The 72089-nt window shown below is 33.7% G+C and overlaps 1 protein-coding gene across 1 annotated transcript; it reads right to left on the bottom strand.

Annotated features, from left to right (window-relative positions):
* Positions 1 to 43938: 43938 nt before the first annotated feature.
* On the bottom strand, positions 43939 to 48119 carry LOC139861936 (uncharacterized). The gene is made up of 10 exons (XM_071850458.1): positions 47919 to 48119; positions 47769 to 47797; positions 47606 to 47655; positions 47122 to 47187; positions 46972 to 47012; positions 46716 to 46852; positions 45981 to 46071; positions 45309 to 45380; positions 44533 to 44648; positions 43939 to 44203 (listed from the first exon to the last, which is right to left on the bottom strand). The coding sequence occupies exons 1-10, from the start codon at positions 47978 to 47980 to the stop codon at positions 44082 to 44084; spliced, it is 786 nt and encodes a 261-aa protein (XP_071706559.1). The 5' UTR covers positions 47981 to 48119; the 3' UTR covers positions 43939 to 44081.
* Positions 48120 to 72089: the final 23970 nt, after the last annotated feature.

The raw sequence follows: 72089 nt of genomic DNA, 5'->3' as shown, positions 1-72089 counted from the left end.
AATTATTAAAAATCACATGCGAATATATTTCAAGGAAGCATGGTTTTATTTTTAGAGTTTATCATGATACATCTGCTATGCGAGATGTATCATAATAAACTGGGGGGACTTGATCATATACATAGTATTGTATATGTATATTTTATTTGCCAAGAGCTAAAGACAGAATTACGCGAATTATAATCCAAAGTTATGCAATATTCGCTAAAAATAAGCACATCAGTTATGTTTTCACATTAACAAAAGACTGCGGTTTAATCCGCTAAGTTTTCGCGGATAGTTAAGCAATCCGCAAACCGCGGATATTTCGAATACTATAAATAGAGAGCATGGCCTCTCATTTATAGGTTGTTGATTCTCTGCCATTTGCCCAAGCCTTTGTGATTTTCACTTGTGATCTTGCCCAAGAGATTTTTACATCGCGCTAAGGTGAATCATGCTAATTGACAATCAAGACCGGGTCAGGGTGGTTGATCACTTGATTGCTAAAGTGAAAGGCGATCATTGGCGCCCAAAATAATCATCAAACATCCCATCCTCCATCTTATTATTGCACTTGATCCTTAATTAAGTAATAACTTGATTTAGGATCGATAACTTTGCGTTGGTGCTCAAGGTAGCACCAATATGGATCTGCTGGTCCGGATGCTTGGGATTCGGGGACACGTAACTGTTGTCATAGATTATAGTGTCATTGGTTCTTTTGAATATCTGCATACATTCGATTGTTTCCAATTCTTGTGTTCGAATAGTGGCCACTCCGGTTGGAGTCGGGAACTTCAACATGCAGTGTACTGTTGACGTAATTGTGCCAAATTTATGCATGGCGTTACGTCCTTGGATAACGTTATACCGTGAGTCTATTTTGACTATAGAGAATTCGATGTCTGCAGTACTCTGGAAAGGTAATGTTCCCAACACAACCTCCAGCATGATGGAACCCAACGGCCAGGTTGCAGCGCTGTTGAATCCTGCCAACGACGAAGTTGTGGCTTTCTTCCATCGTCTGATGTTCTCTGGTAGCTGCAGAAAACAATGTTCAAACATGACTTCTGCCCCTGCACCGGTGTCGGTGTATATTCGCCCAATTTGGCAGTTGGAGATGTATGCCCGTATGATAACAGGGTCAAAAGATGGGTTGATATTGAATAACGAGGGGAAGACGATTGGTTCATGCTTCCATTCATCTAATACCCCTGATTTTCGTCATTGTCCCATGACCCATGAGTGGATCATATGTACATTAGCGTCGTCGGTGCTATTTATGCTTGTTTCTTCGTCTTCCAGCTCGTTGTGGTGAGTAGTGATTAATTTCGTACCTTTAGATAGCGACATTTGATCAAACCAAAATCGACTAGTGTAGATAGATTTCGGGTTTGAGTGCTTGATTTTGGAAAAAGAGTAAGTCGGATGTTTTACCAATAATTGTGTAAACCCCGATTTGAAATCTGGATTACAAAGGCGTAAAACAATCGATTGAATTAACCTTATTTGATCGAAATCGAATAAGTTAATATCTTAAAGTGAAGATTAGCTTCGACAATGATCGGAGCGCTGATCGGAATTGAGTTTAACGACTGGAGTAATGCTATCGTAATTAACTTGGGCAGAGTAACATTAATGCATCCAGTGTTGTGGAATAAATGATCTTGTTCACGTATTTATAGATGTTAGGAGGGAATGATGACGTGGCATATGTCCCTTTTGTGGTTGTAACAAACTTTGCCAATCTCGAGGGGTGACGTGGCACCTGTCCCTTTCATGGGAATAAATGAGCAGATCCTAACAAACTTTCCTAGAATCGTGGGCTAACGTGGCGTGCAACTTGTTTACACGTTTGTTCCGGGATCAAGTACTCATTCCGGAATGAAGTGTCTATTTCGGGACAGTGCACTTTCTCCGGGACGGCATGCTTGTCCCGGGAGGGTATCTTTATGCCGAGTTGAAATACCGAACCGGGAAGTGGTGACAGTACCAGCAGCAGGTCGGTTCCGTCTAAGGTATCACTGAGCTCTTAGTCTAATCCGGGAAGGTTTTTCTTTCTACGTGTTCCAAGTGTTTCTTCACGGTTATAGTTATCATGACTGGCTATATGATGAGAGATGATGTCGGGGAGTAGCCCTTCTTCCGAGATGGACTATGCCGGGTAAGATTCTAGCCGGTCGCTACTTTGTTAATGTCTTTTTGAGACGGATCATTATGCATATCATTAAAAAGCAAGTTTTGTCAAATTGTTGCGTATTTCTTTTTCGTACAAATAATGATAAGTTTGCGTGTTAAACCGCAATAATACTTAAAAGCGATGGAAAAGCCCACTATAATGGAACATAAATCATAATTGAAGTGTTAGCGAAATGATGGAACTTATTTGAATTATTTTCCTAAGTTGTGAATTTGCCCAACTTAGATGCTTTGCAATAACACATTTAGCGTAATTCAAACGCAATCTTTTGCTCAAGGATCGTTTCGGCGGACTTGGAATATTCATAATGTATATTAATTATACGAAAACAGATTGTTTCGCGAAAGTAAATATTTGTTATGTGCACAATAATGAATATCGAAATTGCAAAGGACAAGTCTATAAATTATGAATATAAACAAAGCGCTATATATTTACACAGTTGCAACTGAGATATAAAGGAAACTTCATTGATATTACGCAACAGAATTGCATCAAAATATTTACAAAAGATTACAATATAACTGGGGATAGATGCGCAATACAAAAGCAATTATGCGGAATAACTACAATTTGAGTTTCATGATGTCTTCCGCAGTCACATTCTCCTTGCGGCTGATCTCCAACAGCACAGGAATGTCAATCCTCGCAACCTCTCCTGCTCACTGGTTGTATGCCTTAATTGCATCTTCCATTGGGCAAACTTCTTTCAAAAAAAACTTCAGGCAATGGCTCGGCAAGGTTGGTGACTTGGCTTAGAAGCTCTAAAAACTCACACCGTGTTCGAATTTTGGCAGTCTGTAAGAAGTTGCGGAATTTATCAGTTATAGGCGCATAATCCATTATCTTGTGGCCTAGCTCGGGCAAGTAATTCACAAGTTTTTTGAAATGATCTTCTGTATGATCAACCTTTTCGCTTGGTTCTGGCACAACGGTAGATAGCTTTGCAATTTGTTCTTGAGATTCTTTAAGTTCGGCTTGTGTATTCTCAGGCTCTAAAGATAATTGCAGCTTGTCTTGCTCAAGTCTGCGAACAATTGCTTGTTGTCTTGCGGTTTCTAATCTTTCAGCTTAAATCGCTCTTGCCAGCGCATCGTGGCATTATACGCCATCTACCAATGAGCACACTGCATTAAAGCAGTTTTGTATATTAACATTTTCTGCAGCAAGATTGCCAATTCTTCGATACTCACTACGCACATCCTTTGGCACTGGTCAGCGCAATAGTTGGAGTTGATCTTCAGCTGCAGCATCGCTAACATCAAGGCTTTCCATAAAGTTGTCAATATGCATTGACTTGATTGGATTGTAAGGTGACGCAAAAATGTTTTAAAAATGAGGATCGCTAAAGTCATCAAGGGGGAGTTCTTGATTGATGAATTGATCCTCTATCTCCTCTGTATCCTCCGTCAAATCTACGGTGTCAGCTGAAATGCATAAATAAACATTCAGTAAAATACAAGGCAAATGCAAAAATAATTGCACATAATTGCTACGCAGAACTATTATTTACCTTTCCCTTTTCCTTTGCCGGAAACTTCCTCTGCAATAGGCGAAATGCGAGGACGCTTGCGTCGAGTTTCTTGCGCAGTAGACTCACTTGCGGTCGTGCTCTTGCATTTCCCTTGTCAGCGCCTTCTGGAATGATCGCCAAATTGAGCAGTAGCTCTTCAACGTCCACAGCTTCGCTGCCACCTTCTTTTGGGCGGCAGATGGCTTTAAAGCCAGCAACATCATCTAGTCGCATTACGTCAGAAAGATCGATTTCTGCAGAATAAACTAATTGTTAGCAAATCTTGTGCGAATGTAAATGTGCTTCACGAACAAGTTTATAGTTGTACTGCGTACCTTGATTTTCCGCGTTGAGCAATAATGCATCATAATTGCTCCATGGCCAATATAAATATACTGAAACCTTTCCTATGGATAGCAGAACATGGCCATATTGGCGGACTGCCAAGTGAACATTCTTGATGTCTTCTTGCGGTTCTTTGCCAATGTCACTAAGTTTGCCACTCTCAAATGTGCTTTGACCTAGCTCCATCGTCCAAGAGAGCCTACCTATCTTCTCACGCACAGCTTCTGCTTTGATGAAAAAGAAAGATTTCCGCCAATTCCCAATTGATGCCTTGGGAGTTGTAATGATGCCATGGCGTGACTTGAAAGAAAACGACCCATTATCAACTTGCGTGATAGTATTAAAATTGTGAAACACCTCAAGCAAAGTGTAGTGACCCGAACTTTTCCATTATTATATATTAAATGAAAACTATATTTGCATGATTAAATGTTTCCAACATGTTAAGCAATCAAACTTGTTAACACTTGATTATTTGAAATGAGTTTCATGTAGACAATTGACCACCCAAGTTAACCGGCGATTCACAAACGTTAAAACTTGTAAAAATTATATGATGATATATATATATATATATGGATATATATATATATATATATATAGTTAAAATGATATTATGATAAGAAAGTATCTCACTAGGTATATTAACAACGAGTTATATACATAGAATGAGACTATTGAATTAAGAAAACTCGAAACGATATATATAACGATTATCGTTATAACAACGTCTTACTAAATACATATGTATCATATTAAGATATTAATACACTATGTTTAACATCATGAAATGATAATTACATATATCATTAAGCGTATTAACAATGAACTACACGAGTAAGATGAGACTACTAACTTAAGGATTTCGAAACAATAAATATATGTAACGATTATCGTTGTAATAGTATTTTACATATATATATATATATATATATATATATATATATATATATATATATATATATATATATATATGATATTAAGATATATTAATACACCATGTTAACATGTTAACATAACAATTTAACATCTCATTTAAGTGTAATAACAATGGATCTATTACATTTAACAAGATCGTTAACTTAAAGGTTCCGAAACAACACTTACATGTAACGACTAACGATGACTTAACGACTCAGTTAAAATGTATATACATATAGTATATTAAGATGTATTAGTACACTTTTGAAAGATTTCATGACACATATCAAAGTACTTCTACTTAACAAAAATACTTACAATTGCATTCTCATTCATTTTTATCAACAATTCTACTCGTATGCACCCGTATTCGTACTCGTACAATACCCAGCTCATAGACATATATACTACTGGTATATACATATAATAATTCAGCTTTTATCAGCCCTTGTGAGTCACCTAATCATGTGGGAACCATCATTTGGCAACTAGCATGAAATATCTCACAAAATTACAAACTAATGTGACCTTAAATGGACATGCATGATCACGTTTTCAAATCACCATTATCACTCTCATTTTTCAACTTTCATGCATCAAATTGATCTCTCTCTTGTTCTCTCATATTTTTCTAAGTGTTCTTCATCATTTCCTTCATAATCTACATCAATCTAGGTCATAAATCCTAACCTATATCAACTTATAAAACAACTACTCAAAAAAACTTCAAGAACACTTTCATGTTTGCAAGTCTACTTCCAAGCTTTCTAATCCATTCTAAGTAATCAACTAAGCTCAAGAAATCTTTCTTATTTACAGTAATATATCTTTCTAATACAAGGTAATACTCATATTCAAACTTTGATTCAATTTCTGTAACTATAACTATCTTATTTCGAGTGGAAATCTTATTTGAACTTGTTTTTGTGTCATGATTCTACTTCAAGAACTTTCAAGCCATCCAAGAATCCTTTGAAGCTAGATCAATTTTTGTTACTTCCAGTACATTTACCTACTAAACTTGAGGTAGTAATGATGTTCATAAAATCTTTCGATTTATATATATATATATATATAACTGTCTTATTCGAAGATTTAAACTTGTAATCACTATAACATAGTTTAGTTAATTCTAAACTTGTTCGCAAATAAAGTTAATCCTTCTAACTTGACTTATAAAATCAACTAAACACATGTTCTATATCTATATGATATGATAACTTAATGATTTAAAACCTGGAAACACGAAAAACACCGCAAAACCAGACATACGCCGTTGTAGTAACACTGCGGGCTGTTTTGGGTTTGATAATTAAAAATTATGATAAACTTTGATTTAAAAGTTGTTCTTCTGGGAAAATTATTTTTTTTATGAACATGAAACTATATCCAAAAATCATGGTTAAACTCAAAGTGGAAGTATGTTTTTCAAAATGGTCATCAAGATGTCGTTCTTTCGACAGAAATGACTACCTCTTTAAAAAAATGACTTGTAACCTGTATTTCTAACTATAAAATTATACTTTTTCTATTTATTTTTATAAATTTCAGTTCATTATGAAACCATAGCAACTTGAATCACTCAAAACGGATTTGAAACGAAGAAATGACGGGTAAAACAAAATTGGATAAATTTGCTAGTTTTAGCTACGAAAATTTTGTAACAAATCTAGACTAAAAATATCCTAACTAATTTATATTGTATTATACATATTATGTAATCTTGGGATACCATAGACACGTATACAATGTTTTGACATATCATATCGACCCATCTATATATATATTTTGGAACAACCATATACACTCGATATGTAGTAATGCTTGAGTTAGCTATACAGGGTTGAGGTTGATTCCAAAATAATATATATACTTTGAGTTGTGATCTAGCCTGAGACTTGTATACACTGGGTCGTGGATTGATTCGAGATAATATATATATTGATTTATTTCTGTACATCTAACTGTGGACAACTAGTTGTAGGTTACTAACGAGAACTGCTAACTTAACAAACTTAAATCATAAAAACGTAATAAAAAATGTTTTGAATATATTTCAATCATACTTTGATATATATGTACATATTTGTTATAGGTTCGTGAATCAACCAGTGGCCAAGTCTTATTTCCAACGAAGGAAAAATCTGTGAAAGTGAGTTATAGTCCCACTTTTTAAATCTAATATTTTTGGAATGAGAATACATGCAGTTTTATAAATGTTTTACAAAATAGACATAAGTACGTTAAACTACATTCTATGGTTGAATTATTAAACCAAATATGCCCCTTTTTAGTCTGATAATCTAAGAATTAGGGAACAGACACCCTAATTGACGCGAATTCTAAACACAGATCTATTGGGCCCAACAAGCCCCATCCAAAGTACCTGATGCTTTAGTACTTCGAATTTATCATGTCCGAAGGGAGTCCCGGAATGATGGGGATATTCTATATGCATCTTGTTAAGGTCGGTTACCAGGTGTTCACCATATGAATGATTTTTATCTCTATGCAGTTTGCGAAATGCTTGATACGAGATGTTTATTTATGAGAAATGAAATCTTGTGGTCTATTATTAAAATTTGATAAATATATAGGTTAAACCTATAACTCACCAACATTTTTTGTTAACGTTTTAAGCATGTTTATTCTCAGGTGATTGTTAAGAGCTTCCGTTGTTGCATACCAAATTAAGGACAAGATTTGGAGTCCACGCTTGTATTATATTATTTAAAAACTGCATTCGAAGGCATATATATATGTGTAATATTATTGTAAACCATTATGTAATGGTCGTGTGAAAATGCTATATTCTAGATTATCATTATTTGATAATCGTCGTAATATTTAAAAAGTTATGGCTTGTTTTAAAATCGAATGCAGCCTTTGAAAAACGTCTCATATAGAGGTCAAAACCTCGCAACGAAATCAATTAATATGGAACGTTTATAATCAATATGAACGGGAACATCTAAGCCACCGGGTCCTTCTAGACCATTTGTGAAAAGAACGGCTCGTATTAGGGGAGCATCATATATCCCTAGGAAATTAGCGAAACAAACCAAGTCCGAAGAAGAAGAAATAAGTAAGTCGGAATAAAGAGTTGTAATCATGTGGTGTAATATATGTAATATAAGTGTGCTTGTACTTTCTTGTTGTATGTAAAAATTGTTTGTATTATTTGATAATTATCTTTTACGAATCTAATTCTCGTCTGTTTTACAGTATAAAAACACAATGGACGTTAAGGATAGACAACCAAAAATTTTAGAAGACCTACCCGGGGACATGATTGATGAAATCTTGTCTAAAGTCTGTCAGAATTCGTTGGCACAATTATTTACGGCAAAATTAGTTTGTAGAACATTTGAAGAACGTTCCAGGCATGCCTTAGTTTATAAAAGTCTTTCATTTGAAAGATGGGGTATATCACATTGGGGACACCGTAAGTTACGCCGTGTTTTCTTTAAAGCGTTAAATGCGGGGAACCCAAATGCAATTTTACGCTACGGGTTAAGAACCTATTTTGACTCAACATATCCAAACGTAGGACTTCATGAGTTAGAAAGAGCCTCTAACATGCAACATAAAGAAGCATGTTATGCTTACGGGTTAGTGATGTTCGCTTCTCACCAAAGTGAGAAAAAGAACATCGGATTACAACTTTTAAATAAAACCTTTCCACAAGTGACGGATTCAGTAGTTGGGGTGAGAAACAAGGTTTTTAGATTATTACGGGGCTGTTGGGCATTACGAAACCCTCGTCCCTTTGACGACGTTACAACATGCTGTCTTGTCAACGGCCACAACGGTTATGTTCCACAAGACCAATGATGGGAAGTAGTCTTAGTAAAACCAGAATGCATGACTTGTTTCTGAACTTATGAATTACGTGTTTTTATTGCCTTTGCTGAACGACTTGCGTATTAACTACGATTGTTGTCACAACTGTTTTGTATCAAAGTTGTTGTGTGCTATATTTCATGCTATATGTATAATAGCGGTATTGTAAGTTTGTAAAATATTGTATAAAATTTGAACGCGAAATATTATTATAATCAGTTTTTCATATAGAATTATAGTAGTTGAATTGTATATTAGCTACTAAGTATGAACTTAACGGGTAGGTACTACCCGAATTAAAACTATAAAACGCTAATATGAAGAAAAAGCTTTTATAAATGAGTTCATACTATGCTACGAAATACTATTGACTTCTCTTAAAATTCTATATGATTAACTTAATTCTTTTGGGCTATTTTTGAAGGAAATGGCACCGACGACTCGTCAGAATTTGAACATGAGCGAGGAAGACTTCCATGTTTTCCTTGTAGCAAACATAGCCGCAATACAAGCTGCAATGCAAAACAACAACAATAACTCCAAATCTAGCAATGCAAATAACGCCCCAAGAAATCGTGTAGGATGCTCCTACAAAGAATTCATTGCATGTAAACCTTTGGAATTCGATGGAACCGAGGGTCCAATCGGATTGAAACGGTGGACCGAAAAGGTTGAATCGTTGTTTGCAATAAGTAAGTGTACTGAAGAAGACAAAGTAAAGTACGCTACGCATACCTTCACAGGTACTGCGTTAACATGGTGGAATACCTATCTAGAGCAAGTGGGACAAGATGCTGCGTACGCACTACCGTGGTCAGGATTCAAACATCTGATGACTGAGCAGTATCGTCCCAGAAATGAGGTCAATAAGCTCAAAGTAGAGATTAAGGGATTACGAACACAAAGATTTGATATTACCACATACGAACGACGATTCATGGAGTTGTGTTTATTGTGCCCAAGAGCATTCGAAGATGAAGAGGAGAAAATCGACGCATTTGTAAAAGGGTTACCAGAAAGGATCCAAGAAGATATAAGTTCACACGAGCCCGCCTCCATACAAAAGGCTAGTCGAATGGCTCATAAACTCATAAATCAGATTGAGGAAAGAATTAAAGAGCAGGCAACCGAAGAAGCCAACACGAAACAAATCAAGAGAAAGTGGGAAGAAACCAGTGACAAGGGTCAAAATTTTAACAATCAACACAGCAATCACAACTTCAATTGCACCAAATTTCTCAACAACAACCGCAACAACAACCATCCCAACAACAATAACAATTACAACCACCGTCCCAACAATAATAACAATCGCAACAACAACCATTTCAATAACAACAAACAACAAAAACAACCATGCTTTAGGTGTTCAAAGTACCATCCAAATGTGTTCTGCACAACATTTTGCACCAAGTGTAAGAGAAGTGGTCATGGCATGGCAAAATGTGAGGTTTACAAACCAAATAACAACAAAAATGAAGAAACAAATAATGTCGGAACAAATAATGCCGACGTAGTTTGTTATAAATGTGGAAAACCGGGCCACATTATTAGAAATTGCCCAAACCAAGGGAATACTAATGGGCAAGGCCGCGGAAGAGTTTTCAATATTAATGCGGCAGAAGCGCAGGAAGACCCGGAGCTTGTTACGGGTACGTTTCTTATTGACAATACATCTGCTTATGTTTTATTTGATTCGGGTGCGGATAGAAGCTATATGAGTAGAGATTTTTGTGCTAAATTAAATTGTCCACTGACGCCTTTGGATAATAAATTTTTACTCGAATTAGCAAATGGTAAATTAATTACAGTAGATAATATATGTCGAAATCGGGAAATTAAGCTGGTTAGTGAAACATTTAAGATTGATTTAATACCAGTAGAGTTAGGAAGTTTTGATGTTATAATTGGCATGGACTGGTTGAAAAAGGAGAGAGTAGAGATCGTATGTTACAAAAATGCAATTCGCATTGTACGGGAAAAAGGAAAACCCTTAATGGTGTACAGAGAAAAGAGCAACGCGAAGCTAAATCTTATTAGTAAATTGAAGGAGCAAAAGCTAATAAGAAAAGGTTACTATGTTGTTTTAGCACATGTCGAGAAATTACAAACCGAAGAAAAGAACATCAACGATGTTCCCGTCGCAAAAGAATTTCCCGATGTATTTCCGAAAGAATTACCAGGACTACCTCCACACCTATCCGTTGAATTTCAAATAGATCTTATACCAGGAGCTGCACCAATAGCTCGTGCTCCATACAGACTCGCACCTAGCGAAATGAAGGAACTCCAAAGCCAATTACAAGAACTTTTAGAGCGTGGTTTCATTCGACCAAGCACATCCCCATGGGGAGCTCCTATTTTGTTTGTCAAAAAGAAGGATGGTACATTCAGGTTGTGTATCGACTACTGAGAGTTGAACAAACTTACCATCAAGAACCGTTATCCACTACCGAGAATCGACGACTTATTTGATCAACTACAAGGCTCGTAGGTTTATTCGAAGATCGATTTACGTTCTGGATATCATCAAATGCGAGTGAAGGAGGATGATATTCCAAAAATAGCTTTTAGGACGTGTTACGGTCATTACAAGTTTATGGTTATGCCATTTAGTTTAACTAACACACCAGCTGTGTTTATGGACCTCATGAACCGAGTGTGTGGACCATATCTTGACAAGTTTTTCATTGTTTTCATCGACGACATACTTATCTACTCAAAGAATGATCAAGAACACGAAGAACATTTGAGAAAAGTGCTAGAGTTATTGAGGAAAGAAAAGTTGTACCCTAAGTTTTCAAAGTGTGCATTTTGGTTGGAAGAAGTTCAATTCCTCGGTCACATAGTGAACAAGGAAGGTATTCAGGTGGATCCGGCAAAGATTGAAACCATTGATGGGAAACCCCAAAAACTCCGAAGCATATACGCCAATTTTTAGGACTGGCTGGTTACTACAGAAGGTTCATCCAAGATTTTTCAAAAATAGCAAAACCCTTGACTGCATTAACGCATAAAGGGAATAAATTTGAATGGAAGGATGAACAAGAAAAAGCGTTTCAATTGTTGAAGAAAAAGTTAACTACGGCACCTATATTGTCATTGCCTGAAGGGAATGATGATTTTGTGATATATTGTGACGCCTCAAAGCAAGGTCTCGGTTGTGTATTAATGCAACGAACGAAGGTAATTGCTTATGCATCTAGACAATTGAAGATTCACGAGCAGAATTATACGACGCATGATTTGGAATTAGGCGTGGTTGTTTTTGCATTAAAGACTTGGAGGCACTACTTATATGGGGTCAAAAGTATTATATATACCGATCACAAAAGTCTCCAACACATATTTAATCAGAAACAACTGAACATGAGACAGCGTAGATGGATTGAGTTATTGAATGATTACGATTTCGAGATTCGTTACCATCTGGGGAAGGCGAATGTGGTAGCCGACGCTTTGAGTAGAAAGGACAGAGAACCTATACGGGTAAAAGCTATGAATATAATTATTCGCACTAACCTTACTACTCAAATAAAGGAGGTGCAACAGGGTGTTGTAAAAGAAGGGAATTTGAAGAATGAAATACCCAAAGGATCGGAGAAACACCTTAATACTCGAGAAGAAGGAACCCGGTATAGAGCCGAAAGAATTTGGGTGCCAAAGTTTGGAGATGTGAGAGAAATGGTACTTGGGGAAGCACATAAAACCAGATTCTCAATACATCCCTGAGCGGGAAAGATGTACAAGGACCTCAAGAAATGTTTTTGGTGGACGGGTATGAAAGCCGATATTGCGAGATATGTAGGAGAATGTTTGACGTGTTCTAAGGTCAAAGCTGAACATCAGAAACCATCAGGTCTACTTCAAAAACCTGAAATTCCGGAATGGAAATGGGAAAAAATTACCATGGATTTCATTACTAAATTGCCAAGGACTGCAAGTGGTTATGATACTATTTGGGTAATAGTCGATCGTCTCACCAAATCAACACATTTTCTGCCAATGAGAGAAGATGACAAAATGGAGAAGTTGGCGTGATTATACTTGAAAGAAGTTGTCTCCAGACATGTAATACCAATCTCTATTATCTCTGATAGGGATGACAGATTTGTTTCAAGGTTTTGGCAGACATTACAGCAAGCATTAGGAACTCGTCTAGACATGAGTACTGCTTATCACCCACAAACTGATGGGCAAAGTGAAAGGACGATACAGACCCTTGAAGACATGCTACGAGCATGTGTTATCGATTTCGGAAATAGTTGGGATCGATATCTACCGTTAGTAGAATTTTCCTACAACAACAGTTATCATTCTAGTATTGAGATGGCACCATTCGTGGCACTTTATGGTAGAAAGTGCAGGTCTCCAATTTGTTGGAGTGAAGTTGGGGATAGACAGATTACGGGTCCAGAAATTATTCAAGAAACCACATAGAAGATCATTCAAATTCAACAACGGTTAAAAACCGCCTAAAGTCGACAAAAGAGCTACGCGGACATTAAAAGAAAAGATATAGAATTTGAAATTGGGGAGATGGTCATGCTTAAGGTTTCAACTTGAAAAGGTGTTGTTCGATTTGGTAAACGGGGGAAACTAAATCCAAGGTACATTGGGCCATTAAAGATTATAAATCGTGTTGGACCAGTAGCTTACTGACTTGACTTACCACCACAACTCGCCGGGGTACATGAAATGTCCCATTCTTATTGATTAAAAACGTTCCATATTAATTGATTTCGTTGCGAGGTTTTGACCTCTATATGAGACGTTTTTCAAAGACTGCATTCATTTTTAAAACAAACCATAACCTTTATTTCATAAATAAAGGTTTAAAAAGCTTTACGTAGATTATCAAATAATGATAATCTAAAATATCCTGTTTACACACGACCATTACATAATGGTTTACAATACAAATATGTTACATCGAAATCAGTTTCTTGAATGCAGTTTTTACACAATATCATACAAACATGGACTCCAAATCTTGTCCTTATTTTAGTATGCAACAGCGGAAGCTCTTAGTATTCACCTGAGAATAAACATGCTTTAAACGTCAACAAAAATGTTGGTGAGTTATAGGTTTAACCTATATATATATCAAATCGTAACAATAGACCACAAGATTTCATATTTCAATACGCATCCCATACATAGAGATAAAAATCATTCATATGGTGAACACCTGGTAACCGACATTAACAAGATGCATATATAAGAATATCCCCATCATTCCGGGACACCCTTTGGATATGATATAAATTTCGAAGTACTAAAGCATCCGGTACTTTGGATGGGGTTTGTTAGGCCCAATAGATCTATCTTTAGGATTCGCGTCAATTAGGGTGTCTGTTCCCTAATTCTTAGATTACCAGACTTAATAAAAAGGGGCATATTCGATTTCGATAATTCAACCATAGAATGTAGTTTCACGTACTTGTGTCTATTTTGTAAATCATTTATAAAACCTGCATGTATTCTCATCCCAAAAATATTAGATTTTAAAAGTGGGACTATAACTCACTTTCACAGATTTTTACTTCGTCGGGAAGTAAGACTTGGCCACTGGTTGATTCACGAACCTATAACAATATATACATATATATCAAAGTATGTTCAAAATATATTTACAACACTTTTAATATATTTTGATGTTTTAAGTTTATTAAGTCAGCTGTCCTCGTTAGTAACCTACAACTAGTTGTCCACAGTTAGATGTACAGAAATAAATCGATAAATATTATCTTGAATCAATCCACGACCCAGTGTATACGTATCTCAGTATTGATCACAAATCAAACTATATATATTTTGGAATCAACCTCAACCCTGTATAGCTAACTCCAACATTCACATATAGAGTGTCTATGGTTGTTCCGAAATATATATAGATGTGTCGACATGATAGGTCAAAACATTGTCTACGTGTCTATGGTATCTCAAGATTACATAATATACAATACAAGTTGATTAAGTTATGGTTGGAATAGATTTGTTACCAATTTTCACGTAGCTAAAATGAGAAAAATTATCCAATCTTGTTTTACCCATAACTTCTTCATTTTAAATCCGTTTTGAGTGATTCAAATTGCTATGGTTTCATATTGAACTCTATTTTATGAATCTAAATAGAAAAAGTATAGGTTTATAGTCAGGAAAATAAGTTACAAGTCTTTTTTGTAAAGGTAGTCATTTCAGTCGAAAGAACGACGTCTAGATGACCATTTTAGAAAACATACTTCCACTTTGAGTTTAACCATAATTTTTGGATATAGTTTCATGTTCATAATAAAAATCATTTTCCCAGAATAAAAACTTTTAAATCAAAGTTTATCATAGTTTTTAATTAACTAACCCAAAACAGCCCGCGGTGTTACTACGACGGCGTAAATCCGATTTTACGGTGTTTTTCGTGTTTCCAGGTTTTAAATCATTAAGTTAGCATATCATATAGATATATAACATGTGTTTAGTTGATTTTAAAAGTCAAGTTAGAAGGATTAACTTTTATTTGCGAACAAGTTTAGAATTAACTAAACTATGTTCTAGTGATTACAAGTTTAAACCTTCGAATAAGATAACTTTATATGTATGAATCGAATGATGTTATGAACATCATTACTACCTCAAGTTCCTTGGATAATACTACTAGAAATGAGAAAAATAGATATAGCTTCAAAGGATCTTTGGATGGCTTGAAAGTTCTTGAAGCAGAATCATGACACGAAAACAATTTCAAGTAAGATTTCCACTCGAAATAAGATTGTTATAGTTATAGAAATTGAATTAAAGTTTGAATATGATTATTACCTTGTATTACAAAGATAACCTACTGTAAGTAACAAAGGTTTCTTGATCTTGGATGATTACTTGGAATGGATTTAGAAAACTTGGAAGTAAACTTACAATCTTGGAAGTATTCTTGATTTATGAAACTAGAACTTTTAGAATTTATGAAGAACACTTAGAACTTGAGAGAGATCAATTAGATGAAGAAAATTGAAGAATGAAAGTATTTGTAGGTTTTTTTGGTCGTTGGTGTATGGATTAGATATAAAGGATATGTAATTTTGTTTTCATGTAAATAAGTCATGAATGATTACTCATATTTTTGTAATTTTATGAGATATTTCATGCTAGTTGCCAAATGATGGTTCCCACATGTGTTAGGTGACTCAAATGGGCTGCTAAGAGCTGATCATTGGAGTGTATATACCAATAGTACATACATCTAAAAGCTGTGTATTGTACGAGTACGAATACGGGTGCATACGAGTAGAATTGTTGATGAAACTGAACGAGGATGTAATTGTAAGCATTTTTGTTAAGTAGAAGTATTTTGATAAGTGTCTTGAAGTCTTTCAAAAGTGTATGAATATATATTAAAAAACTACATGTATATACATTTTAACTGAGTCGTTAAGTCATCGTTAGTCGTTACATGTAAATGTTGTTTTGAAACCTTTAGGTTAACGATCTTGTTGAATGTTGTTAACCCATTGTTTATTATAACAAATGAGATGTTAAATTGTTATATTATCATGATATTATGATATATAATATATCTTAGTATGATATATATACAGTTAAATGTCGTTACAACAATAATCGTTACATATATGTCTCGTTTCGAAATCATTAAGTTAGTAGTCTTATTTTTACATATGTATTTCATTGTTAATACACTTAATAATATATTTACTTATAATTTAACATAATTAACCAAGTGTATCAATATCTTAATATGATTCATATGTACCTAGTAAGACGTTGTTATAACGATAATCGTTATATATATCGTTTTCGAGTTTCTTAAATTAATAGTCTCATTTTTATGTATATAACTCATTGTTAAAATACCTAATGAGATACATACTTATAATAAAATCATGTTAACTATATATATAACCATATATATGTCATCGTATAGTTTTTATAAGTTTTAACGTTCGTGAATCACCGGTCAACTTGGGTGGTCAATTGTCTATATGAAACCTATTTCAATTAATCAAGTCTTAACAAGTTTGATTGCTTAATATGTTGGAAACACTTAATCATGTAAATAACAATTTCATTTAATATATATATAAACATAAAAAAGTTCGGGTCACTACAGTACCTACCCGTTAAATAAATTTCGTCCCGAAATTTTAAGCAGTTGGAGGTGTTGACGTATCTTCTGGAAATAAATGAGGGTATTTCTTCTTCATCTGATCTTCACGCTCCCAGGTGAACTCGGGTCCTCTACGAGCATTCCATCGAACCTTAACAATCGGTATCTTGTTTTTTTTAAGTCTCTTAACCTCACGATCCATTATTTCAACGGGTTCTTCAATGAATTGAAGTTTTTCATTGATTTGGATTTCGTCCAACGGAATAGTGAGATCTTCTTTAGCAAAACATTTCTTCAAATTTGAGACATGGAAAGTGTTATGTACAGCCGCGAGTTGTTGAGGTAGCTCCAGTTGGTAAGCTACTGTTCCGACGCGATCTATAATCTTGAATGGTCCAATGTACCTTGGATTTAGTTTCCCCCGTTTACCAAATCGAACAACGCCTTTCCAAGGTGAAACCTTAAGCATGACCATTTCTCCAATTTCAAACTCTATATCTTTTCTTTTACTGTCCGCGTAGCTTTTTTGTCGACTCTGGGCGGTTTTAAATCTTTGTTGAATTTGGATAATTTTCTCGGTAGTTTCTTGTATTATCTCTGGACCCGTAATCTGTCTATCCCCCACTTCACTCCAACAAATCGGAGACCTGCACTTTCTACCATAAAGTGCTTCAAACGGCGCCATCTCAATGCTTGAATGGTAGCTGTTGTTGTAGGAAAATTCTGGTAACGGTAGATGTCGATCCCAACTGTTTCCGAAATCAATAACACAAGCTCGTAGCATGTCTTCAAGCGTTTGTATCGTCCTTTCGCTCTGCCCATCAGTTTGTGGATGATAGGTAGTACTCATGTATAGACGAGTTCCCAATGCTTGCTGTAATGTCTGCCAGATTCTTGAAATAAATCTGCCATCCCTATCAGAGATAATAGAGATTGGTATTCCATGTCTGGAGACGACTTCCTTCAAATACAGTCGTGCTAACTTCTCTATCTTGTCATCTTCTCTTATTGGCAGGAAGTGTGCTGACTTGGTGAGACGATCAACTATTACCCAAATAGTATCATAACCACTTGCAGTCCTTGGCAATTTAGTAATGAAATCCATGGTAATGTTTTCCCATTTCCATTCCGGGATTTCAGGTTGTTGTAGTAGACTTGATGGTTTCTGATATTCAGCTTTGACCTTAGAACACGTCAAACATTCTCCTACATATTTAGCAATATCGGCTTTCATACCTGGCCACCAAAAATGTTTCTTAAGATCCTTGTACATCTTCCCCGTTCCAGGATGTATTGAGTATCTGGTTTTATGAGCTTCTCTAAGTACCATTTCTCTCATATCTCCAAATTTTGGTACCCAAATTCTTTCAGCCCTATACCGGGTTCCGTCTTCCCGAATATTAAGATGCTTCTCCGATCCTTTGGGTATTTCATCCTTTAACTTTCCCTCTTTTAAAACTCCTTGTTTCGCCTCCTTTATTTGAGTAGTAAGGTTAGTGTGAATCATTATATTCATAGATTTTACTCGAATGGGTTCTCTGTCCTTTCTGCTCAAGGCGTCGGCTACCACATTTGCCTTCCCCGGGTGGTAACGAATCTCAAAGTCGTAATCATTCAACAATTCAATCCACCTACGCTGCCTCATATTCAGTTGTTTCTGATTAAATATGTGTTGAAGACTTTTGTGGTCGGTATATATAATACTTTTGACCCCATATAAGTAGTGCCTCCAAGTCTTTAATGCAAAAACAACCGTGCCTAATTCCAAATCATGCGTCGTATAATTTTGCTAGTGAATCTTCAATTGTCTAGACGCATAAGCAATCACCTTCGTCCGTTGCATTAATACACAACCGAGACCTTGCTTTGATGCGTCACAATAAATCACAAAATCATCATTCCCTTCAGGCAATGAAAATATAGGTGCCGTAGTTAGATTTTTCTTCAATAATTGAAACGTCTTCTCTTGTTCATCCTTCCATTCAAATTTCTTCCCTTTATGCGTTAATGCAGTCAAGGGTTTTGCTATTTTGGAGAAATCTTGGATGAATCTTCTGTAGTAACTAGCTAATCCTAAAAATTGACGTATATGCTTCAGAGTTTTTGGGGTTTCCCACTTTTCAAAGGTTTCGATCTTTGCCGGGTCCACCTGGATACCTTCTTTGTTCACTATGTGACCGAGAAATTGAACTTCTTCCAACCAAAATGCACACTTTGAAAACTTAGCGTACAGTTTTTCTTTCCTCAATACTTCTAGCACTTTTCTCAAATGTTCTTCGTGCTCTTGATCATTCTTTGAGTAAATAAGTATGTCATCGATGAAAACAATGACAAACTTGTCAAGATATGGCCCACACACTCGGTTCATAAGGTCCATGAACACAGCTGGTGCGTTAGTCAATCCAAACGGCATAACCATAAACTCGTAATGACCATAACGCGTCCTAAAAGCAGTTTTTGGAATATCATCCTCCTTTACTCGCATTTGATGATATCCAGAACGTAAATTGATCTTCGAATAAACTGGCGAGCCTTGTAGTTGATCAAATAAGTCGTCAATTCTCGGTAGTGGATAACGGTTTTTGATGGTAAGTTTGTTCAACTCTCTGTAGTCAATACACAACCTAAATGTACCATCCTTCTTCTTGACAAACAAAATAGGAGCTCCCCATGGTGATGTGCCACGTTCTAATAGTTCTTGCAGTTGGCTTTGCAGTTCTTTCATCTCGCTGGGTGCGAGTCTATAAGGAGCACGAGCTATTGGTGCAGCTCCTGGTACAAGATCTATTTGAAATTCGACAGATCGCTGTGGAGGTAGTCCCGGTAATTCTTTCGGAAATACATCGGGAAATTCTTTTGCGACGGGAACATCATTGATGCTCTTTTCTTCAGTTTGTACTTTCTCGATGTGTGCTAGAACAGCATAGCAACCTTTTCTTATTAGTTTTTGTGCCTTCAAATTACTAATAAGATGTAGCTTCATGTTGCCCTTTTCTCCGTACACCATTAAGGGTTCTCCTTCTTCTCGTACAATGCGAATTGCATTTTTATAACATACGATCTCTGCTTTCACCTTCTTCAGCCAGTCCATGCCAACTATTACATCAAAACTCCCTAACTCTACTGGTATCAAATCAATCTTAAATATTTCGCTACCCAGTTTAATTTCTCGATTCCGGCATATATTATCTGCTGAAATTAATTTACCGTTTGCTAATTCGAGTAAAAATTTACTATCCAACGGCGTCAATGGACAACTTAATTTAGCACAAAAATCTCTACTCATATAGCTTCTATCCGCACCCGAATCAAATAAAACGTAAGCAGATTTATTGTCAATAAGAAACGTACCCGTAACAAGCTCCGGGTCTTCCTGTGCCTCTGCCGCATTAATATTGAAAACTCTTCCGCGGCCTTGTCCATTTGTGTTCTCCTGGTTCGGGCAATTTCTAATAATGTGGCCCGGTTTTCCACATTTATAACAAACTACATTGGCATAACTTGCTCCGACACTACTTACTCCGCCATTACTCGTTCTGACACCATTTGTTCCTTTCGTTCTGTTAACCCATGGTCCGTAGACCTCACACTTCGCCGCGCTATGACCATTTCTTTTACACTTGTTGAAAAATTTGGTGCAGAACCCCGAGTGATACTTTTCACACCTTTGGCATAGCTGCTTCTGATTGTTGTTGTTGTTGCGGTTGTTATTGTTGTTGAGATGATTGTTTTAGTTGCTGTTGTTGTTGTTGTTGTTATTGTTGTTGTTGTTGTTGTTGTTGTTGTTGTTGTTGTCGGGCCGTTTGTTGTAGTTGCGATTGATGTTGCGATTGTTGGGATAATTGTTGCGATTATTATTGTAATTTCTGTTGTTGTTGTATTGGTGATTCTTATCACCGTTTTCCTCCCACTTTCTTTTGACTTGCTTCACATTGGCCTCTTCAGCCGTCTGTTCTTTAATTCTTTCCTCAATCTGGTTCACTAGTTTGTGAGCCATTCTACATGCCTGTTGTATGGAGGCGGGCTCGTGTGAACTTATATCTTCTTGGATTCTTTCCGGTAATCCTTTCATAAACGCGTCGATCTTCTCTTCCTCATCTTCGAACGCTCCCGTACACAATAGGCACAATTCTGTGAATCGTCTTTCGTACGTGGTAATATCAAATCCTTGGGTTCGTAACCCTCTAAGTTCTGTCTTGAGCTTATTGACCTCGGTTCTGGGACGGTACTTCTCGTTCATCAAGTGCTTGAATGCTGACCACGGTAGTGCGTACGCATCATCTTGTCCCACTTGCTCTAGATAGGTATTCCACCATGTTAATGCAGAACCTGTGAAGGTATGCGTAGCGTACTTCACTTTGTCCTCTTCAGTACACTTACTTATGGCAAACACCGATTCGACCTTCTCGGTCTACCGTTTCAATCTGATCGGTCCTTCGGTTCCATCAAATTCCAAAGGTTTGCAGGTAGTGAATTCTTTGTAGGTGCATCATACACGATTTCCTGTACTGCTAGATCCAAGGTTATTGTTGGTATGTAGTGCAGCCTGTACTGCGGCTATGTTTGAAGCTAGAAAAGTACGGAATTCCTCTTCATTCATATTCACGATGTGTCGAGTAGTCGGTGCCATTTCCTTCAAAATAGTCAAATGGAACAAGTTAATCATACAGAATATTAAGAGTAGTTAATAGTATTTTGTAGCATAATATGAACTCATTTATAAAAGCTTTTTCTTCATATTAGCGTTTTATAAGTTTAAATTCGGGTAGTACCTACCCGTTAAGTTCATACTTAGTAGCTAGTATACAATTCAACTACTACAATTCTATATGAAAAACTGATTATAATAATATTTCGTGTTCAAACTTTTATACAATATTTTACAAACTTACAATACCGCTTATTTTACATAAAGCATGAAATATAGCACACAATAACTTTGATACAAGATAGTTGTGAAGATAATTTTAGCTAGAACACAAGTCGTTCAGCAAAGGCAATAAAGACACGTAATTCATACGTCCAGAAATAAGTCATGCATTCTGGTTTTACTAGAACTACTTCCCATCCTTTGTCTTGTGGAACATAACCGTTATGGCCGTTGATAAGACAGCGTGTTGTAACGTCGTCAAAGGGACGAGGGCTACGTAATGACCAACAGTCTCGTAATAACCTAAAAACCTCATTTCTTACCCCAATTACCGACTCCGTCACTTGTGGCAACGTTTTGTTTAATAGTTGTAGCCCGAGGTTCTTTTTCTCACTTTGGTGAGAAGCGAACATTACTAACCCGTAAGCATAGCATGCTTCTTTATGTTGCATGTTAGCCGCTTTTTCTAAATCATGAAGTCCTATATTCGGATACATTGAGTCAAAATAATTTCTTAACCCGTTACGTAAAATAGCATTTGGGTTCCTCGCAATATATGCGTCAAAGTAAACACATCGTAACTTATGGGTTTCCCAATGTGATATCCCCCATCTTTCAAACGAAAGTCTCTTATAAACCAAGACATTCTTGGAACGTTCTTCGAATGTCTTACAAACTGATTTCGCCGTAAATAGTTGTGCCGAAGAATTCTGACCGACTCTAGACAAGATTTCATCAATCATGTCTCCGGGTAGGTCTCTTAAAATATTGGGTTGTCTATCCATTTTGTGTTTTTATACTGTAAAATAGACAAGAGTTAGATTCATAAAAAAAATACTTATTAATACAAGCAATTTTTACATATATCATAAAGCATAAGCACACTATATTACATATATTATTACACCACACGAATACAACTATCTTATTCCGACTCGATCGTTTCTTCTTCTTTGGTTTTGGTTCGTTTTGCCAAGTTTCTAGGGATATATGATGTTCCCCTAATACGAGCTGTCGTTTTCCACAACGGTTTAGAAAAACCTGGTGGTTTAGAGGTTCCCGTGTCATTGTTACAACTTAAGGGCTTCGGGGGTTGACGATACATATAAAGTTCATCGGGGTTGGAATTAGATTTCTCTATTTTTATGCCCTTTCCCTTATTATTTTCTTTTGCCTTTTTAAATTCACTTGGGGTAATTTCTATAACATCATCGGAATTCTCATCGGAATCTGATTCATCGGAGAATTGGTAATCCTCCTAATATTTTGCTTCCTTGGCAGAAACACCATTGACCATAATTAACCTTGGTCGGTTGGTTGAGGATTTTCTTTTACTTAACCATTTTATTATTTCCCCCACCGGTTCTATTTCCTCCTCCGGTTCCTCCTCTTCCGGTTCTGATTCTTCTTCCGGTTCTTCTTCGAGAACTTGTGAATCAGTCCAATATATATTCGACTCTTCGTTATTATTAGGTGAGTCAATGGGATTTGTGCTAGAGGTAGACATCTATCACACAATATCAAACATGTTAATAGATTAATATATCACATAATATATACATGTTAATAATATATAGTTTTCAACAAAAATGTTAAGCAATCATTTTTAAAGAAAACACGGTCGAAGTTCAGACTCACTAATGCATCCTAACAAACTCGATAAGACACACTAATGCAAATTTTCTGGTTCTCTAAGACCAACGCTCTGATACCAACTGAAATGTCCCGTTCTTATTGATTAAAAACGTTCCATATTAATTGATTTCGTTGCGAGGTTTTGACCTCTATATGAGACGTTTTTCAAAGACTGCATTCATTTTTAAAACAAACCATAACCTTTATTTCATAAATAAAGGTTTAAAAAGCTTTACGTAGATTATCAAATAATGATAATCTAAAATATCCTGTTTACACACGACCATTACATAATGGTTTACAATACAAATATGTTACATCAAAATCAGTTTCTTGAATGCAGTTTTTACACAATATCATACAAACATGGACTCCAAATCTTGTCCTTATTTTAGTATGCAATAGCGGAAGCTCTTAGTATTCACCTGAGAATAAACATGCTTTAAACGTCAACAAAAATGTTGGTGAGTTATAGGTTTAACCTATATATATATCAAATCGTAACAATAGACCACAAGATTTCATATTTCAATACGCATCCCATACATAGAGATAAAAATCATTCATATGGTGAACACCTGGTAACCGACATTAACAAGATGCATATATAAGAATATCCCCATCATTCCGGGACACCCTTCGGATATGATATAAATTTCGAAGTACTAAAGCATCCGGTACTTTGGATGGGGTTTGTTAGGCCCAATAGATCTTTCTTTAGGATTCGCGTCAATTAGGGTGTCTGTTCCCTAATTCTTAGATTACCAGACTTAATAAAAAGGGGCATATTCGATTTCGATAATTCAACCATAGAATGTAGTTTCATGTACTTGTGTCTATTTTGTAAATCATTTATAAAACCTGCATGTATTCTCATCCCAAAAATATTAGATTTTAAAAGTGGGACTATAACTCACTTTCACAGATTTTTACTTCGTCGGGAAGTAAGACTTGGCAACTAGTTGATTCACGAACCTATAATAAGATATACATATATATCAAAGTATGTTCAAAATATATTTACAACACTTTTAATATATTTTGGTGTTTTAAGTTTATTAAGTCAGCTGTCCTCGTTAGTAACCTACAACTAGTTGTCCACAGTTAGATGTACAGAAATAAATCGATAAATATTATCTTGAATCAATCCACGACCCAGTGTATACATATCTCAGTATTGATCACAACTCAAATTATATATATTTTGGAATCAACCTCAACCCTGTATAGCTAACTCCAATATTCACATATAGAGTGTCTATGGTTGTTCCGAAATATATATAGATGTGTCGACATGATAGGTAAAAACATTGTATACGTGTCTATGGTATCTCAAGATTACATAATATAAAATACAAATTGATTAAGTTATGGTTGGAATAGATTTGTTACCAATTTTCACGTATCTAAAATGAGAAAAATTATCCAATCTTGTTTTACCCATAACTTCTTCATTTTAAATCCGTTTTGAGTGAATAAAATTGCTATGGTTTCATATTGAACTCTATTTTATGAATCTAAACAGAAAAAGTATAGGTTTATAGTCAAAAAAATAAGTTACAAGTCGTTTTTGTAAAGGTAGTCATTTTAGTCGAAAGAACGACGTCTAGATGACCATTTTAGAAAACATACTTCCACTTTGAGAGTAACCATAATTTTTGGATATAGTTTCATGTTCATAATAAAAATCATTTTTCCAGAATAACAACTTTTAAATCAAAGTTTATCATAGTTTTTAATTAACTAACCCAAAACAGCCCGCGGTGTTACTACGACGGCGTAAATCCGATTTTACGGTGTTTTTCGTGTTTCCAGGTTTTAAATCATTAAGTTAGCATATCATATAGATATAGAACACGTGTTTAGTTGATTTTAAAAGTCAATTTAGAAGGATTAACTTTTATTTGCGAACAAGTTTAGAATTAACTAAACTATGTTCTAGTGATTACAAGTTTAAACATTCGAATAAGATAGCTTTATATGTATGAATTGAATGATGTTATGAACATCATTACTACCTCAAGTTCCTTGGATAAACCTACTGGAAATGAGAAAAATAGATCTAGCTTCAAAGGATCCTTGGATGGCTTGAAAGTTCTTGAAGCAGAATCATGACACGAAAACAATTTCAAGTAAGATTTCCACTCGAAATAAGGTTGTTATAGTTATAGAAATTGAATTAAAGTTTGAATATGATTATTACCTTGTATTAGAAAGATAACCTACTGTAAGTAACAAAGGTTTCTTGACTTGGATGATTACTTGGAATGGATTTAGAAAACTTGGAAGTAAACTTGCAATCTTGGAAGTATTCTTGATTTTATGAAACTAGAACTTTTGGAATTTATGAAGAACACTTAGAACTTGAAGATAGAACTTGAGAGAGATCAATTAGATGAAGAAAATTGAAGAATGAAAGTGTTTGTAGGTGTTTTTGGTCGTTGGTGTATGGATTAGATATAAAGGATATGTAATTTTGTTTTCATGTAAATAAGTCATGAATGATTACTCATATTTTTGTAATTTTATGAGATATTTCATGCTAGTTGCCAAATGATGGTTCACACATGTGTTAGGTGACTCACATGTGTAGTGACCCGAACTTTTCCATGTTTATATATATTAATTGAGATTGATATTTACATGATTAAATATTTCCAACATGTTAAGCAATCAAACTTGTTAAGACTTGATTAATTGAAATATGTTTCATATAGACAATTGACCACCCAAGTTGACCGGCAATTCACGAACGTTAAAACTTGTAAAAACGACATGACGATATATATATATGGATATACATATGGTTAACATGAGATTATGATAAGTAAGTATCTCCATAAGTATATTAACAATGAGTTATATACATATAAACAAGACTACTAACTTAAGGATTCCGAAACGAGACATATATGTAACGATTATAGTTGTAACGACATTTAAATGTATATATATCATATTAAGATATATTAATATATCATAATATCATGATAATATAATAATTTAACATCTCATTAGATATAATAAACAATGGGTTAACAACATTAATTGAGATCGTTAACTTAAAGGTTTCAAAACAACACTTACATGTAACGACTAACGATGACTTAACGACTCAGTTAAAATGTATATACATGTAGTGTATTTAGATGTATTAAAATACTTTTGGAAGACTTCAAGACATATATCAAAACACTCATACTTAACGAAAATGGTTACAGTTACTTTCCCATTCTTTTCTTTCATCAAGAATTCTAGTCGTATTCTTACCCGTATTATACACAGCTTCAAAATGTACTTACTATGGGTATATACCAATAGGAACTAGCATGGGATTCCACTCTTGATTATGTCATGTATGACTAATCAATTTTAACTTCTACCATGAGCTAGTCAACTAACTAGAACTCCTTTTAACCCCACTCACCACTCACCAATTACCACTCATCATTCACTCCATTTCACTTCCAATTCTCTTTCTAATTCTCTCTCAACACACACACACTATTATGAACGTATTTTTCCAGTAGTTAATCATCATCTTCATCAAAAATCACTTCAAGAATCAAGCTATAATCATCATAGGAAGAACACTTCAAGAACACTTCAAAAATCCCTTCAAGTTTACTAATTTACTTCCAAGCTTTCTAATCCATTCCAAGTAATCATCTAAGATCAAGAAACCTTTGTTATATACAGTAGGTTATCTTTCTTATTCAAGGTAATATTCATATTCAAACTTTAATTCAATTTCTATAACTATAAACTATCTTAATTCGAGTAAAAATCTTACTTGAACTTGTTTTTGTGTCATGATCCTACTTCAAGAACTTTCAAGCCATCCAAGATCCTTTGAAGCTAGATCATTTCTTGTCACTTCCAGTAGGTTTACCTACTAAAATTGAGGTAGTAATGATGTTCGTAACATCATTCGATTCATATATATAAAACTATCTTATTCGAAGATTTAAACTCGTAATCACTAGAACATAGTTTAGTTAATTCTAAACTTGTTCGCAAACAAAAGTTAATCCTTCTAACTTGACTTTTAAAATTAACTAAACACATGTTCTATATCTATATGATATGCTAACTTAATGATTTAAAACCTGGAAACACGAAAAACACCGTAAAACCGGATTTACGCCGTCGTAGTAACACCGCGGGCTGTTTTGGGTTAGTTAATTAAAAACAATGATAAACTTTGATTTAAAATTTTTTATTCTGAGAAAATGATTTTTATTATGAACATGAAACTATATCCAAAAATTATGGTTAAACTCAAAGTGGAAGTATGTTTTCTAAAATGGTCATCTAGACGTCGTTCTTTCGACTGAAATGACTACCTTTACAAAAACGACTTGTAACTTATTTTTCCGACTATAAACCTATACTTTTTCTGTTTAGATTCATAAAATAGAGTTCAATATGAAACCATAACAATTTGATTCACTCAAAACGGATTTAAAATGAAGAAGTTATGGGTAAAACAAGATTGGATAATTTTTCTCATTTTAGCTACGTGAAAATTGGTAACAAATCTATTCCAACCATAACTTAATCAACTTGTATTGTATATTATGTAATCTTGAGATACCATAGACACGTATACAATGTTTTGACCTATCATTTCGACACATCTATATATATTTCGGAACAACCATAGACACACTATATGTGAATGTTGGAGTTAGCTATACAGGGTTGAGGTTGATTCCAAAATATATATAGTTTGAGTTGTGATCAATACTGAGATACGTATACACTGGGTCGTGGATTGATTCAAGATAATATTTATCGACTTATTTCTGTACATCTAACTGTGGACAACTAGTTGTAGGTTACTAACGAGGACAGCTGACTTAATAAACTTAAAACATCAAAATATATTAAAAGTGTTGTAAATATATTTTGAACATACTTTAATATATATGTATATATTGTTATAGGTTCGTGAATCAGCAGTGGCCAAGTCTTACTTCTCGACGAAGTAAAAATCTGTGAAAGTGAGTTATAGTCCCACTTTTAAAATCTAATATTTTTGGGATGAGAATACATGCAGGTTTTATAAATGATTTACAAAATAGACACAAGTACGTGAAACTACATTCTATGGTTGAATTATCAAAATCGAATATGCCCCTTTTTATTAAGTCTGGTAATCTAAGAATTAGGGAACAGACACCCTAATTGACGCGAATCCTAAAGATAGATCTATTGGGCCTAACAAACTCCATCCAAAGTACCGGATGCTTTAGTACTTCAAAATTTATATCATATCCGAAGGGTGTCCCGGAATGATGGGGATATTCTTATATATGCATCTTGTTAATGTCGGTTACCAGGTATTCACCATATGAATGATTTTTATCTCTATGTATGGGATGTGTATTGAAATATGAAATCTTGTGGTCTATTGTTACGATTTGATATATATAGGTTAAACCTATAACTCACCAACATTTTTCTTGACGTTTAAAGCATGTTTATTCTCAGGTGAATATTAAGAGCTTCCGCTGTTGCATACTAAAATAAGGACAAGATTTGGAGTCCATGTTTGTATGATATTGTGTAAAAACTGCATTCAAGAAACTGATTTCGATGTAACATATTTGTATTGTAAACCATTATGTAATGGTCGTGTGTAAACAGGATATTTTAGATTATCATTATTTGATAATCTACGTAAAGCTTTTTAAACCTTTATTTATGAAATAAAGGTTATGGTTTGTTTTAAAAATGAATGCAGTCTTTAAAAAACGTCTCATATAGAGGTCAAAACCTCGCAACGAAATCAATTAATATGGAACATTTTTAATCAAATAGAACGGGAAATTTCAACATGGGCTGCTAAGAGCTGATCATTGGAGTGTATATACCAATAGTACATACATCTAAAAGCTGTGTATTGTACGAGTACAAATACGGGTGCATACGAGTAGAATTGTTGATGAAACTGAACGAGGATGTAATTGTAAGCATTTTTGTTAAGTAGAAGTATTTTAATAAGTGTCTTGAAGTCTTTCAAAAGTGTATGAATACATATTAAAACACTACATGTATATACATTTTAACTGAGTCGTTAAGTCATCGTTAGTCGTTACATGTAAATGTTGTTTTGAAACCTTTAGGTTAACGATCTTGTTTAATGTTGTTAACCCATTGTTTATTATAACAAATGAGATGTTAAATTGTTATATTATCATGATATTATGATATATAATATATCTTAGTATGATATATATACAGTTAAATGTCGTTACAACGATAATCGTTACATATATGTCTCGTTTCGAAATCATTAAGTTAGTAGTCTTATTTTTACATATGTATTTCATTGTTAATACACTTAATAATATATTTACTTATCATTTAACATAATTAACCAAGTGTATCAATATCTTAATATGATTCATATGTACCTAGTAAGACGTTGTTATAACGATAATCGTTATATATATCGTTTTCGAGTTTCTTAAATTAATAGTCTCATTTTTATGTATATAACTCATTGTTAAAATACCTAATGAGATACATACTTATAATAAAATCATGTTAACTATATATATAACCATATATATGTCATCGTATAGTTTTTATAAGTTTTAACGTTCGTGAATCACCGGTCAACTTGGGTGGTCAATTGTCTATATGAAACCTATTTCAATTAATCAAGTCTTAACAAGTTTGATTGCTTAACATGTTGGAAACACTTAATCATGTAAATAACAATTTCATTTAATATATATATAAACATGGAAAAGTTCGGGTCACTACAGTACATAATACCTTTCATGTCTCAAATCTGAAGAAATGTTTTGCTAAAGAAGATCTCACTATTCCGTTAGACGAAATCCAAATCAATGAAAAACTTCAATTCATTGAAGAACCCGTTGAAATATGTAACATCCCGCATTTTTCCGTTAAATTATTTTAACGACCGTCTCTTTTTTTTTTAGATAATATCTTCCGTTATCTAAATTCGTAGTTTTCGTTGACTAACGTTCATAATATTTCCGTTATTTAATTATAACATCACTCGTTTACTCGAGCGTTTTCAAAATATTCGTTCGGTAAAATCCCGCACCCGCTTCTAAACTCGAGGGACTAAAATTGACACGGGGCAAACTAGTTGACTAGGTCAACTAGTCCACCCCAATCACCACCATTCAATCATCTCCATCTCTCTCTCTTTCTCTCTAGCAAGAACACACACACATTTACCCAATTCAATCATTCATCATCTAAATTCGATCTAGGAGGCCAACATCAAAACAAATTACGTATTTGGAATCCTCTCTTCATCCTCTACAATTTGATACCAACTTCATCTCGTTTGGGTAACATTTCTAAAAACTCTAGATTTCTCTAAATTCGTGTTTTTGACTTGAAATGGTGTTAGTTAGTGTCTATGGCTCGTGTATAACATGAATATATGTTTTGTTTGCTCGATTTGTTGTTTTGAGTAACTAGTTTGAACATTTGAAATGGGTGTGCTTAATCCTTAATTTTGGATGAGTTAATGTTGTTAAATTGTTAGAGTTTATGTTTTAAAAGTGTTACTAGCATCTTTAGCATCAATTTGATGTGTAGGTTGATTTGGAAAACATTATTAACATGATTATTGGTTTTGTGATTCTTGATTAGGGTTTGATGAACTCTAAAAGGAAATTTTGATGCTTTGAATGCCATGAAATGTTATTAGTTAGTGATTAGTTGTATTGTATGTTTCATTACCTTCAAAACGGCATATCATATGTGTGAATTGCATTCCCGAATCTCAAAATGCGTTTTGTAAACTTGAAACGATGGTTTTGAACATTTAATGACCACTTGACGAGATTTCGGCTATTGTAAATGATGTTTTTGCTTGATGAAAAGTGGTTAGTTGTATTCCTTGTCAAAATACCTTTCCAACGATATAAGATACTTGTTTTGGATGTTTACGATTTAGGATTTATGGGTATTTGAAGTTGGATTCTTGCTTGAGTGTGAAAACTGCCAGAATTCTCTGCACAGGTAATGGCGCGGCGCGCCATGTACCCGCGCGGCGCGCCAAAGTGGTCTGTCCAACTTTGTCGATTTTTGAATAATGTTTGCTATGCTACGCACCTCTGATTCACATGTAACTTGTTCTAACATGCTCATATATGATTAAAAACCTCAGAAAAATAGTTCGGGACCCGACCCGAACGTGTTGACTTTTCGTTGACTTTGACCGACCGAAGTTCGACTTTTTGTCAAACTTAACGAAATGATTGTGCAACCTTCCTAACTTGTTTCTATACTTGTATCTTGCATGAAACTTGACAAATTGATTCACATGCTACATAATCGAGTCGTAACGAGCCATAGGACTAATTGAACACATTTCGCCCGACCTTGTGTCGTAACCGGTTAATTGATACAACCTACTTGTTTAGGTTGAGGCTAAGCAACTATCATGCACACATTTACTTTGTGAAGTACATTTATACTCGTGCACTCGAGGTGAGATCATAGTCCCACCTTTTCAACAATTTTTATACTTTTAAATCTTGGGCTGAGAAACATATAATTTGTTACATCTTGTACTACTTAATTTTATGTTTTGAACACAAGTCCGATGAAACAAACATTCTACAGCGAGTTTAGAACAAAATCCTCAATTCGATTATCATTAATTACACTTGCCGGGTGTAAGCGAGAACTTATGTTTTATGGATCCATATGAGTTTGACAAACCCTCATTCAAACGGTTCGCTACCATTTACGAATGAAATATATTTTCGAGAAACAGTGTATGTTCTAACACTATTGTGATGGGGTTCTATGGAAGGAATGTTAAGCATTGATAATTGGGTGCTCGCGAACAAACTTTTGGAATGCAACTTTTGGATGATCAATTTTATGGAAATACTAAATCTTGTGGTTCAAAATATAACTTTTATTAATACACCTATGATTTCACCAACGTTTTTCGTTGACAGTTTTCTATATGTTTCTCAGGTTCATACATGGCTATTTGATACATGCTTCCGCGTACTTTCATACTTGCTTGAGGTCGAGCATACATGCATACACTCTGATTTCTTGCTTGGAGTCAAGCATACATACATACTTACGCTATTTATAGCAACTGTGATTTTCAACTAATTATGTCGCAAGTTATTTCATTTATACATTACTACCTTTGTAAACTTAAACTTGTTGTCGATCCATTTGGTAAACTAAACTTTGCAAGTCTTGTACTTTTTAAATGAATGCGACATAGTTTTGGTCAAACGAGTCTCATATAGGGACTACGACCACGTAACGGGACCTAAGTTAGCGGCGCCGTCAATGACGATTTTGTCGGGTCGCTACAGATGGTATCAGAGCGTTGGTTGTAGGGAACTAGGATATGTATTAGTGTATCTGACAGAGTCGTTAGGACGCATTAGTGAATCTAAACTACAACCGGATTGTTAGCCATTGCATTCTGACATACATTTTCTATAGATAGCACTTACTTGACTACTTGTGCATTATACTTAAATCATTCTTAGGCAAACTTCTTAATGATACCAAACTTTCATCATACGAATCGGTATTCTGCCACTTTCTGGTAAACCACGTTAGTTTCAAGATTCATACACGAAAGGATGACAACGACTTCATTAGTCACACTTGTTCGGGAACTCTGTCTCCCAGATTGTTATTCGCCACCGTCTCAACTTACTATCAGTGCCACACCAGTGTTCTTCACTATCTACCACTTCTTGTTACTACCATCACTACTCTAGGTGAGTATCGTCGTCACTACTTATCACTACGGTTGCGTACTACTCGTTATCATAATTCGTTACTCTTTTCGTGCCTAAGGACATTATTGTTTGACTTGAACCGCATTGACGTGAACAATCATTTATACACTTCCCTCGGGAAACGCTCCTTCCGAGTTGCACTAATTCTTTCGATTCAATACGAGTCACGTTAGAGACATCGTTACACTTTGTTCATTTTAAAACTTTATGATTATACGAACTTGAATCTATGGAGTGATGTGGGAATGGAGGTATGAGTTAGCGTAATATAACGACACTCGATCAACGTGGTTATATTACGGTAAGTCATACCAAAGTTCTAATGACACGTGATGGTGGTTGGACTCGATCAACCTAATCACCACCATGTGCCATGTACATGACTTCATCTTTCTTGATTGGATATCCGAAAACCCCGAGAATACTGATAACAACCATACCCGGGACACATCTTCGATTATTGTCGAAGCATTGTTATGCTTCCGAATGAATGGCAAATTCTTTCAACATCAGACGTATGTTATACGTGTATACTATCTCGTTTTCGCATAATTTTATCGACGAACTACAAACTGTTTGGTATGCTCACATCGAGGCGGAAACTTCTCTCGCATTACACTCGTACTTCCGTTTAAGGAAATCATTATTCTAAACTCTCAATGGAGAGAGAGACTCTTCACGTTATACTAGTATTCACCACGAGGGTGAATAGTCCTAACAAACGTTTTCGAAAACCGATAAATCTTCCGCGGCGTGAAACTCTTGAGAAACAGAAACTTGTTCTAACTAAAGTTTTCAAGTCCTAACAAACTTATTCAAATTTATCTTAAGGAAATGTACCTCGTTTCGGATCGAGATCCTCGTTTCACTTCTAGATTTAGGAGTGCCTTACAAAAGTCTCGGGACCACGTTTAGACATGAGTACCGCGTATCATCCACAAACCGACGAACAAAGCACATGTACAATTCAACCTTGAAAACCGTAATACGAATTTGCGTTATCAACTTCAAATTTACTTGAGAAAAGTATTTGCCTTTAGCCGAATTCTAGTACTACAATAATTTTCATTCGAGTATTAACGCCACATCTTTCGAGAACTCATATAGCCACAATTGTCATTTTCTAAATTGTTGAACCAAAGTAGTTGACATGCAAACCACCGGACCCGGACTCATTCATGAGATAACCGTTATGAACGTTCAAATCCAAGAAAGGCTCAAGGCGGACCGTAGTCGCCAAAAGAGCTAAGCCGATGTTAGACGTGGACCTCTCGAATTCCAAGTGGGTAACCGCGTAACGTTAAAAGTCGCACCTTAGGAAGGTCCAATCCGTTTCGGGAAACGTAGGAAGCTAAATCCGCGATACACAAAACCTTTTAAAATCCTGGGGCGTTTCGGACCCGTTACTAGCCGTTTAGATTTTTCAACTCATTCGAGTCTCCGTACATCCCACATTCTACGTATCAAACTTAAAGACGTGCCTTGCGAAACCAGGACTTGTTACCCTCTTCGACGAACCTACTATCGATGACAAACTTTCCTTCCTAGGAGAACCGGTTGAAATTTTGAATCATGAAACCAAACTCTGAAACAACGTAAAACCCCGACTGTCAAAGTTCGTTGAAATGCCCGATGAAGTACTTTCACTTATCCGTAGAATGGGCAACGCACGATCTCGATGAAGGAACAACGACTACTACTTTCAAGTAAATTTCGGGACGAAATTTCTTTTAAGGTGTAGGTAATGTAACATCCCGCATTTTTCCGTTAAATTATTTTAACGACCGTCTTTTTTTTTTTAGATAATATCTTCCGTTATCTAAATTCGTAGTTTCCATTGACTAACGTTCATAATATTTCCGTTATTTAATTATAACATCACTCGTTTACTCGAGCGTTTTCAAAATATTCGTTCGGTAAAATCCCGCACCCGCTTCTAAACTCGAGGGACTAAAATTGACACGGGGCAAACTAGTTGACTAGGTCAACTAGTCCACCCCAATCACCACCATTCAATCATCTCCATCTCTCTCTCTTTCTCTCTAGCAAGAACACACACACATTTACCCAATTCAATCATTCATCATCTAAATTCGATCTAGGAGGCCAACATCAAAACAAATTACGTATTTGGAATCCTCTCTTCATCCTCTACAATTTGATACCAACTTCATCTCGTTTGGGTAACATTTCTAAAAACTCTAGATTTCTCTAAATTCGTGTTTTTGACTTGAAATGGTGTTAGTTAGTGTCTATGGCTCGTGTATAACATGAATATATGTTTTGTTTGCTCGATTCGTTGTTTTGAGTAACTAGTTTGAACATTTGAAATGGGTGTGCTTAATCCTTAATTTTGGATGAGTTAATGTTGTTAAATTGTTAGAGTTTATGTTTTAAAAGTGTTACTAGCATCTTTAGCATCAATTTGATGTGTAGGTTGATTTGGAAAACATCATTAACATGATTATTGGTTTTGTGATTCTTGATTAGGGTTTGATGAACTCTAAAAGGAAATTTTGATGCTTTGAATGCCATGAAATGTTATTAGTTAGTGATTAGTTGTATTGTATGTTTCATTACCTTCAAAACGGTATATCATATGTGTGAATTGCATTCCCGAATCTTAAAATGCGTTTTGTAAACTTGAAACGATGGTTTTGAACATTTAATGACCACTTGACGAGATTTTGGCTATTGTAAATGATGTTTTTGCTTCATGAAAAGTGGTTAGTTGTATTCCTTGTCAAAATACCTTTCCAACGATATAAGATACTTGTTTTGGATGTTTATGGTTTAGGATTTATGGGTATTTGAAGTTGGATTCGTGCTTGAGTGTGAAAACTGCCAGAATTCTCTGCACAGGTAATGGCGCGGCGCGCCATGTACCCGCGCGGCGCGCCAAAGTGGTCTGTCCAACTTTGTCGATTTTTGAATAATGTTTGCTATGCTATGCACCTCCGATTCACATGTAACTTGTTCTAACATGCTCATATATGATTAAAAACCTCAGAAAAATAGTTCGGGACCCGACCCGAACGTGTTGACTTTTCGTTGACTTTGACCGACCGAAGTTCTACTTTTTGTCAAACTTAACCAAATGATTGTGCAACCTTCCTAACTTGTTTCTATACTTGTATCTTGCATGAAACTTGACAAATTGATTCACATGCTGCATAATCGAGTCGTAACGAGCCATAGGACTAATTGAACACATTTCGCCCGACCTTGTGTCGTAATCGGTTAATTGATACAACTTACTTGTTTAGGTTGAGGCTAAGCAACTATCATGCACACATTTACTTTGTGAAGTACATTTATACTCGTGCACTCGAGGTGAGATCATAGTCCCACATTTTCAACAATTTTTATACTTTTAAATCTTGGGCTGAGAAACATATACTTTGTTACATCTTGTACTACTTACTTTTATGTTTTGAACACAAGTCCGATGAAACAAACATTCTACAGCGAGTTTAGAACAAAATCCTCAATTCGATTATCATTAATTACACTTGCCGGGTGTAAGCGAGAACTTATATTGTATGGATCCATATGGGTTTGACAAACCCTCATTCAAACGGTTCGCTACCGTTTACGAATGAAATATATTTTCGAGAAACAGTGTATGTTCTAACACTATTGTGATGGGGTTCTATGGAAGGAATGTTAAGCATTGATAATTGGGTGCTCGCGAACAAACTTTTGGAATGCAACTTTTGGATGATCAATTTTATGGAAATACTAAATCTTGTGGTTCAAAATATAACTTTTATTAATACACCTATGATTTCACCAACGTTTTTCGTTGACAGTTTTCTATATGTTTCTCAGGTTCATACATGGCTATTTGATACATGCTTCCGCGTACTTTCATACTTGCTTGAGGTCGAGCATACATGCATACACTCTGATTTCTTGCTTGGAGTCAAGCATACATACATACTTACGCTATTTATAGCAACTGTGATTTTCAACTAATTATGTCGCAAGTTATTTCATTTATACATTACTACCTTTGTAAACTTAAACTTGTTGTCGATCCGTTTGGTAAACTAAACTTTGCAAGTCTTGTACTTTTCAAATGAATGCGACATAGTTTTGGTCAAACGAGTCTCATATAGGGACTACGACCACGTAACGGGACCTAAGTTAGCGGTGCCGTCAATGACGATTTTGTCGGGTCGCTACAAAATAATGGATCGTGAGGTTAAAAGACTTAAGCAAAATAAAATACCAATTGTTAAGGTTCAATGGAATGCTCGTAGAGGACCCGAGTTCACCTGGGAATGTGAAGACCAGATAAAGAAGGAATACCCGCACTTATTTCCAGAAGATGCGTCAACACCTTCAAACGCTTAAAATTTCGGGACAAAATTTATTTAACGGGTTGGTACTGTAGTGACCCGAACTTTTCCATGATTATATATTAAATGAAAACTATATTTTCATGATTAAATGTTTCCAACATGTTAAGCAATCAAACTTGTTAAGACTTGATTATTTGAAATGAGTTTCATGTAGACAATTGACCACCCAAGTTGACCGGCGATTCACGAACGTTAAAACTTATAAAAATTATATGATGATATATATATGGACATATATATATATATATATATATATATATATATATATATATATATATATATATAGTTAACATGATATTATGATAAGAAAGTATCTCACTAGGTATATTAACAACGAGTTATATACATTGAATGAGACTATTGAATTAAGAAAACTCGAAACGATATATATAACGATTATCGTTATAACAACGTCTTACTAAATACATATGTATCATATTAAGATATTAATACACTATGTTTAACATCATGAAATGATAATTACATATATCATTAAGCGTATTAACAATGAACTACACGAGTAAGATGAGACTACTAACTTAAGGATTTCGAAACAATACATATATGTAACGATTATCGTTGTAATAGTATTTTATACATACATACATATATATATATATATATATATATATATATATATATATATATATATATATATATATATATATATGATATTAAGATATATTAATACACCATGTTAACATGTTAACATAAAAATTTAACATCTCATTTAAGTGTAATAACAATGGATCTATTACATTTAACAAGATCGTTAACTTAAAGGTTCCGAAACAACACTTACATGTAACGACTAACGATGACTTAATGACTCAGTTAAAATGTATATACATATAGTATATTAAGATGTATTAGTACACTTTTGAAAGATTTCAGGACACATATCAAAGTACTTCTACTTAACAAAAATACTTACAATTGCATTCTCATTCATTTTCATCAACAATTCTACTCGTATGCACCCGTATTCGTACTCATACAATACCCAGCTCCTAGACGTATATACTATTGGTATATACATATAATAATTCAGCTCTTAGCAGCCCTTGTGAGTCACCTAACCATGTGGGAACCATAATTTGGCAACTACCATGAAATATCTCACAAAATTACAAACTAATGTGATCTTAAATGGACATGCATGATCACGTTTTCAACATCACCATTATCACTCTCATTTTTCAACTTTCATGCATCAAATTGATCTCTCTCTTGTTCTCTCATATTGTTCTAAGTGTTCTTCATCATTTCCTTCATAATCTACATCAATCTAGCTCATAAATCCTAACCTATATCAACTTATAAAACAACTACTCAAAAAAACTTCAAGAACACTTTCATATTTGCAAGTCTACTTCCAAACTTTCTAATCCATTCCAAGTAATCATATAAGCTCAAGAAATCTTTCTTATTTACAGTAAGATATCTTTCTAATACAAGGTAATACTCATATTCAAACTTTGATTCAATTTCTGTAACTATAACTATCTTATTTCGAGTGGAAATCTTTCTGTAACTATAACTATCTTATTTCGAGTGGAAATCTTACTTGAACTTGTTTTCGTGTCATGATTCTACTTCAAGAACTTTCATGCCATCCAAGAATCCTTTGAAGCTAGATCAATTTTTGTTACTTCCAGTAGGTTTACCTACTAAACTTGAGGTAGTAATTATGTTCATAACATCATTCGATTCATATATATATAACTATCTTATTCGTAGATTTAAACTTGTAATCACTAGAACATAGTTTACTTAATTCTAAACTTGTTCGCAAATAAAGTTAATCCTTCTAAATTGACTTTTAAAATCAACTAAACACATGTTATATATCCATATGATATGCTAAATTAATGATTTAAAACCTGAAAACACGAAAAACACTGTAAAAACGGACATACGCCGTTGTAGTAACACCGCGGGCTGTTTTGGGTTTGATAATTAAAAACTATGATAAACTTTGATTTAAAAGTTGTTCTTCTGAGAAAATGATTTTTCTTATGAACATGAAACTATATCCAAAAATCATGGTTAAACTCAAAGTGGACGTATGTTTTTCAAAATGGTCATCAAGATGTCGTTCTTTCGACGGAAATGACTACCTCTTTAAAAAATAACTTGTAACTTGTATTTCTGACTATAAACTTATACTTTTTCTGTTTAGTTTCATAAATTTCAGTTCATTATGAAACCATAGCAACTTGAATCACTCAAAACGGATTTGAAACGAAGAAATGACGGGTAAAACAAAATTGGATAAATTTGCTAGTTTTAGCTACGAAAATTTTGTAACAAATCTAGACTAAACATATCCTAACTAATTTATATTGTATTATACATATTATGTAATCTTGGGATACCATAGACACGTATACAATGTTTTGACATATCATATCGACCCATCTATATATATATATTACGGAACAACCATAGACACTCTATATGCAGTAATGCTTGAGTTAGCTATACAGGGTTGAGGTTGATTCCAAAATAATATATATACTTTGAGTTGTGATCTAGCCTGAGACTTGTATACACTGGGTCGTGAATTGATTCGAGATAATATATATTGATTTATTTATGTACATCTAACTGTGGACAACTAGTTATAGGTTACTAACGACGACTGCTAACTTAACAAACTTAAATCATAAAAACGTAATAAAAAATGTTGTGAATATATTTCAATCATACTTTGATATATATGTACATATTTGTTATAGGTTCGTGAATCGACCAGTGGCCAAGTCTTATTTCCAACGAAGGAAAAATATGTGAAAGTGAGTTATAGTCCCACTTTTTAAATCTAATATTTTTGGGATGAGAATACATGCAGTTTTATAAATGTTTTACAAAATAGACACAAGTACGTTAAACTACATTCTATGGTTGAATTATTAAACCAAATATGCCCCTTTTTAGTCTGGTAATCTAAGAATTAGGGAACAGACACCCTAATTGACGCGAATCCTAAAGATAGATCTATTGGGCCCAACAAGCCCCATCCAAAGTACCGGATGCTTTAGTACTTCGAATTTATCATGTCTGAAGGGAGTCCTGGAATGATGGGGATATTCTATATGCATCTTGTTAAGGTCGGTTACCAGGTGTTCACCATATGAATGATTTTTATCTCTATGCAGTTTGCGAAATGCCTGATACGAGATGTGGATTTATGAGAAATGAAATCTTGTGGTCTATTATTACAATTTGATAAATATATAGGTTAAACCTATAACTCACCAACATTTTTTTTTTTTTGACGTTTTAAGCATGTTTATTCTCAGGTGATTGTTAAGAGCTTCCGCTGTTGCATACCAAATTAAGGACAAGATTTGGAGTGCATGCTTGTATTATATTGTTTAAAAACTGCATTCGAAGGCATATATATATATATGTGTAATATTATTGTAAACCATTATGTAATGGTCGTGTGAAAACGCTATATTCTAGATTATCATTATTTGATAATCGTCGTAATATTTAAAAAGTTATGGCTTGTTTTAAAATCGAATGCAGCCTTTGAAAAACGTCTCATATAGAGGTCAAAACCTCGCAAGGAAATCAATTAATATGGAACGTTTATAATCAATATGAACGAGACATTTCACAAAGGCTGTCTGTTGATCACCCTGCAATACATTTCAAATAGAACTATTTTAAAGGGTGCAATTGGGCGATGTCGATGTTGTAGGAATCGCATACACCCAAAAAGAAGTCATTTATTAGAAATCTGAGATTTCCTTGGTACATAGAGGTTTTGATAAAACGCAGTCATCCCCTCTGGAGGATTGTTTGCCCTTGCATCCTCAGTAGGAGCGATTAGGAAGAATTGATCCAGTAATGGATAATTGATTTTTAATTGCTCAATCTTCTCATCCGTCATATACGATGAGTAGTTGTTCGCAGTCATTGCGGATGAAGATTGGGGAGTAGAGGGGGAAACCATGCTTAATTATGATGAATCGCGAAAACAAATTGAATGTTAAGCAACGTGGAAATTATAGCAGCAAAGTTTTAATTGAAAGCGAGGTGAATAAGAAAGCGTAAAGTGAAATGGGGCGGTAATTGGTCCTATTTATAGTGTTAATAGAGAGGTTAAAAGATTATTCGCAATGATTACAATCAATGGCTATAAGTTTGCAAAAATACATCAACAGCTAGAAAAGAGCCGTTAAGAAAAACTGATGGGACGCGAACAGTTTTTCAGACGCATGTTTTTATGCGTAACGGATAAATTTTTACGGACCGTTTGAAAGAACATTTTTAACTACATTTTTTAGAGTTTATTATGTTATATTTTCTGCGTAAATATAACACAGTAAACTGGGGGGACTTGATCATATACATAGGCATGTATATGCATATTTTAAGTGAAAAAGGCAATCCAAATGCAAGTGCAAACAGAACCGCAGAAAAAACAACAACTGCGTGTTGCGTTATCACAGTGCGAAAGCCCACGTAAATTGAGATTGCGAAGATGTCCCGCATAAACACTGCGGATTAATAAAGTGTTCGCGAACATTGGTTCTGCGAATATTCCAAAGATATAAATAGAGAGTTTGACCTCTCATTTTAGGTTGTTGATTCTGTGCAATAGCTCTGGTCTTTTGTGATTCACTTGTGACCACACCCAAGTATCAATCATAATCGAGCTAAGGTAATGCAATCAAGACCGGGACATGGTGATTGATCACTTGAATCTAAGTGAAAGACGATCATAAGGTCCCAAAAACATTATCAACACCACCATCCACCCGCTTCTAATCTAGGATTGATCACGGGCCTAGTAATAAGTTTAAACTTTGAAATGGCATATTTTTTTACTTGTAGTTCCGATTTAGGCATTGTTTTTATTTGAAATATTAATCGTGTATTTTTTCGAGATCTATCCGTTGGCAAACCGCCGAAGGCAGGTTTGTCGTAAAAAATCTTCAAAATTCAGCCTCAAAGACATTCAATTTTGCCGTTTTTCGATGATTTGACTTTCAAACGCATTTTGACCTCTCATAAGTTCCTGTAGAACATTCTAATTTGTAATTCGTTTAATTCTCCACTATTATTCACTAAAACTAAATGAAACTCCTCAATCAATTTGAACTACATTATACAACTCGAAAATCACACATTTGTATATAATCACAACTCGCAATGTGCGGTCGATTTCTGAATAAAAATTTGGAATAAAAACATATAGATCTCTAAAAATTACACACTTTAAAAAAACGGTGCCTAAATACGAGTTACAGGTTAAAAGTTATCGCGATTTGAAAATTTTTAATCGTGTCTGGTCGCGCCTAGTCGCAAGGTCGTAAGACCACCTGCGACCCAGCGATTGCAACGTCGCAAAATCACCTGCTACCCAGCGACTTGCGAGGGCATTTTGGCAAGTTTCTTTTTTTGGGGAATAGTTATAATTCATTTAAAAATGGGCGTTTTGGTAAAACATGATTGAAAATTGAGTGAAATGGAAAATATATATATATATATATATATATATATATATATATATATATATATATATATATATATATATATAGAACAACGAGGTGTCAAGAAATGATCGGTATCAAATTGGGTGTTTGCCAGTCGCAAATATAACTAACACCCCATAATCGTCAAAATCTGACGCCCCGTAAGACCACAAATAACGTGGCAACACCTCAACAATCAAAAACCCCTAAATCTGAGTTGGCATGTGATGTGGCACGAAATCTGACACCCCTAATGCACCGTCAAATCTGATGCCCGAGGGGTGTTCGTCACACTGCTAAAGGAAAAAATGTGAGCGTCAATTTTTTTCAGCCAATCAGAGTGCACAAAAATTTTATATTATAAATATATTTATTTTATACTCAACTTCCAATCATATATTACCACACCATCCAAAATCTTTCACTTACTCAAATTTAACACTCACCACTTTTTAATTTAATTGCAACGTCACAGTTAGAAAATCATTTTTTCATCAAAAAGTGTATCAATTGATTCAACTTCACAATCAGAGTTATTTGTAGTCTAACAGGTGTTACGTGCCTGAAATTTGTCTAACTCAAATTTTGACACTAATCTGTCCAACTCAGAGTTTGACACTAATCTAACGACGTGTAGTATATGGTGTTACAGTAGTCTTCAGCTACAATCTGTGAAGTTGTGCCTAAGATGTATCAGTATATTTGTGTATTACGCATGCAAAAAGTATAGACATTTGGGATTTTGGGTCACTGGTTTGCAGAACGGACATATTAAACCCTTCTATATTTGAACAAACTGACCTTAGGTTCAAGAATTGAAAACATTAATTAAAATGCTGAAAGGAATTTGCAAGAAAGTTTTGAGGATAAACAAAAAGTTGCACACTTTGTAGTTTTAAGCAATGTAATAACATTAGTGGTTGTTCTATTCATCCATCTATAAAACATAATATAAGCTAATAAAACTATATTTTAAGTGATCTCAAAGGTAAAACTACTACAACTGACACTACTCACTTTCAGTATCACTGCCTTCTAAAGTGATATGGTTTAGATTTCGTTCAAGTGGTGGAAGTCCATCATCAGAATCATCCGATCTTTCATCTACACTATCGTCTGCATTGTCTACTTCTGTATAAACAAAAGACCAAGAGTCAGCATATAGAGTAAATTGACCATGAAGATTACAAAGCACGCACTTGGTTTGACTATATGTTAAATCAATTTATTGAAAGTAACAAAATTTATTAATCACAAATACAGTTTTCATTAGGCATGTTCTAAAATAAATTTTCTTTTTACAAATGAATACAAAACAATTGACTGCACAGGCTTGCAGAGGGAAACATTTATTTTCAATGATGTAATATGTATAAGAAGAGAAATTGATTGATTATTTGAGTCTAGTTGTCACAGTTTCTCGTCACCATGCCAATGCTAGCTGAAACTGTAGAGAATACCTCCTCCTTTTGGCAAAACTTTGGGAATATTAGAACTTTGCTCAGATAGCCAGGAATTTTGGACAGCGATAATCTCAGCACTGTTCTCGCACTTGGAATATGCCTTCAAAAGTTCCCTGCATTGTGAGACATCATCAACATCAAATGGTAACAAATATCATCTTCAACCAGATATAATAACACAAACCATCCCAAGATAACCCAATGGTTGGGAGCCTGAACTCCTTGCGAGAGATAGCATAGTTCAAATCTTGGGGTGGACAGGGAAGATTTGGGTTAACGGTCACGGACTGTTTCGTATAGGCCACATACATCAGAGTTGTAAATACTTGCCCTCCTAGCTAACCAGACGGGAAAAACCTCATAACACAACAAATAACACAACACCACATCTTCCATACTCACAAAGTTCATGTTTCTATTGAACATAAGTCTAATAAATGAGTTACATATATTTCATGTTCTTTGTTGTGAAATCAATCTACAACTCAACTTGCTAGCGTGGCATTATAGTAATTAACCAGTATGTTAGTAAAAACCACGAAAGAGCAGTGAATTTAGAATAAGTTAAAATTCCTCATTCTTCATGTCTACGGTAACCTGTTAGCCTATATACTGATTTAGTTGCATATTATATACATTCTCAAGTGTAATGCTTATTCTCAAAGCATGTGGCAAGTACAATATTACTTGGCTAATGAGATCGATTAAAGCATCTGAAAACAAAAACGTAGCATCGATAACCTAAAAATTGGGTACCGAATGTACTAAAATACCTGTTGAGAGACAAGAAAGCATGGCCCCACTTGAACTTGCTTAGCAACAACTCACCATTTTCTACCTCGCCACTGTCAGAAACAAGCATCGAAATATAAATCAATTAAAATATACAAATGAATAAATTATAACAAAAAACATGGTAATTAGTTGATACATAACTTTTTTACAGCTAACATCAGAAATACACATTGTAAACCATGTCTTTCAAATGGTATAGGAAATGATTGTTGGTGAAAAATTTGTTCCCCATAAGAGTCAATATGGTAAGAATGTGTTGTGAACATATCATAAGACATAAACACTTTCTTGATGTTCTTAGTGGCGGCTAACATTCACAATTAAGAGTAATCATTCCAACTTTAACGCTTTCTTGGAACTAAAGTCTCTTAAAGTATAACCAATTTCTTTATTATCCCTCTTCCGTTCTCTTATTTTCTTGAAGAATTTAAAGTGTTAATGAGATATAAACCTTTTAGTACACATAACTAAAAGATTGGGGATAAAGTAAATTCAGCGGGGTTAACTTATTCTATTTTTAGGTTACCTGATAAAGAGCACTTTGAATCGTGAATCATTTCCCTATCTATGAAATGTGACTACAACCCATGTTAATGTTTAACCATGGTAATGGATATTGTACAAAAATAGAAAGAGGTAGGGGTAGTTACCATATAATTAAACCTGCAGATAGCGCCTCAACACAAGATAGCTCGCATGGTCGACCGTAATTTACTGGATTTGCAGCCACTAACCATGGTACTGTATACAAACAAATCTATCAATTTACAAGAAATATGACATCAACAAACACATTGAACCTGTATGCATTAGTTATTATTGATCATATATATAGGCATATATATGTATATTTTAAGAGCAAAAGGCAATTCAAATACAAGTGCAAATAGAACCGCGGAGATAAACAAGCAATTGCGTAATGCGCTATAGCACTGCGGATGCCCGCATAAATTGAGATTGCGAAGATGTCCCGCATAAACATTGTGGATCTGCTACCTTTGCGCGAGCATTAACTCCGCGAATATCCTAAACCTATAAATAGGGAGTTTGGCCTCTCATTTTAGGTTGTTGCTTTTGTGCAATTGCTCTGGTCTTTGTGATTTACTTGTGACTACGCCCAAGTATCAATCATAATCGAGCCAAGGTAATGCAATCAAGACCGGGACATGGTGATTGATCACTTGAATCTAAGTAAAAGACGATCATAAGTTCCAAAAACATTATCAACACCACCATCCACCCCTCATTGCACTCAATTCCTAAATTAGATTTTAGCATCTGATTTAGGATTGATCAATTGTGTCACATTCACAGCAAGCCCTAATTTTTTGTTCTCAACTTCACTTAAAACAGCATTTTGAAAAGATACAGTTTGAAATTCTTACACAGACGGGGAGCAGCACATCGTAGCTTCGTAAAAGGTACATCATCCAAACGTGCCCAAGAACAATCTACTACCGCCAACCCTTTCCTTGTAATCAGGTCTGAATCTTCCCTTGAAATGCACTGCTGTCCAACAGGACTGTAACAACCAAAATGCATCAATACAGATACATAACACACCCTAAAATTTTGTACATGTTTAATGTTTAATTACTAGTTGCTGCATAAAACTTTGAGCTAGAGATAAAGCTTGGGTACCTTAAAGCAATACCCCCAAACCCATTTCCTACCCGAAGCTCCTGCATAAAACCGTTCAAACATCAAACACAAATTATATCGTCAAGATAACAGTGTCAGTGTTATATAAAAACAAAGCATTAAACTAAAACATCCTACTGCAACACTTACTTTCAACAATCCGAATCTAGCAAGTTTGCGTCCTGTACATCTTTTAACATCACACTGCCCGAAATCCTAAATCAACACAAAAAGTCATCAGCATTAAACTTAATAAATATCTCTTCAAGACTTCAACTACTAAACTCAAAGTATGGTGATTTTCATCTATGAACTTTTCATTATTTATCTCCATTGTACACAACTTAATCACTAATTAATATTGTATGTATCATACTTGCATTTTTCCTGCACCTGTATCTTGCAAAATTGCACAAAAACCCAACTAACTTTCATATTTTACCGTTCAATGAAAAGACCTTACTCACCATTGCACGAAATACAATACAACTATAAAATCGACCTTGAATTATAACGGAATATAGGTGAAAGCATGTTACATTTTTCTTTGATGTTATCTATACTAAAAAGTTTTTAGTAAAAACAACATCAAACAGAAGGGTTTATAATTAGTGACATTAAGTAACAAACATACCCACATGGCTAGCTGAATTTTAGATACAACTGGTGAGTCTTCTTCGGATTCTGTATCATTAAGAATTAAGAAATACATAAAGAAAATATTCTTTTTAACATAATATTAATAATAAATAATAAATGTAAATAAATAAATACTAATAAGGCTAAAAAAAGGTTACCTGGATGAGCAGGAAGAGATTCATCTTCACTGGAGAAAAAAGTAAGATTATGATGAAGAGTATATGTGGGAAACGGAATGAATTTTAATTTAATTAATTTTAATGAAATTATAAAGAAATTAAAAAAGTAGTGAGTGGAACTGGAAGTACCAATTTGGTTGAGGTGTTCGACTGGATTGAGCTTTGTACTTCCTGGACTTGTTGTAACCCATTTCGGTTTGCTGTCGCTTGATGTTGTTTTCGTATTTAGGTCTTGTGACACCGACAATGGTTGCGGACGACGACCACGGCTTGATGCAAGCCGGAAAAGAAAAAGGAAAAGGAGTTAATTACAGATAGTTGACATTTCCATCGTAACACTTAAACTTATTTGTTTGCATAGTTGATACCCGGGGGCGAAAGTGTGGTGACGGGGGCGGCTGATCCCAGTAAAAAAAAATTTGAGTGTAAAAATTTTGGATTTTTCGACTTAATTTTGGGTTTTTCGACTTTGACTCGGTAGATTTTTTTTCCCCCAAACTTACATGTTTTGCTCCAAAATCTTCAAATTTTGCCTCAAATTCTCTAACTTTTGCTCCAAATTCTTCAAATTTTGCCCCAAAATCTTCAATTTTTACCTCAAAATCTTTAAATTTTGTCCAAAAAAATTGCTATGGTTTAAAAAAAAAAATTTACCCCCAGTGAAAAAAATCTTAGTTTCGCCTCTGGTTGATTCCTCACCTTTGCTTAACTATCGTGATGGTTGGCACTCCAACCTAACTCTAGTTAAAATTTAAGGGTTAACCCCTCACATGTATAATGCAGGTGAGGGTAAATTTGTATGTTTCTATTATTTTAACTATGATGAACAAATCATTGAAGAACTTAGTACTAAAAGAATAAAAAATAATAACATAGATCGTAGCCCAAATAGTTACGAGTACAACGCATATAACTAGTAGTAGTTACTAATTAAGATGCAATTTAATATTAATAATATCCATTCAACAAAAACAACATAAATTGTAACCCCAAATAACATAAAAGAAACATTCTACTGCAATTAAAACAGGGATTTTTGTCTAACAAATTAGGTCAAGTCATAGTGTATCACAATCCTAATGCTCGAGACTAATATGCAAAAGTCAACAAAAGTAAATTTGACTCAAAATAATTTCCAAAAATCTATACATGATTAATATATAGTTTAAATATCGTCGTTTTATATTTTTAAATATTTTTAAAAGATTTATTAGAGTAATAATATAATTTATTTATTAATAAATAAAATTTTATATTAAATTTATGCAATAAAATATACTTTTATATATATTAAGTAATAAAATTTATAGGGTTCATTTAAAATCATAAAGATAATATGATAGGTATTATTAAAGTAAGTTATTACACGTAGTAAAATATGTTTGTATCACATATTTATTTGATAAAATAATATCTATAATGATAGTAAGTAAAAGTTATATTATTTTGTAATAATAATAATTATTATAAAAATATCAATATTTATAATTACTAAGATAACATTATGATAAAACGATAATTCTAATTATGATAACTTTAATATTTACGATAATTTTTAATATTATCTTTAAAATAATAATTCTATTTAAAATAAAAATAATAATGATATTTTATAGTAACAATGACATTTCTATTAAAATGATAATTTTTATTAAAATGATAGTTTTAATACTAACGATACTTTTAATAATAATAGTAATGATAAAAATAATAAGAACGATAATTTTATCTAAATCAATATCTTATAATATTTAATTTCATCATGATACTCTTACTCATTACTTCCTAATCGTTTCGTTTAATAGTTTTTAATCGTCTTTTATATCGTGTTCATAATAATAATAATAATAGTAATCAAAATAATTAGGTGTTACAAATATTTGTTTTAATTACACTAATATTAATAATGATAGTTACTATAACATTATTAACGATAATACTAATAATTATCTTAATGAAAATATAGTAATAATAATAATAACAATAACAATAACCATTTTTAAATAATGATATATATATTAATAATGATAATAATAATAATAATAATAATAATAATAATAATAATAATAATAATAATAATAATAATAATAATAATAATAATAATACTAATAATAATAATAATAATAATAATAATAATAATAATTGGATAATAATAATAATACTAATTATAACTTTAACGATAATAACGATAGTAATAATAAAAAAAATAACAATTTTTAATGATAAATCCCTTTTATTGATAAAGATAATAATAATGATAATAATAAGATAAAACTAGAACGACGATAAAAACGACGATAATAATAATCATTTTTAATAAAAATATCGAAAATTCAATTGATTATAACTTCTAATCCGTTCATCGAAACCATTCGATATCTAAAGGAAAAGTTCTTAATTTTTCGCTAGCTTTCCAAAGACATGCATATCTTATACCTTATCTCAACCGCAAGTGTAACTAATTCAATATTCAACCTAACCTGTCTAAGGGCAATATCAAAAGTACAAGCATGCATAATCCTAAATACTCGAGCACTAGTCAGGGATACACTATTAGTATGTAAAAGTTAAATTATGAGTACTCACGTATCAATATTGAGATTCAATATTGTAGAAAGGTACGTAGACGCAACGGAAATGATAAACACTATATTGACCTCATGAGCATACCCATGAACCATACTCAATCACCTCCATAGCTATAACCCATAATTTCCTTAATCCTATCCTACTCGAAAAACAATTTCGAAATCACTCGGACAGCACTCCGTCGTAATATTTTATGTATACTAATAATATCTTGAAATAATACGGAGTAAATATATATATGTAAATCGATTGAGAGAGTTTAGAGAAAAATATTTTCAAGTTTCTATGAAATAATGAAACCTATTGAATTCTATTTATAATAGATTTTTGAATTATTAAAGTGAATTATTAAAGTATGAATTATTAAAGTGAATTATTAAAGTGAATTATTAAAGTGAATTATTAAAGTATGAATTATTAAAGTGAATTATTAAAGTATGAATTATTAAAGTGAATTATTAAAGTTAAAGTAAAGTAAAAATAAAATAAAGGTAAAGTTTAAGTATTGTAAAAGTATAAAACTATGTACGTATAATACGCGTATAAATATATATAATATTAATTTAAATCGTTATATATATTTAATAAAATAAAATATAAATATAAATATCGTTATCTTTATCATACTAGTTAAGTAATGAGTTGTCAAAAGTGGTTCTAGATATTTATAAAAGTTATATACGTTTTAATAATAAAGTTCTTTTTAAACTGAAAACGTTTTTGTACGTTGGAAACTAAATAGATCAATCGAGTCTTTATGAGATTCAATCTTCCACTATCCTTTTTCTAGTTCTCAATGATTGACAATTTATTCTTATTTATAAATCACTTTACCATTTTCCGAATATTATTAAAATGGAAAGATTTCTCAAATCAACGTGGGCCTTTCAACAGAGACTTGTAATCATAATTCAATATATCTGATAATTCAATCATTTGATCTTATCTTCTAATTCCATTGATAAACATTTTGAAACAGATACAATCATATAAAGTATTTAATCTAATATTTTGTTTACGTTTCAAGTTATAATATATATATACACATATACATATATAATCATATTCGTTTAATGGTTCGTGAATCGTTGGAACTTGGTCGAGGTTGAATGAATGTATGAACATAGTTTAAAATTCTTGCAATTTAACTTAACAAATATTGCTTATCGTGTCGGAAACATATAAAGATTAAAGTTTAAATTTGGTTGGAAATTTTCGGGTTGTCACAGTACCTACCCGTTAAAGAAATTTCATCCCGAAATTTGAGTGGAAAGGTTGTGAATGATAATAAGTATGTTTTCATTATGCATACGGGCTGAAAATTAGAGTTTTATCATCAGCGAATAATTTGGATAAACAATCCATTTATATGAAGAGTACGAATGAAGCTAACATAGAAAAGTGAAATGAGTAAGTGTAGATTCATCTTATCATTTGACGTAGATATGATTGATTCCCAGATTTCAAGGGATTTGAGGAAAATCTTCTTAATAAGATTTGGCTCTCCGGTAATCAAGGGAATTAGGATCCGCTTTAAATGCGATCGTCCATTTTAATTGTTCTGTCGGAGATTTTCTTATAAATTCACCTCCTTCGTTTCCTTACAACTCACACCTTCTGTTGATGCATTTTATGCAAGTCCCTAGACATCTACCCACGTCCATTACAGGTACAACAGTTTACAGGCCACCATGATTGCTCGTTATTATCCTATCCGTGTTTGTATGTGGTTACAGGAACTGCAGGAACGAGATTTAGATGTTTGACTATGTTAGACTTAGTCAGACGTACGAGTGAAGCCTCACTAGTACGACTGACAGGCTCATACGCACGGTTGATGCTGAGCTAAGTCACAATTACAACCTAAATGAGAAGACACGAGTGAGTGATCACCCGTACGGCTAATGAAGCCAACTCATACGTGTGATGAATGAATCGTATGGGTGAGTCAACAGCAGGGGTATATAAAGTCTTATGCTCTTCATTTTAGGTTAAGCCTCTCATTTGTTACACACATTCAGATCTAGTGAGCTCCTCCGATTCTCTCTCAGTCCAAATCACCCAGGTGGTGAATAATAGCTCTAGGTGTTGATCTAATCACACTTGATTTAGTTGTGGTTTGACTAAATTAATCAAAAAAAAACTTAACCTATTCACTAGAGGGTTTGATTCACTTATTCCGCCATTGTGTGAGTTAAATCTGTTGATTTCTAAGTTCCTAGTCATGTTTCATCACCTTCTATTCTTTCCCCCTCAACTCATATTTTAAAGTATTCATCAATATGATCCATCCAGTTCTGATTCTCGATATACTTCTAACTTTCATATCGGTAATTCTTCTTTTTCATCTACCGCCAGAAGAATCTATTTACTTCTACTATACTCTTGGGTTTATAGTGTTTCTATTTCTCCCGTGTCTTTATATTGCTATATACATCGATATATATGGTTTATAATTTCTGGTTTGTCGTTAGGATTTATATGTTCCCTTATATTTCAAAGTCTCTGCTTCTGTCTTCTATAATCATTATCATTCACAGTTAATGCTCTCTTTTAGTTGCTACAATTTATACCCCAATTTCTATTTCGGAGTTTTGTCCTTTCGTTTCTTCTTCTTGCGATTAAGCACCGCTTGTAATGGTCCAAAATTCACAGATATGAATTTCGGAATGAACATTGTTAATGTTCTAGGAAGGAAATTGTGATGGCACGATCTTGACTTGTCAAATTACTAGAATACCTTGGAAAAGGCCGAATCATCAAGAAATATTTTCTTGATATTTTAGAGGTTAAATAGAATACAAGAGTCGTATAACATGGCACATGGTGATGTTATGATCTGTGAATCATCACGTTCCATTTAGAAACTCAGCATGACTTACTGTAATATAATCACATTGATCAAGTGTCATTATATTATACTAATTCATGCTTCAGTTCTCAACATTACTTCAAAATATTCCTATTTTAAACTTGAATGTTTCAGAATTTAGAAACTAAAATAGTTTCTTTTATGATGTAATACAGATAGCGCGAAGAGGTAAATGATTTCAAATAAGAAAAATTAAGAAAATATCTTCAGAAATATGGAGGATATTTATAATGAAAGATATGATGATATTTTAGAATTTCTAATATCAGAGGATGATGAAGAATATTGTCTGCAGGGGTTTAGAGTCAGGAGCAAGGTATTCGTTAATGACTTCAGCAGGTACTGAATCATTTGGATCCTTTGAAGTCAGGTTCAGTCTTTGTAATTTGTCCACAGCCTCCTTCCTACTTTGCTCAATCCGTTTTCCAGTTCCAAAACTTCTCTTTTTCTGCGCTTTGCCAGCACACTTCATCATTATCATCCAGCTTTTACTGTTTAAAGTCGTTTATAGTTTTTGCTGCTTCATCAGCATTTTTTTTTGGAGAACCAATTCGTAGTTCGGAGTGTTTTTCAGAAACTTCACATTCAAATTAAGTCCAGAAGATAGACGTTATATATACACATATAACTGTTGGCGTAGACATCCTGCGAGATTTCAAAATACTGATTGGTAATTCCCAATGATTCGTATGGCAATTCTCATTACAAGATGCGAATGAGTAAATGATGGGGTTTCAATGAATAATTATAATGACTTTTTGGAGAGGCTAAAGTCAAAGGGTAATGAAGTTGTTGGTACATCTGCTAATAATTTGGTGGAATGTAAAAGGTTCCCTGGTAACGATGGTGTATATCTCAAGGTTATAATAAGGTTAGTCTGACTGAAAAGTCGAAGTTGACTTGCTGGAGCTGTGACAAAACTGGCTACTTTGAATAGGAGTCGCAAAGTTATTTTTGCTAATAAATGCCAAAGAATCTGATGCGGATACGTTGTTTAAACTTTTACTTTGGTTTCAAGAGTTTTTCGGGTACATAACTGTGGGTAACATGTGGTTGGATCATCATCTCGATTGCTCATCATTCGAAGTGTCTTCAGAAATTTTCGAAGGGTTTGAACACAGATTATAATCGTTAACATACATTTGATGTTCTAACACAGTTTTGAAGTCAAAATATAGCTTGTGAAAGATGTAAGGATCTAAGAGTGATGATTTTGGTCATATCTCAAGTTGAATTTTGAGATTTCAAAATCAGAATATGTAATTAAATTTTGAATGAGTATGGTTGTTTTGATTTCTATAAAAGAATGTATATTGTTGTGAAAGTAGGGAGTATAATGGATGATTTGCTGAATCAGATTCGAAGAATGTAACATATTAATTGTGAATTTATATATCTCTCGGGTATTACCTACCCGTTAAAAAAAAATTTCACAATTAATATTTTGTACAAGAGAATTTTATTACAGTCTTTATGAAAATATATATATGTATATTTTCTTCAGATGTAACATAGATTTAATGAGTTAATGTTAAATTAAACTCATTTGATTTACGGTTGGAACTAGAATTGAATAATCCCCAAAGGCTTTAAAAAGTACATAAATTTTACGCAGTATTTCTTTAATGACATTGAAATTATGAATCAATACTTCATTATTTGTTGATGTATGATGTTCGGTTCGTGGAATTCTTGTGAATTTCGCAAAGTACGAATGATGTTATCTGAAAAGTTTCGGGTACATCGATGATGAAAGTGTAAAATCAAATATATACTTGATTTATTATGAATTGGAATTTGTTGAATTGCGACAGAGATTGTAGTTAACGCTGGTTAAGTTGCGGCCGAAGGACGTGTAACACCCGTTTTTCAGTTACACGTTATTTCGAGCGTCATTCGAAATACGAGGCATGTAAGCGTATATTTGGATCCCAAATAAAATTAGAGTTGATGTTCTAAAACCTTACCATTGGATAGTAAATCTCATTACGTTTCCAACGATATTTGGTTCATCAAAAACGGAGCTACGATTTGAAAGTTACGACCAAAACAAGTTCAGTTTCAGGCTCAGTTCATTGGGACTCCGTCCAGACTTTGGGACGCCGTCCAAGAATGAAGGGTGGGACGCCGTCCGGCCATTTTGGACGACGTCCAAGAATGAAGGGTGGGACGCCGTCCGGCCATTTTGGACGCCGTCCAAAGTGCCTGACAGGCCAGCAGCTGTATTTTAATGGTTTTAAAAGAGGGTATTTGAGTCTTTTCACTTGGGGGTCGGTTTTGAGCCATTAAAACTGATCCACTCTCATTCTTATCCCCATTTCACCTTCTCAAACACTCTCATCAAACCTTAGTGAGAGAGAGAGGTTCTAGCGAGAGAGAGTTGGGGAGTTGGAGAAGAAGAAGTGTGATTCGGGTCGGGTCTCAAGAGTTAAAGTTGTTCACCTCATTCACGGCTACGTGGTGGTAGTGTTGGTAAGCTCTAAATCCGAATTTCTTTGTTAAGATTATTGTTTGAGTTAAAGTTTGTGCTAATTAGAGTTATAACCCATTTATTGTGAAGTTTGGGGGTTTTTGGGGAAGATTCATGTATGTAAACCCGAATTGGTGACTTAGGGTTTCAATTGATGGAATTGTTAGTTTGGACCTTGCATGTGTTAGTTAAACCTTAGAACACTTGTGTTGACTTGATTTTTGGGTGTAAACCCTAATCTAGGTCAAAATGGGTCGAATGGGTATTTTGGGTCAAGTAAGCTTGATCCGGTGTCCAACTAAGTTATGGGTCAAGATTTGATGAACCAAGTATATAAATGTTGATTCAAGTGTTAAATGGTATTTTGGAAAGTTAGTCACTAGCCGTTAGTGATTAAAGATGTTTTTGGGACTTATGTCAAAATGGGTTGACTTAGATGAGTCAAATTTGGTTAAATTGTACTTGTTGGATGGGTCAGAATTACCACCCGTAGTGGTAATTGGTGAAGTCCACTTTATGTGTCTAAATGGGCGGTTTGTGGTGATAGGTGTAAACCCTTGGTTAAGGGTGTTGAAGTTGAATTCTCTCGTAGAGAATGTATGTTGATTGTTTGTATATCTTTATGCGTATTATAGGTAAAAGGTTTGCTCGGTTGCTTTTGGAGGCGATTTACGTTTATGACTTGTGCGGGCAATTCGAGGTGAGTGGAATAATTATATGCGTAGGTATATAATGTATCTATTTGTTGTAGCGTGAAATGTGTAGTGTCGAGGTGTTAAGACACCACGTTTCACGTGAAGAGTGTAGCATCGAGGTGTTAAGATGCCACTCGGGTGTAGCATCGAGGTGTTAAGATGCCACCTAGGAGTGTAGTGTCGAGGTGTTAAGACACCACTCCGTAAAATAATGAGTGTTGCATCGAGGTGTTAAGATGCCACTCGGGGTGATGTGCCGAGGTGTTAAGGTGCCACCCTAGGGGTTAGTGGTGCGAGGTGTTAAGTGCCCTAACGGATGTTATGAACACCGATGGCATTTTCGCGAGCGCCGTTCCCTTGTACTATTGGTTAACCATGGTTATTTGTGTTGTGAGCATATTATATTATTCGAGTTATATTTATATGCGGTTGTTATGCTAGCTTGGGGGTATTGGTGAATTATAGCTTGTTATTGCGACGATAAGCTAATTGTGTTTGCTAGCATGTTTGCGGTATTTGTGTAAGTGATTGCAAGTAGGTATATTATATATGTATGTGTATAATTATTGCATTCACTAAGCCTCGGCTTACCCCTCTCGTTGTTTACCTTTTTACAGGTATTGTGTTATTGATGCTAGCTAGTTGTTAGACTAGACGTGCAGGAGCGGTTGGGCTTGATGGGGTAGCTTTCGGATAATTGGACGCGGATGGGGGTTTTGGTAGTCCCCAGGATTATGCTCTTGGTATCGGGTTGGGTTGTAGAGTTCTAATCCGTCTAAAGAGATAAATGGGTCGAAACTGCTACTTTATTTGTAAAACGGGTCATTGTGAGCCAGGGGTTGTAAAACTTGTTTTTATGGTGGCAATATCTTATTATTACTTAATATGTCATATTGTGAAAATGGTCTCGTTGAAAAGTGTCGGGGAGCGAGTTTTTCGCTCGCGTGTAAACAAAAAAACTGATCAGTACTTTTTAGTTCATTGGGACGCCGTCCCAAATCCTTGGACGCCGTCCCAGTTGTAAAGGTTGGACTCCGTCCCGATTTCTGGACGCCGTCCAGATGGGCAGTCACATAAATTTTATTTTTTTGTGTCGTGTTTTCGGTAAATCAATGTTGGGTTGTTACAGGACGTACATTATTGCATATTTGTAATATGAATTAACCGAGTAGTTAAGATTTACACACAATAGCTTAGCACGAAAAGATTTATTTCAAAATATATATATATATATATATATATATATATATATATATATATATATATATATATAATATACATATAATTTCTTCAGAGGGAATGAGTTAATTCTTCATAACTCGTTGATACAATATACACGTTATTGATTCGTAATGATGTCCACAGGGATTCTTGAACTGACGGAGTTTGTGATGTTATCGGTGTTGTTGATTCGGATGTTGACTGTACTGACGATGCTGGTAACGCTGATCGTACTGTTGATGCTGTTGGTAAAGCAAGTTTAGCTTGTTAATCACACACCATTTTTGTCAGTGTTTCTACTCTTCCTTCTATCATTTTGGTTCGTTTAACTGATTTATGGTTAGGGCTAGATTAGATAATCTCTAAGACTTTAGAGATTACATAATCGCCGCGGAATGTTTCTCCAATGAAGTTATGAATTAATACTTCATCAGTTATTGTTGTTGGTACTCCTTGGTATCTATGGTGCGTATGACGTTGATGCTCGTGGGACATATTGTGAAGTTGAGGTTTACGACGCTGTTGTGGTTGGAGGTGGTAATGGTACTGTTGGCGTTGATGATGGTGATACTGGTGCTGCTGCTGGTGTTTGTAATCTATGCACCATATTCTCCAAAGCTACTACCCGAGCGCGAAGCTCGTTGACTTCTTCTATTATACCGGGGTGATTGTCGGTTCGGATGAGCGGATAAATATAATCTAGAATTTGATGTAGTATATAATCGTGACGAGATACTCTGGAAATGAGAGAGAAAATGGTGTTTCGGATTGGTTCGCCGGTAAGTGCTTCAGGTTCTTCGTTAAGAGGGCAATGGGGTGGATGGAAGGGATCACCTTCTTCTTGTCTCCAATGATTGAGGAGGCTATGAACCCATCCCCAATTCATCCAGAATAGATGATGGCTGATTGGTTGATCCATTCCGGTCACACTGCTTTCAAAGCTGGAGTGGGATTCCATTTCGGAATCCGAGGAACTTGAATTAATGATGAATTTCATTTCGTACGATTGAATAAGGATTTTTCGATATGAAATGATTTTCGGTTATCGTATGGTATTCTAATTACATAGAATATTCATAGATATAGAACAAAAGATTTCGTAGATTACGGAGGAATTTGCGGGATATGTCAGGTAAAGTTTAAAGTAACAGATACGATAAGATATGATTTAGCAGATACGCTAAGATATGAATTTTGTCTATACACTACTCATGCAATTAATGTAGCAAGACGTGTCTAGACTAGTAATGATAAGCAGGTAATTTCCTAAGAATGATAAGCAGATGATTTCCGACTAAAAATGATAAGCAAAACTTTTGACATGCAGACACGGTGTAGTCCAGACTCACTAATGCATCCTAACGACTTATCAGTTAGACACACTAATGCAGACATGGTTCGCTAAGACCACCGCTCTGATACCAACTGAAAGGACCCGTTCATATACATTATAAACGATTCACAATAGTTGATTACATTGCGAGGTATTTGACCTCTATATGATATATTTTACAAACATTGCATTCGTTTTTAAAAGACAAACTTTCTTTACATTAAAAATTGACAGGCATGCATACCATTTCATAATATCCACTATCCAATTATAAATTGATTTAATAATAATCTTTGATGAACTCAATGACTCGAATGAAACATTCTTCGAAATATGCTATGAAAGACTCTAAGTAATATCTTTAAAATGAGCAAATGCACAGCGGAAGATTTCTTTAACACCTGAGAATAAACATGCTTTAAAGTGTCAACCAAACGGTTGGTGAGTTCATTAGTTTATCATAATCATTTATTTTCATCATTTTAATAGACCACAAGAATTTCATTTCCAGTTCTCATAAATATACGTCCCATGCATAGAGACAAAAATAATCATTCATATGGTGAACACCTGGTAACCGACATTAACTAGATACATATAAGAATATCCCCTATCATTCCGGGATCCTCCTTCGGACATGATATAAATTTCGAAGTACTAAAGCATCCGGTACTTTGGATGGGGTTTGCTAGGCCCAATAGATCTATCTTTAGGATTCGCGTCAATTAGTGTGTCTGTTCCCTAATTCTTAGATTACCAGACTTAATAAAAAGGGGCATATTCGATTTCGATAATTCAACCATATAATGTAGTTTCGATTACTTGTGTCTATTTTGTAAAACATTTATAAAAATTGCGCATGTATTCTCAGCCCAAAATATAAAGGGTAAAAAGGCAAATGAAACTCACCATACTGTATTTCGTAGTAAAAATACATATAACGTCATTGAACAAGTGCAAGGTTGGCCTCGGATTCACGAACCTAAATTAATTATATATAATTATGTGTTGGTCAATATTTGTCTAACAAATTAGGTCAAGTCATAGTGTATCACAATCCTAATGCTCGAGACTAATATGCAAAAGTCAACAAAAGTAAATTTGACTCAAAATAATTTCCAAAAATCTATACATGATTAATATATAGTTTAAATATCGTCGTTTTATATATTTAAAAGATTTATTAGAGTAATAATATAATTTATTTATTAATAAATAAAATTTTATATTAAATTTATGTAATAAAATATACTTTTATATATATTAAGTAATAAAATTTATAGGGTTCATTTAATATCATAAAGATAATATGATAGGTATTATTAAAGTAAGTTATTACACGTAGTAAAATATGTTTGTATCACATATTTATTTGATAAAATAATATCTATAATGATAGTAAGTAAAAGTTATATTATTTTGTAATAATAATTATTATTATAAAAATATCAATATTTATAATTACTAAGATGACATTATGATAAAACGATAATTCTAATTATGATAACTTTAATATTTACGATAATTTTTAATATTATCTTTAAAATAATAATTCTATTTAAAATAATAATAATAATAATGATATTTTATAGTAACAATGACATTTCTATTAAAATGATAATTTTTGTTAAAATGATAGTTTTAATACTAACGATACTTTTAATAATAATAGTAATGATAAAAATAATAAGAACGATAATTTTATCTAAATCAATATCTTATAATATTTTAATTTCATCATGATACTCTTACTCATTATTTCCTAATCGTTTCGTTTAATAGCTTTTAATCGTCTTTTATATCGTGTTCATAATAATGATAATAATAGTAATCAAAATAATTAGGTGTTACAAATATTTGTTTTAATTACACTAATATTAATAATGATAGTTACTATAACATTATTAACGATAATACTAATAATTATCTTAATGAAAATATAGTAATAATAATAATAACAATAACAATAACCATTTTTAAATAATGATATATATATTAATAATGATAATAATAATAATAATAATAATACTAATAATAATAATAATAATAATAATAATAATAATAATAATAATAATAATTGGATAATAATAATAATACTAATTATAACTTTAACGATAATAACGATAGTAATAATAAAAAAATAACAATTTTTAATGATAAATCCCTTTTATTGATAAAGATAATAATAATGATAATAATAAGATAAAACTAGAACGACGATAAAAACGACGATAATAATAATCATTTTTAATAAAAATATCGAAAATTCAATTGATTATAACTTCTAATCCGTTCATCGAAACCATTCGTTATCTAAAGGAAAAGTTCTTAATTTTTCGCTAGCTTTCCAAAGACATGCATATCTTATACCTTATCTCAACCGCAAGTGTAACTAATTCAATATTCAACCTAACCTGTCTAAGGGCAATATCAAAAGTACAAGCATGCATAATCCTAAATACTCGAGCACTAGTCAGGGATACACTATTAGTATGTAAAAGTTAAATTATAAGTACTCACGTATCAATATTGAGATTCAATATTGCAGGAAAGGTACGTAGACGCAACGGAAATGATAAACACTATATTGACCTCATGAGCATACCCATGAACCATACTCAATCACCTCCATAGCTATAACCCATAATTTCCTTAATCCTATCCTACTCGAAAAACAATTTCGAAATCACTCGGACAGCACTCCGTCGTAATATTTTATGTATACTAATAATATCTTGAAATAATACGGAGTAAATATATATATGTAAATCGATTGAGAGAGTTTAGAGAAAAATATTTTCAAGTTTCTATGAAATAATAAAACCTATTGAATTCTATTTATAATAGATTTTTGAATTATTAAAGTGAATTATTAAAGTATGAATTATTAAAGTGAATTATTAAAGTGAATTATTAAAGTGAATTATTAAAGTATGAATTATTAAAGTGAATTATTAAAGTATGAATTATTAAAGTGAATTATTAAAGTTAAAGTAAAGTAAAAATAAAGTAAAGATAAAGTTTAAGTATAGTAAAAGTATAAAACTATGTACGTATAATACGCGTATAAATATATATAATATTAATTTAAATTGTTATATATATTTAATAAAATAAAATATAAATATAAATATCGTTATCTTTATCATACTAGTTAAGTAATGAGTTGTCAAAAGTGGTTCTAGATATTTATAAAAGTTATATACGTTTTAATAATAAAGTTCTTTTTAAATTGAAAACGTTTTTGTACGTTGGAAACTAAATAGATCAATCGAGTCTTTATGAGATTCAATATTCCACTATCCTTTTTCTAGTTCTCAATGATTGACAATTTATTCTTATTTATAAATCACTTTATCATTTTTCGAATATTGTTAAAATGGAAAGATTTCTCAAATCAACGTGGGCCTTTCAACAGAGACTTGTAATCATAATTCAATATATATGATAATTCAATCATTTGATCTTATCTTCTAATTCCATTGATAAACATTTTGAAACAGATACAATCATATAAAGTATTTAATCTAATATTTTGTTTACGTTTCAAGTTATAATATATATACACATATACATATATAATCATATTCGTTTAATGGTTCGTGAATCGTTGGAACTTGGTCGAGGTTGAATGAATGTATGAACATAGTTTAAAATTCTTGCAATTTAACTTAACAAATATTGCTTATCGTGTCGGAAACATATAAAGATTAAAGTTTAAATTTGGTTGGAAATTTCCGGGTTGTCACAGTATTGTTAAAAAGGTGTGAAATAAGTGGGAAGATAAAAAATTGAAAGAATCATTAGTTTTAAAAATACTTTTCAAACTAAAGATGGTGGAAGAGGACGAATTTGCCCTCATATGCATTGCACATGTGAGGGTTTAACCCCTCAATTTTGACTGCAGTTAGGTTTGGGCACTAACCACGACAGTTAAACAAAATTAAGGTACCAACTACGAAAAAAATAAAGTTTAGGTGTTGTAATGCAACTATGAACAAACCACAGGTATCAACGGTATAATTTTTTCTAGTTTTTTTTTTATTAATTATAGCAGATAATCTCTATGATTTTAAAATGCACGACGTTGATTCTATATATGACGTTCATTTAATTCTTCATTAAATAAGTACATGTAAATTGCACATGATGAACAACTAGGTAATTTATCCTTGGCGTATACCGTAATATAGGAACGATTCAGTTTCTATCTTCTCTAAAATAAACGATCGATTTGTAATCCAATAAAAATAAATTTAAAAGCTGTGATATGGCCGAAACGGACGGTTTTATTCGTGCAGTGTGGTTAGCCCGCAGGACGTCAGATTCAGTTGATCAAGGTAGCACACAGTGGTTTTGTTTATTTATATTATGCGGGGCTTAAATTTACTTTTACTTTCTAAGATGTAGAAGGTGCAAGTTAACCTAGTGTCGTATTTTGAATAGATTAATGAATTGAAAATCAAGTGGATAATTGTATTTCATTTAAATTACCTAGATAAAGGATAGTAGTTGGTTTAAGCTAAAAGTCCTAAGTGCGGAAAAGTAAATAAGTGGAAGGATATCCGGAGTATGCAGATCAGGGAAATGTTGACCAAGATATTAGTGTTGGGTTAGGGGAAAGGTAATTATGCTTATATTAAAGCTATGCTTGGAATGATGTAGATCTGGTTGGATGAGCCAATTACACAGACCTACTTATCTCTGAACTCTCGGAGTTCTCTTTAAGCAGTGAGAAGTATGTCACTTGGTTGTATAATTGAAAGGTAGCTATACCTTGGAGGTTATCCTCAGTAAAGTACTAGGTTTATTAGTGAGTTGAGCTCTAATCCTAACCCTCGTTATCAGTTTGGTTAACTGAATAACAACGTGTCGTGTTGATTGAACACTGATCACAAACGGAAGGAGTCTGTTGGTTTAAGTTGGCAAAACCGTAAATGAAAACTAAAAACCATGTCATCATACTAATGAGATCATAACAGTTCAAGCATTATACAGCATTACAGTTGATATACTGAAAGTGAAGCAGATAGAAACCTAATAAATACCTAAACAGTTGATATGACTTTATCCTAAGGCAACAATCAAAAAAGAGCATGCAATAGGCTTGGGTCATACAGTGAAAGGCACTAACTAGATCTTAACAGCCCCTAAGAAGTCTCTTCAGAACAATCAATAGGTATACTAGGTCATTCATGTTTCAATTCCTAAGTTCCGTGTCCTAAAAGCGCATTAAATGCCTCTCGGGAACTCCGGCCATACCAAGTTCATGAAATCTTCAGATATAGTATAACCAGGGGTCTTAATCCTATGAAGTAGCTAAGTTCATATAGGTGGACAAGTCCTGATCACAACCTAGGTTGGTCAATCCTTAAGATGCTAGCATACAAATCTATCAGACTTACTAGTTCAGTATTACGACAGTAATCGTACTAAATTAACATAATTACGCTAACCCAAACTTCTATCATGGCAACATACAGATTAATTAAGCTATCATGGTAATATCGGAATGCATTATTAAACATAAAATGTAAGAACACATGTTTAATACAAAAGACAAGCGTTTCGGATAAAAACCTGAAAAGGCTGAAGAAATCTGCCCGAGATCGCAGGGACTTACTGGGATATCCTCCAAAAATAAAAGCTAAGCTAACTACTACTAAAAACTAACTAAAAGCTTGAAAATATAAAGTGAATTACAAATTGAGTGTGTGTTGAAATGGATGGAGAGAGCCCTTTAAATAGACTTGAAATTTGCCTGCAAACGGCTGGCAGGCCATTTGGAAGGCCGTTTGCAGGGGCCGTTTGCCAGGCCAGCCCGTTTGCAGGGGCCGTTTAACTTAGGCTTGTGGTAGGCCGTTTACAAGCCAGGCAGGCCGTTTGGTTTGCCTGGTCAGCTGAAATTCACTGGATCGTAACTTGATTTCTTGTCTTTCCCCGTTTTCGCTCTAGAATCTTCGTTTTAGCTCCGTTTTACTTGATTCTTTTTGCATCGCCTTCGTAATTACTTAATCTACAACAAAAAAGCGATAATTTTGCCGAAAAATTTTGAATCTTTATTGTTTTAGGGCTTAATATTGGGGGTAAAAATGTGAATTTTTGGCCGATATCAAATACCCCACAATTAGCTTTGCTTATCCTCAAGCAAAAAGCGGGAATATAAGGTTCTTTCTAATAGATTCTCCCTTGCCCACCCGTGGATCCTTTTATTATGCCTTCATCAGAAGTCGTCACATCTTTCGAAAGTATTAGAAAAAGTTTCGAGCTTCAATGATTTGGTCACTAGATTTCAATTGCGTCCATAGTGAAAAAGGCGTACTTTTCAACTCTCAGATGTTTAGTGTACATGACCAGACTCCTCACTAGCGGATCACTCATATCCCTCAAGTGTTTAGGGTGCCCTAATTTAATTGTATTGTCGCTCAGAAGCCAGTCGTGTAACAGTTCTCATCATAGGCTTGGTAAAGCATCAATATCTCCGCCGGTTAAGTAAGGACGGCACTGATCTTTTTCCTAGGCATTCTTTCAAGAGAAAGACGGGTTGTAGAGTTTTGTTGGAAATTTTTATGGATTGGTGAAAGGTATCCAGATCTTTTGATTTAGAGAGAATTGATAGATTTCGATTCTTCAGAGTATCCATTTTTGGATAGAGAGTGGCTTGGAATCCGTAAAAAGTTTCTTCGGAAGAGGCGAATTTTGCTAAGACTTTGTCTAGAATTTTCTTTGGCTCCTCCTGTATTCTTCTTTGGGGCAGCTTCTCGGGTTTTTCTTTGCCTTTATTTCTAGATACTTTGCTCTTTCATTATATATATATATATATATATATATATATATATATATATATATATATATATATATATATATATATATATATATATAGGCATACGCTTTCTTCATAACTTTTGTCTTTCGTTCCTGGTGCCCAGAGAAGAAGTGATAATCCACTGAAAATAGGTCTTTGACCTATCAAAAACAATCGGGGGTTCGGAATCTTTTAACAAACGCTTTTGAAGCGAATTTGATCGATCTATCTCTTCATTAATCTCTGGATCTTTTGATAAGTGGAAAGGGGAATGAAGGTGAATGGGTAGTGTATTTTTGGGAGTGAATTTATGATGAATATTTCTGATAAAGATGTTCATGAACCTACTGCTGCTGCTGCTGATACTGGGGATGAATTGGTTGCTGGTTCCACTGATTCTATTGTTAATGAGGAGATTCTTACTGCATCTACTTCTGTTACTCCTCCTATTATCCCCAGTGACACTGCCCTAACTACCGATTTTGAAGTAGTTGATGAAATGGTTATTGAATCTCCTCCTGCTGTTGATGAGGTCATTACTGACAGAGTAGTTGATACTGCCATTGCTGGTGGTACTCAAGATGCTGCTCATGTTATTTTTCCTGAAGAGGTTCTGAAAACTGATGCTACTGGTCCACAGGAACCACAATTGGATGCTGGTACCTCTGCTACTTCCACCACTGATTCTTCTAAGGCTACAGGTTCTGCTGAAAAGCCTAAGTATGTTTGTCAGGTACCAGATCCAGAAGAAGTGGTGCCCAACTTTGTCTACAGGGGAGATTTTATCAACCCCAAAATTGCACTGCTGGTGGATCAGCTTACTATTGATCCACAGAATGCATTGGTCTCAGCCAGCAAGCTACCTGATGAGAAGCTGACTGAACCTCTCTCCCAACTGGATCATCCAGCACGTGAAGAAGTATTTGAGAGGCTGACCACACTGGAGAACATCAATGAACAACCATATTATCATTTCCTTGGTATGGCTCCTGAAAGGACCCGTTCATATACATTATAAACGATTCACAATAGTTGATTACATCGCGAGGTATTTGACCTCCATATGATACATTTTACAAACATTGCATTTGTTTTTAAAAGACAAACTTTCTTTACATCGAAAATTGACAGGCATGTATACCATTTCATAATATCCACTATTCAACTATAAATTGACTTAATAATAATAATCTTTAATGAACTCAATGACTTGAATGCAACGTTCTTCGAAATATGCCATGAAAGACTCCAATTAATATCTTTAAAATGAGCAAATGCACAGCGGAAGATTTCTTTAATACCATACTGTATTTCATAGTGAAAATACATATAACGTCATTGAACTAGAGCAAGGTTGGCCTCAGATTCACGAACGTATCAATATTGAGATTCAATATTGCAGGAAAGGTACGTAGACGCAACGGAGATGATAAACACTATATTGACCTCATGAGCATACCCATGAACCATACCCAATCACCTCCATAGCTATAACCCATAATTTCCTTAATCCAATCCCACTCGAAAAACAATTTCGAAATCACTCGGACCGCACTCCGACGTAATATTTTATGTATACTAATAATATCTTGAAATAATACGGAGTAAATATATATATGTAAATCGATTGAGAGAGTTTAGAGAAAAATATTTTCAAGTTTCTATCAAATAATGAAACATATTGAATTCTATTTATAATAGATTTTTGAATTATTAAAGTCAATTATCAAAGTATGAATTATTAAAGTGAATTATTAAAGTATGAATTATTAAAGTGAATTATTAAAGTATGAATTATTAAAGTGAATTATTAAAGTATGAATTATTAAAGTGAATTATTAAAGTATGAATTATTAAAGTGAATTATTAAAGTTAAAGTAAAGTAAAAATAAAGTAAAGGTAAAGTTTAAGTATAGTAAAAGTATAAAACTATGTACGTATAATACGCGTATAAATATATATAATATTAATTTAAATCGTTATATATATTTAATAAAATAAAATATAAATATCGTTATCTTTATTATACTGGTTAAGTAATGAGTTGTCAAAAGTGGTTCAAGATATTTATAAAAGTTATATACGTTTTAATAATAAAGTTCTTTTTAAACTGAAAACGTTTTTGTACATTTGAAACTAAATCAAATAAATATAATAATTTTGTTTTCCAAAACCAAATATATTTTTAAGAATCATTTTGTTTAAAGGTTAAAATAATGGAAATCGTTATATCATAAAACGTTTTAGAAAAGTAGAATCATATATATTCATAATAGGTTTCAAGTTTTTAAATTACAGTCTGTTGGTGAAGCATGGGATAAAGTTCAAAGGTTAAATAAACGTATGAAATCATCTTAATGAAAAATGTCGAGTTACTTACTTGTCGATATCCAACATCTAAGTTAGTTACACTTCACGTTCTTACTTATAAATCGCTTTACCATTTTCCGAATGTTGTAAAAAAGAATAGATTTCTTAAATCACAGTGGACCTCATAACATAGACCCGTAATCATATCACAATGTATCTGATAAATTAATCATTTGATCTTATCTTCTAATTCCATCGATAAACATATTGAAACAAATACGTTGATGTAAAGTATTATACGTTTAATACTTTATTAATATTCTCAAGTTATAATATATATACATATATATAGATATTTATTTATATGTAACGGTTCGTGAATCGTTAGAATTTGGTCGAGGTTATAATGAATGTACGAAAACAATTTAAAATTCTTGAGATTTAACTTAACAAACTTTGCTTATCGTGTTGGAATAATATAAAGTAAAGATAAAGTTTAAATTTGGTTGGAAATATCCGGGTTGTCAAAGTACCTACCGTTAAAGAAATTTTGTCCCAAAATTTGAGTGGAAAGGTTGTGAATGATAATAAGTATGTTTTCATGATGCATACAGGCTGAAAATTAGAGTTTTATCAACAGCAAATAATTTGGATAAACAATCCATTTATATGAAGAGTACGAATGAAGCTAACATAGAAGAGTGAAATGAGTAAGTGTAGATTCATCTTATCATTTAACGTAGATATGATTGATTTCCAGATTTCAAGGGATTTGAAGAAAATCTTTGTAATAAGATTTGATTCTCCGGTAACAAAGGGAATTAGGATTCGCTTTAAATGCGATCGTCCATTTTAATTGTTCTGTCGGAGATTTTCTTATAAATTCACCTCCTTCGTTTTCTTACAACTCACACCTTCTGTTGATGCATTTTATGCAAGTTCCTAGACATCTACCCACATCCATTGCAGGTACAACAGTTTACAGGCCACCATGATCGTTCGTTATTATCCTATCCGTGTTTGTATGTGGTTACAGGAACTGCAGGAACGAGATCTGGATGTTTGACTATGTTAGACTTAGTCAGACGTCCGAGTGAAGCCTCACTCGTACGGCTGACAGGCTCATACGCACGGTTGATGCTGAGCTAAGTCACAATTACAACCTAAATGAGAAGACACGAGTGAGTGATCACCCGTACGGCTGATGAAGCCAACTCATATGTGTGATGGATGAATCGTACGGGTGAGTCAATAGTAGGAGTATATAAAGTCTTATGTTCTTCATTTTAGGTTAAGCCTCTCATTTGTTACACACACTCAGATCTGGTGAGCTCCTCCGATTCTCTCTCAACCCAAATCACCCAGGTGGTGAATAATAGCTCTAAGTGTTGATCTAATCACAATTGATTTAGTTGTGGTATGACTAAATTAATCCCAAAAAGCTTAACCTATTCACTAGAGGGTTTGATTCACTTATTCCGTCATTGTGTGAGTTAAATCTGTTGATTTCTAAGTTCCTAGTCATGTTTCATCACCTTCTATTCTTTTCCCCTCAACTCATATTTTAAAGTATTCATCAATATGCTCCATCCATTTCTGATTCTCGATATACTTCTAACTTTCATATCGGTCATTCTTCTTTTTCATCTACCGCCGGAAGAATCTATTTACTTCTACTATACTCTTGGGTTTATAGTGTTTCTAGTTCTCCCGTGTCTTTATATTGCTATATGCATCGATATATATGGTTTATAACTTTTGGTTTGTCGTTGGGCTTTATATCTTCCCTTATATTTCAAAGTCTCTGTTTCTATCTTCTATAATCATTGTCATCCACAGTTAATGCTCTCTTTTATTTGCTGCAATTTATACCCCAATTTCGATTTCGGAGTTTTGTCCTTTCGTTTCTTCTTCTTGCGATTAAGCACCGCTTGTAATGGTCCAGAATTTGCAGATATGAATTTTGGAATGAACATTGTTAATGTTCTAGGAAGAAAATTGTAATGGCACGATCTTGACTTGTCAAATTACCAGAATACCTCAGAAAAAGCCGAATCATCAAGAAATATTTTCTTGATATTTTAGAGGTTAAATAGAATACAAGAGTCGTATAACATGGCACATGATGATGTTATGATCTGTGAATCATCACGTTCCATTTAGAAACTCAGCATGAATTACTGTAATATAATCACATTGATCAAGTGTCATTATATTATACTAACTCACGCTTTAGTTTCCAACACTACTTCAAAAATATTCATATTTTAAACTCAAAGGTTTACAGAGTATAGGAACTAAACAGTTTCCTTTTTGATGTAATACAGATAGCGCAAAGAGATAAATGATACCAGATAAGAATAGTTACAGAAATATCTTCAGAAATATGGAGGATATTTATAATGAAAGATACGATGATATCTTAGAATTTCTAATATCAGAGGATGATGAAGTATGTTGTCTGTAAGGGTTTAGTGTCAGGAGCAAGGTATTCGTTAATGACTTTAGCAGACACTGAATCATTTGGATTCTTTGAAGGAAGGTTCAGTCTTTGTGATTTGTCCACAGCCTCCTTCATACTTTGCTCAATCCGTTTTCCAGTTCCAAAACTTCTCTATTTCTGAGCTTTGCTAATACACTAATCTTTATCATCAAACTTTTTACTGCTAAGGTCGTTTACAGTTTTTGTTACTTCATCAGCATTTCGAGAACTAGTTCGCGGTTCAGAGTGTTTTTCAGAAACTTCACATTCGAAGTATGTAAGCCTTGGAAATAGACGTTATGTATAACTGTTGGCGTCAACATGATGTGAGATTTCAAAATACTGATTTCTAATTCCCAATGATTCATATGGCAATTCTCGTTACAAGAGGCAGATGAGTAAATGATGAGGTTTCGATAAATATAATGATTCTTCGAAATTCCCAAGATCAGTGAAGTTGTTGGTAAGTTTATTGCTAATGTGGTGGAATATGAAAGGTTCTCCGGTAACAAAAGGGTAATCACATATATCAAAATTATGATAAGGCTACTCCGAATGAAAAAATCAAAGTTGTCTTGCTGGAGCTGTGATATAATTTGCTACTTTGCAAAGGAATTGCAAGGTTATTTTTGCTAATAAATGCCAAAAGATCTGACACAGATATGTGTTGAATTATGACTTTGGTTTCGAGAGCTTTTTAAGTACATAACTGTGGGTAATATGTGGTTGGATCATCATCTCGATTGCTCATTATTTGAAGTGTCTTCAGAGATTTTCGAAGGGTTTGAACACAGATTGTAATCGTTTGTATACATTTAATGTTCTAACACACTTTTGAAGTCAAAGTATAGCTTTGAAAGATGTAGGAATCTAAAAGTGATGGTACCGGTTATATCTCAAATTGAATTCTGAGATTTTAAAATCAGAATATGTAATTGGGTTTGAATGAGTATGGTTGTTTTGATTTCTATGAAAGAATGTATATTATTGTGAAAGTAGGAAGTATAATTGATAATTTGCTTAATCTGATTCGAAGAATGTAACATATTAATTGTGAATTTATATATATCTCTCGGGTATTACCTACCCGTTAAAAAAATTTTCACAATTAATATTTTGTACATAAGAATTTTATTACAGTCTTTATGAAAATATATATGTATATATTCTTCTCAGATGTAACATAGATTTTAATGAGTTAATACTAAATTAAACTCATTCGATTTACGGTTGGAACTAGAATTGAATAATTTCTTGAAGGCTTTAGAGGTTACATAAGTATTTCTTCAATAATATTGAAATTATGAATCAATACTTCGTTATTTGTTGAGATGTGATGTTGGTTTTTGTTAAATTCTTGTGAACTTCGCAAAGTACGAATGATGTTATCTGAAAAGTTTCGGTTACATCAATGATGAAGTGTAAAATCAAATATATACTTGATTTATTAGGAATTGGAATTTGTTGAATTGAGACAGAGATTGTAGTTAACGATGGTTAAGTCGCGGGTGAGGGACGTACAT

The sequence above is a fragment of the Rutidosis leptorrhynchoides genome, chromosome 8 (genome assembly GCF_046630445.1).
Source record: "Rutidosis leptorrhynchoides isolate AG116_Rl617_1_P2 chromosome 8, CSIRO_AGI_Rlap_v1, whole genome shotgun sequence".
Taxonomy (NCBI): domain Eukaryota; kingdom Viridiplantae; phylum Streptophyta; class Magnoliopsida; order Asterales; family Asteraceae; genus Rutidosis; species Rutidosis leptorrhynchoides.
Note: the sequence above shows the minus strand (reverse complement) of the source record. Positions and strands in the feature narration are given on the sequence as shown.

Excerpts from the sequence above, each read along its gene's own strand:
- LOC139861936 (XM_071850458.1), bottom strand. The coding sequence starts at position 47,980 with ATGGGTTACAACAAGTCCAGGAAGTACAAAGCTCAATCCAGTCGAACA. Across the intron at positions 47,656-47,768 it reads ATCTCTTCCTGCTCATCCAG|AATCCGAAGAAGACTCACCA; the intron begins GTAACCTTTTTT and ends TTAATGATACAG. Across the intron at positions 45,381-45,980 it reads TCTGCAGGTTTAATTATATG|TGGCGAGGTAGAAAATGGTG; the intron begins GTAACTACCCCT and ends TGTTTCTGACAG.